The sequence below is a fragment of the Artemia sp. Qi Xiang Cuo genome, chromosome 1 (genome assembly GCF_049724085.1).
Source record: "Artemia sp. Qi Xiang Cuo chromosome 1, ASM4972408v1, whole genome shotgun sequence".
Taxonomy (NCBI): domain Eukaryota; kingdom Metazoa; phylum Arthropoda; class Branchiopoda; order Anostraca; family Artemiidae; genus Artemia; species Artemia sp. Qi Xiang Cuo.
In genome coordinates this window covers 14,100,130-14,172,218 of record NC_142794.1, presented here as the reverse complement: position 1 = coordinate 14,172,218, position 72,089 = coordinate 14,100,130, and the positions used below count along the sequence as shown (strand labels likewise).

The window sequence follows — 72,089 nt, the reverse complement described above, 5'->3', positions numbered from 1 at the left end:
AAAGAAATCCAAAATGAACTTTGAAAAATCATGAGAATGTAGCTGTGACAAGGTAAACCACGACAAGACACTACTGAAATATTCCAATTCTTGCATTTCACGAAAAAAATTCAAAATGAACTTAGAAAAATTAAGAGAATGTAACAGTGACAAGGTAAAGCACAACAAAACACTACTGAAATATTCCAACTCTTGCATTTCAATGAAAGAAATTCAAAATAAACTACGAAAATCAACCGAATGTAACTGTAACAAGGTAAAGCACAATAAAACCCTACTGAAATATTCCAACTCTTGCATTTCACGACAGAAATTCAAAATGAACTTCGAAAAATCAAGAGAATGTAACTGTGACAAGGTAAAGCAAAACAATTCACTACTGAAATATTCCAACTCCTGCATCTTACGACAAAAATCAAAAATGAACTTTGAAATATTCCAACTCTTTCATTTCACGACAGAAATTCTAAAGAAACTTTGAAAAATCATGAGAATGTAGCTGTGACAAGGTAAACCACGACAAGACACTACTGAAATATTCCAATTCTTGCATTTCACGAAAGAAATTCAAAATGATCTTTGAAAAATTAAGAGAATGTAACTGTGACAAGGTAAAGCACAGCAAAACACTACTGAAATATTCCAACTCTTGCATTTCACGACAGAAATTCAAAATGAACTTCGAAAAATCAACAGAATGTAACTGTGACAAGGTAAAGCACAACAAAACACTACTGATATATTCCAACTCCTGCATTTCAACAAAAGAAATCCAAAATCAACTTTGAAAAATGAAGAGAATGTAACTGTGACATGGTAAACCATGACAAAACACTACTGAAATATTCCAACTCTTGCATTTCACGAAAGAAATTCAAAATAAACTTTGAAAATCAAGAGAATGTAACTGTGACAAGGTAAAGCATAACAAAACATTACTTAAATATTCCAACTCTTGCATTTCAACAAAAGAAATCCCAAATGAACTTTGAAAAACCAAAAAAATGTAACTGTGACAAGGTAAAGCATAACAAGACACTACTGAAATATTCCAACTCTTGCATTTCAACGAAAGAAATACATAATTAACTTTGAAAAAAAAAGAGAATGTAACTTTGACAAGCTAAACCACGACAAAACACTACTGAAATATTCCAACTCTTGCATTTAACGAAAGAAATTCAAAATGAACTTTTAAAAATCAAGAGAATGTAACTATGACAAGGTAAAGCACAACAAAACACTACTTAAATATTCCAACTCTTGCATTTCAACGAAAGAAATCCAAAATGAACTTTGAAAAATCATGAGAATGTAGCTGTGACAAGGTAAATCACGACAAGACACTACTGAAATATTCCAATTCTTGCATTTCACGAAAAAAATTCAAAATGAACTTTGAAAAATTAAGAGAATATAACTGTGACAAGGTAAAACACAACAAAACACTACTGAAATATTCTAACTCTTGCATTTCAATGAAAGAAATTCAAAATGAACTATGAAAATCAACAGAATGTAACTGTGACAAGGCAAAGCACAACAAAACACTACTGAAATATTCCAACTCTTGCATTTCACGACAAAAATTCAAAATGAACTTCGAAAATTAAGAGAATGTATCTGTGACAAGGTAAAGCACAACAAGTCAGTACTGAAACATTCCAACTCTTGCATTTCACGACAGAAATTCAAAATGAACTATGAAAATCAACAGAATGTAGCTGTGACAAGGTAAACCACGACAAGACACTACTGAAATATTCCAATTCTTGCATTTCACGAAAGAAATTCAAAATGAACTTTGAAAAATTAAGAGAAATTAACTGTGACAAGGTAAAACACAACAAACCACTACTGAAATATTCCAACTCTTGCATTTCAATGAAAGAAATTCAAAATGAACTATGAAAATCAACAGAATGTAACTGTGACAAGGTAAAGCACAACAAAACACTACTGAAATATTCCAACTCTTGCATTTCAATGAAAGAAATTCAAAATGAACTATGAAAATCAACAGAATGTAACTGTGACAAGGTAAAGCAAAACAAAACACTACTGAAATATTCCAACTCTTGCATTTCACGACAGAAATTCAAAATGAACTTCGAAAAATCAAGAGAATGTAACTGTGACAAGGTAAAGCACAACAACACACTACTGAAATAGTCCAACTCCTGCATTTCACGACAGAAATTCAAAATGAACTTTGAAATATTCCAACTCTTGCATTTCACGACAGAAATTCTCAATGAACTTTGAAAAATCATGAGAATGTAGCTGTGATAAGGTAAACCACGACAAGACACTACTGAAATATTCCAATTCTTGCATTTCACGAAAGAAATTCAAAATGAACTTTGCAAAATTAAGAGAATGTAACTGTGACAAGGTAAAGCACAACAAAACACTACTGAAATATTCCAACTGTTGCATTTCAATGAAAGAAATTCAAAATGAACTATGAAAATCAACAGAATGTAACTGTGACAAGGTAAAGCACAACAAGTCACTACTGAAATATTCCAACTCTTGCATTTCACGACAGAAATTCAAAATGAACTATGAAAAATCATGAGAATGTAGCTGTGACAAGGTAAACCACGACAAGACACTACTGAAATATTCCAATTCTTGCATTTCACGAAAGAAATTCAAAATGAACTTTGAGAAATTAAGAGAATGTAACTATGACAAGGTAAAGCACAATAAAACACTACTGAAATATTCCAACTCTTGCATTTCAATGAAAGAAACTCAAAATGAACTATGAAAATCAACAGAATGTAACTGTGACAAGGTAGAGCACAACAAAACACTACTGAAATATTCCAACTCTTGTATTTCACGACAAAAATTCAAAATGAACTTCGAAAAATCAAGAGAATGTAACTGTGACAAGGTAAAGCACAACAAAACACTACTGAAATATTCCAACTCTTGCATTTCAATGAAAGAAATTCAAAATGAACTATGAAAATCAACAGAATGTAACTAAGACAAGGTAAAGCACAACAAAACACTACTGAAATACTCCAACTCTTGCATTTCAATGAAAGAAATTCAAAATGAACTATGAAAATCAACAGAATGTAACTGTGACAAGGCAAAGCACAACAAAACACTACTGAAATATTCCAACTCTTGCATTTTACGACAAAAATTCAAAATGAACTTCGAAAATTAATGAGAATGTAACTGTGACAAGGTAAAGCACAACAAGTCAGTACTGAAATATTCCAACTCTTGCATTTCACGACAGAAATTCAAAATGAACTTTGAAAAATCATGAGAATGTAGCTGTGACAAGGTAAACCACGACAAGACACTACTGAAATATTCCCATTCTTGCATTTCACGAAAGAAATTCAAAATGAACTTTGAAAAATTAAGAGAATGTAACTGTGACAAGGTAAAGCACAACAAAACACTACTGAAATAATCCAACTCTTGCATTTCAATAAAATAAATTCAAAATGAACTATGAAAATCAACAGAATGTAACTGTGAAAAGGTAGAGCACAACAAATCACTACTGAAATATTCCAACTCTTGCATTTAAATAAATAAATTAAAAATGAAATTCGAAAAATAAATAGACTATAACTGTGACAATGTAAAGCACAACAATTCACTATTGAAATATTCCAACTCTTTCATTTCAACGAAAGAAATCCAAAATGAACTTTTAAAAATCATGAGAATTTAGCTGTGACAAGGTAAACCACGACAAGACACTACTGAAATATTCCAATTCTTGCATTTCGTGAAAGAAATTCAAAATGAAATTGGGAAAATTAAGAGAATGTAACTGTGACAAGATAAAGTACAACAAAACACTACTGAAATATTCCAACTCTTGCATTTCAATGAAAGAAATTCAAAATGAACTTTCTGAGGATTTTTAGTTTTCCCTCCAAAATTGACTCCCCCCCTCACCTGCCCTCAGAAATAAGGGAACGAAGGGCCTCTGAGCCTTCCCCTTGAGGCAGATCCCATTTATTTTCGATTCTGAGAATTTTTGATTTTCCCTCCAAAATTGACCCCCCTCCTCCCCTCACCTGCCCTCAGAAATGGGGGAACGAAGGGCCTCTGAGCCTTCCCCTTGAGGCAGATCCCATTTATTTTCGATTCTGAGTATTTTTGTTTTTCCCTCCAAAATTGACCCCCCCCCTCCCCAGCCTTCAGAAATGGGGGAAAAAAGGGCCACTGAGCCTCCCCCGTGAGGCAGATACCATTTATTTTCGAGTCTGTGTTTTTTTAGTTTTCCACCCAAAATTGACCCCCCCCTCCCCTGCCCGCAGAAATGGGGGTACAAAGGGCCACTGAGCCTTCCCCTTGAGGAGGATCACATTTATTTTCTATTCTGAGTATTTTTGATTTTCCCTCCAAAATTGACACTTTCCCCTCCCCTGCCCTCAGAAATGGGGGAATGAAGGGCCTCTGAGTCTTGCCCTTGAGGCAGATCCCATTTATTTTCGATACTGAGCATTTTTGGTTTTCCCTCCAAAATCCTACACTCCAATTCGCAAATCTCATTACCCCTTTTTAAATGTCAATCAAACAATTCTGATTGTAGTGTCCAAGTTTTTAATAACAAGGCCTACACACATGTACACACTATGCTTTCAAAAAACCACTCTGGTTGAAAAACTTGGAGTCGAAACAATTTTGTGCGGGTAATCCCCGTTCATACTGTTATCTTTTTTTGCAATGTTTAGGAACAGGAGGGGAATCCCCACTCGTTTGGAATGGTACCAACGGGACGTAAGCTTATAGCACGTAGTTCCATAACGTGTTTAATCACGTGTAGAGGTTCCATAGAATAACAATGGAAAGGACATAGCGCTTAAAATAGCATGGGAGGGAATTCCTATAGGGGCATGCAAATAACATGGAGATTGCTATACCCGTGAGCAAAATGGTACCTCTTTCCCTACTTATAGTCTTGTTTGGTGGGTATAGTCTGGTTTGGTTTTTGAAAGAGAGTGAGTATTACACTTTACTTTTTTGTTTTTGTTTGTTTTTTTTTTTAAATCGAAAACTAGAGATTGTCAAATTACGTATTTGGGAATTGTTTTGATTGACATTTTTGCAAAAAGGGATAAGGAATTCGCAAATTGGACTTTATGAACGATGTTAATTAATGTTTTGAATAACAGGAGTTTGATTGACTATAATTAGTGATCGTATTTTATGAAGGTGGATAAAAAAAAGGATTAAACTGATTAACAGATAAGATTACCCCGAAGGGGCTATTAGCTCATGTAATTTGTCATAAATTTACAATAACATCAGTCTATGAAAATGGTTAAGGACGATAGAATGACATTGTGAGTTGACCTAGCTTTACCTCTCCGATGTGGTCTGTATAATACACAAGTGATGTTTGAACAGTGTTGTCAATATAAAATAGGGTCTAACGTTTTAGTATACTAAAAAGTTGATACTAAGAGAGATGTAGATGGTAAGAAAAGAATTTTAATAATGAAATTCAGAACAAACCTTAGAAATCCTTGTAAATAATGTTGTATGGTGTTTGTGAGTACGAACCATCATGTATAATAAGCACCAACGACCCTAACCAGCAGAGACATCAACTCTCCAAAGGTCCCTTATCCCCAAACTCGAAGGGCGCCCCCTCCCTCCATCTTTTTGCCCCCCCCCCTTTTTTTAACATGATACATTTTTTTCAACTTTTTTTTCATGTCTTCGAATCAGATGAATAAACTTAAATTCAGTAGTGTTTTGTCGTGGTTTACCTTGTCACAGTTACATTCTCTTAATTTTTCAAAGTACATTTTGAATTTCTTTCATTGAAATGCAAGAGTTGGAATATTTCAGTAGTGTCTTGTTATGCTTTACCTTGTCACTGTCTTGTTGTGCTTTACCTTGTCACAGTTACATTCTCTTGATTATTCAAAGTTCATTTTGGATTTCTTTCGTTGAAATGCAAGAGTTGGAATATTTCAGTAGTGTTTTGTTGTGCTTTACCTGTCACAGTTACATTCTCTTGATTTTTCAAAGTTCATTTTGAATTTCTTTCGTGAAATGCAAAAGTTGGAATACTTCAGTAGTGTCTTGTCGTAGTTTAGCTTGTCACAGTTACATTCTCTTAATTTTTCAAAGTTCATTATGAATTTCTTTCATTGAAATGCAAGAGTTGGAATGTTTCATTAGTGTTTTGTTCTGGTTTAGCTTGTCGCAGTTACATTCGCTTGATTTTTCAAAGTTAATTTTGTATTTCTTTTGTTGAAATTCAAGAGTTTAAATATTTAAGTACTGTTTTGTTATGCTTTAACTTGTCAGAATTAAATTCTCTTAATTTTCAAAGTTCATTTTGAATTTCTTTCGTGAAATGCAAGAGTTGGAATATTTCAGTAGTGTTTTGTCGTGGTTTACCATGTCACAGTTACATTCTCTTGATTTTTCAAAGTTCATTTTGGATTTCTTTTGTTGAAATGCAGGAGTTGGAATATATCAGTAGTGTTTTGTTGTGCTTTACCTTGTCACAGTTACCTTCTCTTGATTTTTCAAAAGTTCATTTTGAATTTCTTTCGTGAAATGCAAGAGTTGGAATATTTCAGTAGTGTATTTTCGTGGTTTACCTAGTCACAGTTACATTCTCTTTATTTTTCAAAGTTCATTTTGGATTTTTTTTTTCCTTGAAATGCAAGAGTTGGAATATTTCAGTATTGTGTTGTCGTGGTTTACCTTGTCACAGTTACATTCTCTTGATTTTTCAAATTTCATTTTCGATTTCTTTCCTCGAAATGCAAGAGTTGGAATACTTCAGTAGTGTCTTGTTGTGCTTTACCTTGTCACAGTTACATTCTCTTGATGTTTCAAAGTTCATTTTGGATTTCTTTCGTTGAAATGCAAGAGTTGGAATATTTCAGGAGTGTTTTGTCGTGGTTTACCATGTCACAGTTACATTCTATTGATTTTTCAACGTTCATTTTGAATTTCTTTCGTGAAATCCAAGAGTTGGAATATTTCAGTAGTGTCTTGTTGTGCTTTACCTTGTCACAGTTACATTCTCTTGATTTTTCAAAGTTCATTTTGGATTTCTTTCCTTGAAATGCAAGAGTTGGAATAATTCAGTAGCGTTTTGTCATGGTTTACCATGTCACAGTTACATTCTCTTGATTTTTCAAAGTTCATTTTTGGATTTCTTTCGTTGAAAGGCAAGACTTGGAATATTTCAGTAGTGTTTTGTTGTGGTTTACCGTGTTACAGTTGCATTCGCTTGTTTTTTCAAAGTTTATTTTGGATTTTTTTTCCCTTGAAATGCAAGAGTTGGAACATTTCGGTATTGTGTTGTCATTTTTTAACATGTTGAAGTTAAATTCTCTTGATTTTTAGAATTTCATTTTCGATTTATTTCATTGAAATGCAAGATTTGGAATATTTCAGTAGTGTCTTGTTGTGCTTTGCCTTGTCAAAGTTACATTCTCTTGACGTTTCAAAGTTCATGTTGGATTTCTTTCGTTGAAATGCAAGAGTTGGAATATTTCAGTAGTGTTTTGTCGTGGTTTACCATATCACAGTTACATTCTCTTGATTTTTCAAAGTTCATTTTATATTTCTTTCTTGAAATCTAAGAGTTGGAATATTTCAGTAGTGTCTTGTTGTGCTTTAACTTGTCACAGTTACATTCTCTTGATTTTTCAAAAGTTCTTTTTTGGATTTCTTTCGTTCAAATGCAAGAGTTGGAATATTTAAGTAGTGTTTTGTTATGGTTTACCTTGCCACAGTTACATTCGCTTGATTTTTCAAAGTTCATTTTGGATTTCTTTCCTTGAAATGCAAGAGTTAGAATACCATTTTTCGTTAAGTGTCAGAGTGAATAAATTTATTATCAACATCCTTTGTCAGATACATCAAATAAAATTGACAAAATCTAAATTTCAGAATGAATAAATTCATTATCAAAATCCTGTGTCGGATATGTCAGATAAAATGGACAAAATCTAAGTATCAGAGTGAATACTTTTTTTTTCAACATCCTTTGCCAGATACATCGAATAAAATTGATAAAATATAAGTGTAAAAGTGAATAAATATTTCTATCAACATCCTTTGTCAGATACATCAAATAAATTGACAAAATCTAAATTTAAGAACGAATAAATGCTTTAATAACATCCTTTATCAGATATGTCAGATAAAATTGACAAAATCTAAGTATCAGTGATTAAATTCTATATAAACATCCTTTTCTCGGATACATTAAGTGTCAGTGTAAATAAATTTTTTTATCAACATCCTTTGTCAGATACATCGAATAAAATTGATAAACTATGAGTGTCAGAGTGAATAAATTTTTTTATCAACATCCTTTGTCAGATACATCAAATGAAATTGACAAAATCTAAATTTCAGAATGAATAAATTCTATATCAACATCCTTTGTCGGATATGTCGGATAAAATTGACAAAATCTAAGTATCAGAGTGACTAAAATCTATATCAACATCCTTTTCTCGGATACATAGGATAAATTTGACAAATTCTAAGTGTTAGAGTGAATAATTTTTTTATCAACATCCTTTGGCAGATACATTGGATAAAATTGAAAAAATCTTAATTTCATAATGAATAAATTCATTATCAACATCCTTTGTCGGATATGTCGGATAAAATTGACAAAATCTAAGTATCAGAGTGACTAAATTCTATATCATCATCCTTTTCTAAGGTACATAGGATAAAATGAGAAAATATAAGTGTCAGTTTGAATAAAAAAATTTTATCAGCATCCTTTGTCAGATAAATCAAATAAAATTGACAAAATCTAAATTTCAGAATGAGAAAACTCATTATCAACATCCTTTGTCAGATATGTCGGATAAAATTGACAAAATATAAGTGTCGGAATGAATAAATTTTTTTTATCAACATACTTTTGTCAGAGACATCAAATAAAATTGAAAAAATCTAAATTTCAGAATGAATAAATGCTTTAACAACATCCTTTATCGGATATGGCGGATAAAATTGACAAAATCTAAATTTCAGAAGGAATAAATTCTATATCATCATCCTTTGTCGGATATGTCAGATAAAATTGACAAAATATAACTGTCAGAGTGAATAAATTTTTTTTTATCAACATCCTTTGGCAGATACATTGGATAAAATTGACAAAATCTAAGTAAAAGTGTGAATAAATTTTTTTATCAACATCCTTTGTCAGATACATCAAATGAAATTGACAAAATCTAAATTTCAGAATGAATAAATTCTATATCAGCATCCTTTGTCGGATATGTCGGATAAAATTGACAAACTATAAGTATCAGAGTGACTAAAATCTATATCAACATCCTTTTCTCGGATACGTAGGATAAAATTTACAAATTCTAAGTGTTAGAGTGAATAATTTTTTTTTATCAACATCCTTTGGCAGATACATCGGATAAAATTGACAAAATCTAAATTTCAGAATGAATAAATTCATTATCAACATCCTTTGTCGGATATGTCGGATAAAATTGACAAATTCTAAGTATCAGAGTGACTAAATTCTATATCATCATCCTTTTCTCGGGTACATAGGATAAATTGAGAAAATATAAGTGTCAGAATGAATAAATTTTTTTTATCAACATCCTTTTGTCAGATACATCAAATAAAATTGGAAAAATCTAAATTTCAGAATGAATAAATGCTTTAACAGCATCCTTTATCGGATATAGCGGATAAAATTGACATAATCTAAATTTCAGAATGAATAAATTCTATATCAACATCCTTTGTCGGATATGTCAGATAAAATTGACAAAATATAACTGTCAGAGTGAATAAATTTTTTTTTATCAACATCCTTTGGCAGATACATCGGATAAAATTGACAGAATCTAAGTAAAAGTGTGAATAAATTTTTTTATCAACATCCTTTGTCAGATACATCAAATGAAATTGACAAAATCTAAATTTCAGAATGAATAAATTCTATATCAACATCCTTTGTCGGATATGTCGGATATAATTGACAAAATCTAAGTATCAGAGTGACTAAAATCTATATTAACATCCTTTTCTCGGATACGTAGGATAAAATTGACAAATTCTAAGTGTTAGAGTGAATAATTTTTTTTATCAACATCCTTTGGCAGATACATCGGATAAAATTGACAAAATCTAAATTTTAGAATTAATAAATTTATTATCAACATCGTTTTTCGGATATGTCGGATAAAATTGACAAATTCTAAGTATCAGAGTGACTAAATTCTATATCATCATCCTTTTCTCAGGTACATAGGATAAATTGACAAAATATAATTGTCAGTTTGAATAAAAAATTTTATCAGCATCCTTTGTCAGATACATCAAAAAAAATTGACAAAATCTAAATTTCAGAATGAATAAATTCATTTTCAACATCCTTTGTCGGATATGTCGGATAAAATTGACAAAATATAAGTGTCAGAATGAATAAATTTTTTTTATCAACATCCTTTTGTCAGATACATCAAATAAAATTGGAAAAATCTAAATTTCAGAATGAATAAATGCTTTAACAACATCCTTTATCGGATATGGCGGATAAAATTGACATAATCTAAATTTCAGAATGAATAAATTCTATATCAACATCCTTTGTCGGATATGTCAGATAAAATTGACAAAATATAAGTGTCAGAGTGAATAAATTTTTTTTTATCAACATCCTTTGGCAGATACATCGGATAAAATTGACAAAATCTAAGTATCAGAGTGACTAAAATCTATATCAATATCCTTTTCTCAGATACATAGGATAAAATTGACAAATTCAAAGTGTTAGAGCTCCCCACACCTTGTATTTTACTTTATTAAAATGTCTCTGATATAAATTTGGTGATGGCCATTTGTTTCTGTAGAAACTTCAAAAACAGCTCATATTATTGAAAATTGAAAGGGTCAGTGCCCTTGTTAATAGTCAAAATTGATTGGAGGGCCACTAATCCCCCACCATTGCCCACTTTTTCTCCAAACACATCCAATCCAAATTTTGAGTGCCCTTCTTAGGATTCAGTGTGATTTGAGTGTGGATAACCCCCATCCTCCAGACCTTGTATTTTCCTATAATGCATCAGATACAAATTTTGAGATGGCCATTTGCTTATGCAGAAACTTTGAAACAGGCTTATTCAATTGGAAATTGAAAGGGCTAGTGACCTTTTTATTAGTCAAAAGTGATTGAAGGGCAACAAGCCCCCACCCATCAATTCCCAAAACACATATAATCAAAATTTTGTGATAGCAATTTTGTTCAGTGTAGTTGAAAGGTTTGAAAAATATTTCTTTAACAACCCTCATACCTTCTCAAGACCAGAACATAATTTGCACTTTACTGAAAAAAGTGGCTGTGGATTGTCAGAGTTGAGTGTTATATACATAAAAAAAAAAATTGGGCAGTACCTTCCTCCTGTCCCTATGTCAGTATATATTGACCATACTTTTAAACTGACAAGTCTTTATACAGGAAGCAGCCATAATTAAAATTGCTGATGATAATTGTAGGAAATATAGGATAGTATTATACATCTGAATATTTAAAGCAAAATCTTAGAGAGAAGAATAACAGCTGACTTGCCAGGGATAAAAGTCATAATGTGTTACCATCTGAGGTCTAGTGAATAAGATAATCGAAACCTTATTGAAGAGAACATGTGAGCATATTTCATCTTTTAGATGTTGTTGTGATGTCATAGTCACAACCATCTAGATAACAAACTCCTTAGCTTAGGCTACTATCAAAATTAATGGTGAATTTTCTGATTAAAATAATGTTGAGACAGCTAAGAAATAGGCATAACTTTAGAATCATAAAATTATCCTGAATCCAAACATAACATACATTTACATCATAAATGAACTTGAGCTTCCCTCCCCCCTAATGTGCAAATTTTCTTGCAAATTATTGAATAATTTCTATGTTACTCTTTTCTTCAAATTTATTTACCAGTTTGTAAAACTAAAAGAAAATTAATTGCATACATACAATTCAGGGTATTTGACAATCAGGGAGGGGGGGTTAAGTTCATATCTAATGCAACTGAAATTCAGAATGAAAATTTAATTCAGCAAATGTTAAGAATAGCAGCTCTTCAGAAGGATTTGCATGGTTTTATTTTTGTTTTTGACAATTCATCCCCAGCTATCTATTAATGGCCTAATATAGACATATAATATATAAAGAAACTAATAAAAAAATGATGAAATTCTCACTTTATATAATGTAGATAGTACCAATGAATCATTTTTCCTTATTTTCTTCCATGTTTTTCAATCACTTTCATTATCAAAACCCCTTCCAGAATTATCAAATTAAGAATAAAAATCAGCACCTTTTGTTATTCTTCTTAAGATACATCCTGTGAATGAGAATTTAAGAGAGAAAAATGAATTTAATAGGGAGAACAATGGGGAATATAAACATTCTCAACAAGTTTCTTTCATAAAAATTAAGGAGAAGGTTTAAATACCACAACTGGAAAGGTTCATTTATGCCACAAATGAGTCATATATTTGGATTTAGGATGAAATTTTGAGTTTGAAGATGCATCTATTTTTTAGCCATCTCATTAGTGAGTTAATTACCTTAAATTGCAGCTAGGAGCAATCTAAGGATTTCTCCAATTAATTGGAAAATTTACCCAAAAGAGTGATGTTTGGCAAAATTTGTATGATTTTTGTCAATAGGCAAACTGTATTATTGATGTTCTGAAAATGCCAGAATATATCTCAAGAATCACAACAAAAAGTGGGCATTTAATTCTAGTTTTGTAATTCTGAAAGGGGTTTATTTTATAAAAATGATTTAAAAACATTAGAAAAACAAGAAAATGATAAAAGTGGGAAACAAACAAGGAAAAATAATTTCCTGATGCTTGGTGCATGTCACAAAGTAAGAATTTCATATGCAGTTTTTTAAGGTTAGTTTCTTTATATAATAGAACTAATTATCAAAAATACAAACCCAACTATAAAAATGAGAGTAAAATTAGCAATTTCAGAATATATCTCTTTTGTTCTAGCATGTCTACTTCTGAATAGCTGCTATTCTTCACTTTTACCAACAATTTTAAAGATATATCAATTTCTTAGCTATCTCAATATTCTGTTAATCATGAAAATGTTGGCTACCAAACTAATATCATAAGTCTATAATACAAGGTAAAAAGTGATGAGCCAAAAATATAAACTGGGGAGGTTCCACAGAGGGTAAATCAGAATAAGCCTAGAATTGGGGCTGTTGAGAAGAAAATATACTAAAGAAAAAGGCAATTTTCTAGGTGGCTCTATAATTTAGCTAGGATGAAAGTGAAAACATCATTTGATGCATTTTTCTAGGCCTATGCTCTTTCATAATCCAATAATTGCTTCTGGGGCTAATAACATCTTGAGCCTTTAAAGGGGCCCTAAAGGTATTTTAGGCTATATAAATTATGAAAGAGCATAAAAAAGCATCGTTTGATGTTTTTACTTTCATTTCAGCTAATCAAGCCAAGGCCTTCTTCTTCTTCTTCTTCTTCAATTATAGGCTTCGGATGAATCCATTTAACCTTTTTCGTATTGTATGATTATGTCAGGGGTGTCCTGGGAAATCAAATATAGAGATTAGACTATTATTATTCAATAATAGGCTTTATACATCATTGATGAAACCACCTATATTTAGGCAATTAAAGACAGCTTTGAACAATTCAGCATCATCAGTTGAAGAGTGTCTCCTGTGTGTTAGTTGGTCAATATTAGGGGTTAGCTTGAGGCGCTTGAATATAGCAGATAAAGTTAGCCATTCTTTTTGACGGTTGAGAGTTGCCACAGGGCAACCAAAAAGAACATGGTTGGTAGTCTCATCATAGGTTTGACATAGGCGGCAAAGAGGGCTCATTACTGTTGGAATGGTTGTGTTTTGATAGTGATAAGTTTGGCTGTTAAGGCCAGTAGCATTTGATCGTATTCTGTGGTACATCTTTGAGTCTTTCCGGGATGTAAATGGAGAAAGGTTTGGTGGACATTGGTTTGTTAGATAAATTTTTAGGCGCCAATGGTTTACACCTCTTACTGGGATAGGTCTTCCAGAAATTATTTCATGCTGAAGGGCAGATTTAGCTATTTCATCTGCCTTGTGGTTCCCTTTTATACCCATCTGACTTGGGATGTACTGGAATTTTGTGGATATACCTTGTTTAAGTAGTTGGTTCAATAGTACAAGAGTGGTGAAGGTATCATTGTCTGGGTAATCTGAATGTTCTGGTGATATTGAGGCAAGGGCTGATTTTGAGTCTGAATAAATTATAAGCTGGGTGTTTCTTGGGGGGTTTGGCATCTTTATAATGGTTTCCAATGCAATGTTGATGGCAGCTATTTCAGCTGTCATGATACTCACATCATTTTGGAGCCTTTCAGCAGCTGCTATACCTAAAGATGGGAAGTGGACTCCACAAGCAGTCCTGGAATCTGTTTTTGAGCCATCCACAAAAATTGGGAGGTGGTGGATATATCTCTGAGACTCTAATTCATGAAATAATGATTTTACAGAGGCAAGGGAAAGGTCTGTTTTAAGAGCTGGCGCAAACAAAAGGTTCACTTCTGGGTAGAGGTTAGCCCAGGAAGGTATCCGGGGGTAAATTTGAAATAAAGAAGATGAAGGTATGGGGTAGGTCATTTGGGTGGTTGCAAATTCCCGTGCAAGGCCCCTAAAAGCTCCAGGGTGTCTTAGCCAGTCATGTAATCTATGGGAACTGTTACCTTCAATTTTTGTAAAGTAGCGGGCAAGTAGAATGTTTCTACGCATGGCAATAGAGGTGAGACCACTTTCACTGAGGAGGAAGTTGGTTTTGGTGTGATTCCTGAGGCCAAGTATAGCACGGATCATAGTATTCTGGACAGTCTCCAGACTGCATAGAAGCGCGTTTGAGCATGAGCCATATACAGTTAGTCCATAATCAATCTGATATCTAATATAAATCTTGTATACATTTATTATGTTCTTTTCCTGGCAACCCCAAGGCGGATTGAGTAGCCTGTTTAAGACACGCATTTTTCTGAGGCATTTTATTCTCACATGTTCAATGTGGAGCATGAAGGTTAGTTTTTGATCTAGAGTGAGGCCAAGATATTTGGTGTGTTGTTGCTCTTGGATGACAACACCATTTAGGGTTAGTAGGGCAGATTGGGGATTTCTCCTGTTATGAAACTGTACTATAGCTGATTTTGATGGGGAGGTGGGTAGGCATGAATTGTTGGAGAAACATTCAAAGGCATAAAGCGACTTTTGTAACTTGGATTGGGCTAGTTCAAAATCATTTGAGGTAGACCATAGGACTATATCATCTGCAAACTGAATATTTGTTTGGGGTAGGTTCAGATCCCATAAATATAGTGAAAACAGGAGACAGCTGAGGACAGCACCTTGGGGAAGGCCTTTGGAGACAGACTTTTTAGAAGTGATGTAGGAATTTACTTGGAGAACAAAAGAGCGTTCAGATAGGTAACTTTTAAGGAAATTCACTACAGGTATTGGAAAACCCATTTTTGATAATTTTTGCAGTAGGAGTGGATGTTGGATATTATCATATGCGTTTTGGAAGTCCAAGAAGGCTGCAACCAGGATTTGGTTGTCTTTCAGACACTCAGATATGGCATTGGTTAGGCAAACAAATGCATCAATGGAAGAATGATATTTCCTAAATGCTGTTTGGGTATGTGGGATGAGGTGGTTAGACTCAGCAGACCAATACAATCGGGAGTGAATTATCTTCTCATATAATTTTCCCAGAACTGGGGTAATCATAATGGGTCTGAAGGAGTTGGGGTCCTCTTTGGGTTTATTTTGTTTAAATATAGTGATGCTGATTGATGTTTTCAAAGCAGATGGGAAAAAGGAAGTGCTCCAGGCGGTGTTGAAGAGAGATAAGAGTACTTTTTTAAACTCTATTGGAAGGTGTTGGAGTAAATATGGATGGATCTGGTCGTGGCTGCACGTTGTGTTGGGTTTGATTGAATTGATTGCTTTATTCAGCTCAATCATTATAAAATCTTGGAGTAGATACTGGGACCCAGGCAAGTCAAAATGGGGTGTTAGGCTGGTCTGAGGTGGATTATGAGAGGTGTTTTTGAATTTCTTCTCATAAAAATCTGCTAAAAATTTAGCCTTTTCTTCGTTGGTTTCCAGATGCTGACCATTTAGAGTTAGCTGGTAATGGAAGGGGTTTTGTGTAGAGAATTTGCCACACATCCTGTCTAGGAATTTATGAATCTTTGACTCTTGCGTTTTGTGGGACACTGATCAGAGAAAGTTTTTGCAAGCCTCTTCTTTTGCAAGTTTGATTGTTCTCTTAAGTTTTGCCTCTGCTTGTAGCTTTGCAATATATTTTCCAGTGGAGGGATTTCTCTTGAAGGATCTGATGGCATTCCTTTTATTGTGCCAAGCCTCTTGGCAAGAGGATGTCCACCATGGCTTAGGGGGTTTGTTATTCTTCAGTGTTTTAGGGCATTGGGACTGGGGTATGGTAAGTTTTGCAGCATCAAGAAGTAGTGATGTGAGATTTTTGGAGAGTTGGTTTGGGTCAGTGGAGAGTGAAGAGTAGTCTTGGTTTGAAAGAATGTGGGAGAAGTTTGGCCAGTCTGCTTTTTGCCACACATAGTGGGAAAGGAAATTGTCAATGATGGCTGGGTCACCAATTTTTGTGCATATGGCAAAATGGTCACTTAGGAGGTTGTCTATTCTGTTGACAGTAGTTTTATTAATTAAACTTGATGAAACTAAGTGAAGATCAATAGTTGAATAACTCCCACTTCTTTTGCTGAAGTAGGTCTTTAGGTGTCTAGGAGTCGCTAGTACAATATTGGTAAAATTGGTGAGGAATTCCGCTATATATTTTCCAGCATTATTTTGAGGTGAAGAACCCCAGATAGAACTATGGGCAATGAAGTACCCAACAACCACTAGATTTGAATTTGAGAAATTATTAGAAATAAAATTGAAAAAATCATGTCCACTGTTATTGCCATTTGGATTATATAAATTAATAACAGTGACCTCCATGTTTGCCAGCCACAACTTTACACCAATTGCATCAATGTCATGATTGAAATCAGGGAGGCTTATACCACAGAATTTGAGGTGAGATCGTACAAGGATGGCAACTCCACCACCAATTCTATTGGAAGATCTGTCTTTTCTTAGGACATCATAACCAGGAATTTTTAGATTAACTGATGAGTTTAAATGGGTTTCTTGAAGGCATAGTATGTCTATGTTGTGTGAAGAAGTGTACTTAAGAAGGTCAGTGATTTTATAGTCATTTAATGATCTCACATTCCATTGCAAAATTGAGGAGGATAGAGGTAACTGAGGGTTAGCCATTGATAGATAGATTTAGTTTATTGAGTATAGTTCTGAAATTTGTGTTGGCTGTGTCCTTAAGATTTTTTGGGAAGTAGGTATTAGCCATCTCTTCTAGAATTGAGGATTTTTGATCTTTTGTGAGGGATGTTCTGGAGAGTGAGTTGAAGTTGAATATGTAAAGGCATAAGTTTGTAAGTAGATTTGGATTTTCTTCTGATATTTCCTTTGGCGATTTTGATGAGGTTGGTTTTGTAGGTTTACTTATAGAAGATTCAGGGTCTTGGTCTCTGGCTGGAAGGGGGGGAAAGTCTAAGGTCTTGATTCCAGGAAATTTTTTTTGTGGTTTGGTCCTTGTAGCTTTTTGCTGTAGAGTTTTTTGATTAGGTTGTGTGTTTGGTTCAGAGAATTCAGGTGTATCTGCATTGTGCACCATGAGTTTAATTTTTGCAAACTGAAATGGGATATTTTCTTTTTCAGACAACCTGAGAGCCATTGATCTTGCCTTGTATTTTGGGCATACAGATCTGTTGTCAGAAGAATGGGGACCTTTGCAATTAATGCTTGATAATTTCTTGTTTGCACAGTTTGCTGTGTTTGGAGGATGGATATGTTGGCATAGGTTGCACCTCTTCAGGTTTGTTTTGCAGTGTTGTTTTGTGTGACCCATTATCAGACATATTTCACACTGTATTGGCTTAGCCTTGTACTCTTTGTAGGGCTTTATCTGGCCAAATAGGGATATAGGTTCACTGAAGTTCTCTAGGGTGGAGTCCAGGGTGAAAAGGTAGGATTTAGATGTGTATATGCCATCGTTGTTGGGTTTTCCAAGTCTGGTGACTTTTGATACTGATATTTTTTGGCCTTTGCAGTTCATAAGGCCATCCTTTAAGTCAGTTTCAGGAATACCATTAGGGATATTGTATATGACAATTTTTGTTTGGGCAGGGGAGGGCGAATCCATTGCTTTGAATGGACCTTAATGCCTCCAAGGGAGTTAAGTGACAAAAGAGATGTTTTTGCATTTTCAAAGCCTGCTTGAATAGATATTAAGATTGAACCATCTCTGTTGATATTGAGGTTGAAATTAATTTTCAGGATTTTGAAGAGCTCAAGTCTAATTGTTTGGATGTTTTTTATTTGGAACATGGTTTCAGGAGAGGTAGGAAGAATGTGGATGAAGTGCTTTTCTTCCAAAAAAGATGGGGGTGTAGTAGAAACTGTCTTTAATGGGGAGAAACTGGTGTACCGTTTTCTCTTGGATCTGTTAGGAGTGACTGTTTTGAAGCCATCATCATGGAGATTTGAGTCCTCAGAGTGGACAGTGACCAGGGTTTCATTGGAGTCTGAGTCCTCAGAAAGGTCACTTGGTAATGGGGAGATGGTGCCTAGCATTTGGTAATTAATATCTCCCTTCTCAGGGGGTAATTTCATTGGGATCATGGTTGAGATAAATTCCCCACTTTATATAAATAAAAATAATCAAGAAAACTTCACTTGATAGTCCTGTTTTCACAAAATTTTTAAATTCTCTAACACAATTATTTTTAATATTTTTCCTCTTTTCTTCTTTGGCCTCTTTTATAATAAAATTTATTCTTCGCTTTCTTCTGAAAATGAGGGCTGTCTTTTAAAGGACATAAGCTGTGTTGCCAAAAATAAAACAAAAAGCACATCAGACCATTTGAAAAAACGCAAAAATACACCCGAGCCTTTGAATATCAAGACTGCCATCATGGTTAGTTCCTAAAGTGCTAAAATTTACCAAATTTCTATGTTTGACCCCAATTTTTGGTACTAAAGTGGCATGCGCGATACGCACCTGGCCCGCTAAGTGTATTCGGTTTACTTTTAGATCAGTTTTTTTTTCTTGTTATTTTTTTGTGTCTGGTTACTTCAAACTTAGCACCACAGTTTATAGACAGTAAGCTTATCGGAGATAATTTCTGGTCTTCGGTCTCGGTGCGAACAAAAAGCTCCTGCCACTTGTTTCTGCCTTAGCGGATTAGTCTGTTATCGTCAATCACTGAGAAATGGTTACCAAGTGCATTATTCGTAATAGCGGGTTTCCACTGTTTCGTGTCCAAGAGAAATCTGACTTGTCTACCCGCGAAAAGATCTGATAACACCTATGTTTCTATCTGCAAAAACGTTCTCCAGAGCACTCGCATCCCTGTCCGGGTTTTTATAATGGGAGAGATAGAGAATGATCATACTGCTAATTCTATAAACTGTGCTTAGCACCAATCTTCAGAAATAAACGCGGCGAAAAGGTTGTCCTGGTTAATTAAAGTTCGTTCAAAGCTTTCAAAACAACTAAGGAAAAATGAGGTCCATACTTTTTGTTAATTCCTCCGCCTTTCTATAAAATCCTCATCATTTCATCCATGACAAAAATAAAAATGGTATTACCAAAGTGCTACAAACTAAAACACGTGCTACAGTGCTACATATGATGAAATGGTACTAAAACATTTTTTTCTTGCTAAACTCAGACAAAGTTTAGTTCCAAATCCAATTTTACTTTTACCTTGTTTGCTTACCCTTGGTTCTTTTCTGCCCTGCTTTCACGGAAAAACAACCATTTTTCGTGCTCCGCTAAATTTCATCTGTTTTTAGCTGCAGGTTTATGCCTTATTATGGTTAAACAGCAGTGAACTACTTTTATTAACTTCTAGAACTTAAAACCTCAAATATAAAGAGTGAGGTATTGAGGAAGAGGCAATACCTCCCATGTACGTAATAATTTCTGTTTGTTTTAAGTTTTAGTGGTACTCCTTACTTTCAGTTGAAAAACTTGTTTTTCTTATTGTACTTTTAATCATTTTACATATAATACCAGGAGATCTGGTGTCCCCTTTATGAAAAAAATACCTCTCCCCACACAAAATCTCTCTATGGAAAGTTCCTCCCATGTTAAATACCCTCTATCCCATCATGAAAATTCATTCAGGATATTTCCATTCTCGCTAAAAATTCCCGCCATAATATGTGGATAAGATGCTGAAAGTCCAAGCCAAACTCCGCTTTTACGGCAAAACTATTTTTACAAAATATTGTTAATATTTGAAATACTAAATTTTAATTGATTTAAATTAAATTGGTTTAAAATTAAATTAAAGTGTAATTAAATATGAGATTTTAAATTAAGTTAAAAATATTAGATGGTTTAAATCTTCAAACACATTTTTTGGAATGCGATCGTTTGCCCTAAAAAGCTATACATAAATAGAATTTTTCATCCATTAAAAGGCTTGATGTATAAGTTTAGCCAAAGATGTACATGTGGATATAGGGAAGGACCAACTTCAAACGGAAAAAATCCTTTGATTGATTTTTTGTGCAGAAGTCCCTTAGCCCCAGGCCTTACGATTGTAAGTTCCAAAATAATTAAGGAAAAGGTTTCATTGGAGTCTGAGTCCTCAGAAAGGTCACTTGGTAATGGGGAGATGGTGCCTAGCATTTGGTAATTAATATCTCCCTTCTCAGGGGGTAATTTCATTGGGATCATGGTTGAGATAAATTCCCCACTTTATATAAATAAAAATAATCAAGAAGACTTCACTTGATAGTCCTGTTTTCACAAAATTTTTGAATTCTCTAACACAATTATTTTTAATATTCTTCTTCTTTTCTTCTTTGGCCTCTTTTATAATAAAATTTATTCTTCGCTTTCTTCTGAAAATGAGGGCTGTCTTTTAAAGGACATAAGCTGTGTTGACAAAAATAAAACAAAAAGCACATCAGACCATTTGAAAAAACGCAAAAATACACCCGAGCCTTTGAATATCAAGACTGCCATCATGGTTAGTTCCTAAAGTGCTAAAATTTACCAAATTTCTATGTTTGACCCCAATTTTTGGTACTAAAGTGGCATGCGCGATACGCACCTGGCCCGCTAAGTGTATTCGGTTTACTTTTAGATCAGTTTTTTTTTCTTGTTATTTTTTTGTGTCTGGTTACTTCAAACTTAGCACCACAGTTTATAGACAGTAAGCTTATCGCAGATAATTTCTGGTCTTCGGTCTCGGTGCGAACAAAAAGCTCCTCTCACTTGTTTCTGCCTTAGCGGATTAGTCTGTTATCGTCAATCACTGAGAAATGGTTACCAAGTGCATTATTCGTAATAGCGGGTTTCCACTGTTTCGTGTCCAAGAGAAATCTGACTTGTCTACCCGCGAAAAGATCTGATAACACCTATGTTTCTATCTGCAAAAACGTTCTCCAGAGCACTCGCATCCCTGTCCGGGTTTTTATAATGGGAGAGATAGAGAATGATCATACTGCTAATTCTATAAACTGTGCTTAGCACCAATCTTCAGAAATAAACGCGGCGAAAAGGTTGTCCTGGTTAATTAAAGTTCGTTCAAAGCTTTTAAGACAACTAAGGAAAAATGAGGTCCATACTTTTTGTTAATTCCTCCGCCTTTCTATAAAATCCTCATCATTTCATCCATGACAAAAATAAAAATGGTATTACCAAAGTGCTACAAACTAAAACACGTGCTACAGTGCTACATATGATGAAATGGTACTAAAACATTTTTTTCTTGCTAAACTCAGACAAAGTTTAGTTCCAAATCCAATTTTACTTTTACCTTGTTTGCTTACCCTTGGTTCTTTTCTGCCCTGCTTTCACGGAAAAACAACCATTTTTCGTGCTCCGCTAAATTTCATCTGTTTTTAGCTGCAGGTTTATGCCTTATTATGGTTAAACAGCAGTGAACTACTTTTATTAACTTCTAGAACTTAAAACCTCAAATATAAAGAGTGAGGTATTGAGGAAGAGGCAATACCTCCCATGTACGTAATAATTTCTGTTTGTTTTAAGTTTTAGTGGTACTACTTACTTTCAGTTGAAAAACTTGTTTTTCTTATTGTACTTTTAATCATTTTACATATAATACCAGGAGATCTGGTGTCCCCTTTATGAAAAAAATACCTCTCCCCACACAAAATCTCTCTATGGAAAGTTCCTCCCATGTTAAATACCCTCTATCCCATCATGAAAATTCATTCAGGATATTTCCATTCTCGCTAAAAATTCCCGCCATAATATGTGGATAAGATGCTGAAAGTCCAAGCCAAACTCCGCTTTTACGGCAAAACTATTTTTACAAAATATTGTTAATATTTGAAATACTAAATTTTAATTGATTTAAATTAAATTGGTTTAAAATTAAATTAAAGTGTAATTAAATATGAGATTTTAAATTAAGTTAAAAATATTAGATGGTTTAAATCTTCAAACATATTTTTTGGAATGGGATCGTTTGCCCTAACAAGCTATACATAAATAGAATCTTTCATCCATTAAAATGCTTGATGTATAAGTTTAGCCAAAGATCTACATGTGGATATAGGGAGGGACCAACTTCAAACGGAAAAAATCCTTTGATTGATTTTTTGTGCAGAAGTCCCTTAGCCCCAGGCCTTACGATTGTAAGTTTCAAACTAATTAAGGAAAACAAGCCTTTGGGCCAAATCAGCCTCTCCCCTTCCCATGGAAAAGGGGTTTTGAGTCTTTTTGACCCAGAAAATAATGCATTAAAGTTATACATAATTGGACTCCCAAGATTGTGCCTCCTTTTTTCGACTATAATAAATACCTGCAAATAATTGTTATCAATGACCATCTTAACGCAAAGCTTAAGATCATCTTAACTAACAAGTAGACGGCTTTAAAAAGTATCTTCAGACTATTCTTTCCAACAATATGTGGATTAAAGCCGTGCTGGCTAAGTAGACATGCGCTGAGAATTCTTTTTCCAAGGGGCACGGGTTCGATCCCTGCCGTGGCCAGTCATTTGGAGTGGGATGCGGGGCAGCGGTGTAACTCTCTAACGTAAGCCAGAGTCGACCCGGCGCTAACTTGGTACCTGGTTAAATCTGGGAAAGGTAATCAGGACGGGTTTGCGACAGCACAGGCTGGCTGTTCCCCCCCAGTGCACTTCCTAGCAGAAGGACCACGAGACGGCTATAAGCACCCCCGGGTTGGACCTTAAGTGTCTAGTGCTGTCATACTTACTACTTACTTACTTACTATGTGGATAAAAGACTCTTTTATTGAAAAATGGAAAAGGAAGAATTGTTTAGTTTTAGTGAAAAAGTAACAGAACAGAAGGTGAACTTTAGGTTAAAAAAAATGTTTTAGAACTCACTTTAGGGTCTTAAAAGACCCCACTAATAGACGATGACTCTCAAGATCCAACTCGTGCCACCTCTTTTTTCTGGTATAATAAATATCTGTAAAAAAAAATCAAAGTTCACATAATTTACGGCCCTTGGTGCCAACGGGGGGTTTTGATATCCTTGGAAGCATATTTATTCATATTTTCTACTACAGATGCGGATGTAAAAAAAGGTTCAAGGACTGTGACTGGTTAATCTCCAACCAATTTTGAATTTTAAAAAAGACACTAAAACTGTCAATTTCCGATTATATTAACATCCTTCGACTTTTATACACCCACGAGTGGGAGGGATTGAGGAGGGGACAGCCTCTTCCTATACGAGACAAATTCTGTTCGTTTCAGGGTTCAAAGTTGCTCTTTACTTTCGCATGACAATACTTCTAACTGTTCTTAAATAGCTGAAAAGGCAGTCATGTTTTGTTTTGGTTGTCTATGAGCCCTGAACTCTTAAGTATCGTTCACTAGGCAAAGAAATCAAATATTTTTTAAAGATATTGTCTGGAAATGACGCGCGTAGCTAAGTAAATCAAAAGAGGCTATGCACGTCAGCCATTTCTTTTTTTATGCACTTCTCATTAATTTTTTTTCATTTTAGGCAAATATGCAACACCAGACATCATAGTGAAGAACGCTATGGCAATTGTTTGGCTTGTCTAATACATTATCTTGTGACAGTAAAAATAGGGATTACAATTTTGAAATTTTTTTCTGAATAAGCTCTCTTGATTGGCTAGAAATGACAACTGTAATCTATTTGAAACTTTGAAGCTTCTCTCTTTGAACTTTCTATTAAAAGATATAGGAATAAAATAGTAGGAATTACCTGGTGAGTTTATCTTTATGTAAATTTTCTTAATATTTGAAGCTGTCACTTATATAACATTGGGGTATTATTCAAAAGATAGAAACAATACCTCCATCCAATTCAACTTGGTTTGATTATGCCCAGGGGAGTAATATTATATAATAATAATTATTATTATTATCTTCCCAAAATTTGGGAACACGCGGAGCACATATTAAGGACCTGTTAACTGTGGAGCACCTGAGAGATGAGAATTCCGTATGCTCTATTCACCTGTGCAGACAAGAGCACAATGAGCAGCCCTCAGCCTGCATCATTGTCGAATTTAGGGGCTATTCAAAGGGTTTTTTATGATGAAAAATTTATGCTAATCTGTTTTGATATTTGATATTTCCGTTTTTGCTGTAATTTTCTTTCGTAGACAGGGGCTGTCTCTAACAAAAGAGAAAATGATAGATTATTTTCCTATAATTTAATATTTAAAGTGCGCCAACCGTTAATTCACACCTTTGAGATGTTTTCGTAAGCCAATCTTAATATTCCTCGTTTCGGAGAGATAAACAACCCTATCATTTATAAATCTGAATTTTTAAGCTAATCAAAATTTTAAAAGCTAAATTCTAAAAGATTTTGACTCAACCTCATCAGTTCTCGTAGAAAAGATATTAAGGCTAATAAGAAGAATGAAAAGTTTTGACTCACAAGATATGTTATAATTTATTCCTGTTTCTCTGTCTTCATATTATATATATATATATATATATATATATATATATATATATATATATATATATATATATATATATATATATATATATATATATATATATATATATATATATATATATATATATATATATATATATCGCACAAGCTCCTGGTGGTGCGGGGTGATACCTCCCTTCTTATTATAGTACTTTTTAGAGACCCTGAATAGTACCAATAATTTCGTTGGAGCGGCAACTCTAAATGTCACATCATTTTCCATTGCAAACGTCATAATGGATTGAATGCACATTTTTCTTTTTGAGAAAAGAAAAAGAGCTATTCTCACCCTCTTTTTGGGTGAGTACATATAGTATATAGTATATTTGTTGAAGGGTGACCCAAGTCAGAAAGCCAGCGTTGACTAAGTAAATAGCGATCGTTCTCCCATGAGTTGTTTTCCGCCCTCAACCACTTTTTATAGAAAGTGACTGCTAGCTTTGTATTGACAGATCTTCTGACACTGATATCCAACAGAGAATACAGAGGCACAGACATTCTTTGCCTACCTTCGGAAACCCGAGCGAAAGATCAACTTTAAATGGTACTAGTCCACGCCGTACCAGTGGCAGATCCAGAAGAGGGGCAAGGGGGGCGCGTACCCCCCTACCGTCTGCTAAAGTAGTGTATTTTACTTAATTACCTCACGTTTGCGTTAATTAAACTTGCTCTGAACGCCATTGTATCAGATCAATCTCTTTTGTCCCCCCCCCCTAAATTTTTTTCCGGATCAACCTATTTTGCGCCCCCTAAAAAAATCCGGGATCCGTCCCTGCACCGTACTCATCTACAGATCCAAAATGGGGTTTGTCAATAAGGGGGTCTACAGCATAAGAATGCACTAGAGGCGTCTGAGAATACTTGTCTTCGAAGAATATTAAATAAAAAAGAAAAGTTTTTATAACTCAAAGTAAGGAGCGACGTTAAAACTTAAAACAAACAGAAATTATTCCGTATATGAAAGGGGCTGCCCCCTCTTCAACCCCTCGCTCTTTACGCTAAAGTTTGACTGTCTCACAACTTTGTTTTTTAAAACAATAAAAAACTTGAAAAAAAGCCATTTATGAGTATTTAAGGACAGTTAACATGAGTAGGGCTCAAAACCCCTATGCCATCCCAAGGCCAGAACATAATTTGTACTTTACTGAAAAAAATACAAATGAACGTGCATTGTCAGTTTAATATACCTCTACTGATATTTAGTTATCAAAATGTTAATATTATTTGATTAAATATTAAATTTAAAAAATAAAAAGAAAATATTATTTGAATTAACCTATCCGCGCAATAATGGGGCAGATGAATGAATTGTATCTTATTTCCAAGCCAGGTTGAGGTTGTCCTCTTCACTAGACCGGTGATCTTCTTTTGTCTGTATTCCTTATGCTAAGTAAGTTCAAACGAGAAAAAACTTAGCTTTTTTTAAGCGTCTTAAATAGTATTAAGAGAATAAATAATATTGAAAAAAAAAACAGAAAAATCCTTATATACATGATAAAACATTTATGGCCTTTAGTCCGTATATGAAAGAGGCTGTCCCCTTCTCAACGCCTCACTCAAGTTATAAAAGTGAAAACATTTAAAAGTTTTTTCAGTAAAGTACAAATTATATTTTAGCTTTGGAAAGCATAGGGTTTAGAACCCTACACAGATTAATATCTGCTCGTTTTGAGTTTGACTTATTTTAATTTCTGTTTGTTTTGGGTTTCATTTATTTATTGATACTGATTTGTTATTAGATTCTTTTAAGCAGGAACATATTAGTCTTAATATATTAGTTATAATGCTTGCTTTTCTTTGATAATAATAAATTTCACTTCTAGCAATTATATGAACAAGAATTGATCTTTAATTGTGAATTAATAATTATTGAATTTTGATTTATGATGAAATAACCATAACTATTAGCTAAAAAGTTCTCTTCTTTAATAATAGAATCTTAGTTTTTCTTATACCTGTGTTGTCTTGTATATTTTATTATGATGATTAGGATTTTGTCAAGATATCTCTCTCACTTGGTTCATTTTGTATATTCGAGGCTTATTTACGGGTACTCGGGTCTCATGGCTGAGTTTGGACATGGAATCTTCACCCTGAGACCCCCCCCCCCCCACCCTCACACCAGAAGAAAGATCACGGATGCGTGTTTATTTGTTTGTTTTTTTTTGGTTTTTTTTCCCATGGGTAATCGTATTTACTCAGTGGTCCTGCAAGTTATGAACTTTGCCCATTGCTTACATATTGTATTGGTTATTGGGAAGTTTACAGACATTTTCAGGAAGGATTTTTTTCCTGGTGGGGGGGGGTGGAGAAGGGCGTTACTCGGGAGAATCTCCGTGGAGGATCTTTCTTTGGGGTAAGGTACATTTCTATGAAGGGGGTGCCGGATTTCGAAGCATTATTTAAAAAAACGATCAGAAATTAAAATTAAAAAAAAAACAAATTTTTTTCAACTGAAAGTAAGAAGCAACAGTAGAACTTAAAACGAACAGAAATCATTACATATATGGGGGGGGGGTCTCCCCCAAGTCAATACCTCGCTCTTTACGCTACAGTTTTTTTAGTGCTTTCAAAAGAGCTATCTATTCTAATTAAACGGCCTTTGTGATTCAGGGGTTTGTAAATTAATTTTTTTTTAACTTTTAACATAAAGAGCGTGGTATTGACTAAGGGGGAACCCCCTCATACGTAATAACATACGTAATAAAAAAAAACAAGCGATACGGTTCAATAGTAATCGAAACTTTTAAAAGCGGAATTTTGATGTCAATAAATGTATCAAAAGAATGGGCTTATAATGTTGATTATAAATATAAATTTTATTAAGTTTAGTATTGCTCATCAAAATCTACGAGCCTGAGAAAATTTACCTGATTTTTAAAGAGGGGGAAAACATCTCCTACAAGTGAAAGAATTTTAATGAAAATCACACCGTCAGATTCAGCTTATCAGAAAACCCTTTTAAAGAGGTTTCAAGCTCATATCTGCAAAAATCTGCAACTTTTTATTTTTGCCAGTAGAAAAATATACGAATATAGAAGTTCGTTACGTAAGTTAATTTGTAAATTACGTCAGAACCAAATTTAGAGACAGCCATTTAGCAAAAGAAAAGTAAATTTTGTGTACTTATTCAATGACGGTGAGCCAAAATAAAAGCTGCATTAACTATAAAACGATCAGAAATTAAATAAAAAAAACAAGTTTTTTAAACTAAAAGTAAGGAGTGACATTAAAGCTTTAAACGAACAGAAATTATTCCGTATATGAAAGGGGCTGTCCCCTCATCAACGCCTCGCTCTTTACGCTAAAGTTTGACTGTCTCACAACTTTATTTTTTAAAACAATAAAAAACTTCAGCGTAAAGAGCGAGACGTTGAGGAGGGGACAGCCCCTTTCATGTACCGAATAATTTCTGTTCGTTTAAAGTTTTAATGTCACTCCTTACTTTCAGTTAAAAAAAACTTGTTTTTTTATTTAATAACATAAAAAAACGAACGTAAATTCTGTTCGTTTTAAGTTTTAATGTCGCTGCTTGCTTTCAGTTAAAAAAAACTTGTTTTTTTTAATTTAATTTCTGAACGTTTTTAAATTAGTACAGGTTTTGATTTTGACTCACCGTACATGAATAATTAAAACAAAATTTGCAGATTAGTTTTATTTTTGTTTTTGCTAATTGGCCTTCTCGAAATTTTGTTCAGACGTAACTTACGAATTAACTTGCGTAACGAAATTATGTAACGTATATTTTTATTACATATATTACGGGGTTCGCCCCCTAGTCAATACCTCCCTCTTTACGCTAAGTTCAAATTTTGTTCCAATTCTTTAAGAATGACCCCTTAATCACAAAAGGCTGATAATTAGAATAAATAGCTCTGATGAAAGTACAAAAAAAAACTTTAGCGTATAGAGCGAGGCAATGAGTAGGGGGCGAACCAAATCATATAGGCTACGTATTAATTTCTGTTCGTTTTAAATTTTGATGTTGCTCCTTAATTTCAGTTGAAAAAATTGTTTTTTTTTTACTATTTAATTTCTGATCGTTTTTTTTAAATGATGCTGGGAAATCCGGCGCCCCTTCATAGTAATGTCCCTTCCTCCCTGAACACATCCTACTTAGAAATATGCACACCCGTAACCCATGATCCCCCCCCATCCCCGAACTACCAAAAAAGTCCCCCCTGAAAATGACTTTATACTTCCCAATAACCAATACTATATTTAAACATTGGTTAAAGTTCATAACTTGCAGACCTTCCCCCGGGGACTGTGGGGGATAAAATCATCCTCAAAGACATAGTTATTATATTTTTCAACCATGAAGAACAAAATGGCTATCTCAAAATTTTGATGGGATGACTTTGGGAAAAAATGAGCTTGGGAGGGGGCCTAGTTGCCCTCCATTTTTATGGCCACTTAAAAAGAGTACTAGAACCTTTAATTTCCATTCTAATGAGCCCTCCCGTGATATTCTAGGAACACTAAGTTGTAATAACACATAGTTCAAGACCATGTTGAACAAAATGGCTATCTCTAAATTTTGATCAGGTGACTTTGGGAAAAATGAGCGTGGGAGGGGGCCTAGTGGCCCTCCATTTTTTGGTCACTTAAAAAGGACACTAGAACTTTTAATTTCCACTCCAATGAGCCCTCCCACGATATTCTAGGAACACTGGGTCGATACGATCACCCCTAGGAAAAAAAAAGCAAATAAACACGCATCCGTGATTTTTCTTCTGGCAAAAAAAATACAAAATTCCACATTTTTGCATATAGGAGCTTGAAACTTCTATAGTAGGTTTCTTTAATACGCTGAATCTGATGGTGTGATTTTCAATTAGGTTCTATGAATTTGTTTCCGCCTTTTTCCGAAATAAGGCAAATTTCCTCAGGCGCGTAACTTTTGATCGGTAAGACTAAACGTGATGAAACTTATATATTTGAAATCAGCATAAATATATAATTCTTTTGATCTATCTATTGGTATCAAAATTCTATTTTTTAGAGTTTCGGTTACTATTGAGCCGGGTCGCTCCTTACTTACAGTTCGTTACCACGAACTGTTTGATTATTTCAGTTAACATGGGCTAGAGGTCGTTCTTTACTATAAACTAGACTACAGTTACAGCTGCAACCATAATGTTATGACCACTCTACACAGCCATTCACACCTTTCAGCTATGTAATTCTCTTCGTGATTGTCTTTTGCTAGGTTGCAGCTACCGCTGCAATCCGGATAATCCCTCTATTGTCAGACAAGGTTTAGGAAGAACAGAACTTTTGAAATGTTGACCCGTGTTTCCTTAGCATTAACATTTCCAAATTGATCACTGTTTTTATTTCAGGTCTACCGGCCAAAATCAACGACGTTGAAATGGCCCTTTCTGGCGAAGATTCTACCATCTTTATTCTTGTACCAGTATTTATTTTTCTAGTTTTTTACATAGAGTTTTAGCTCTCTGCTTCTTTGTGTCTTTCTCTGCCCACTCTCTCTCTCTCTCTCTCTCTCTCTCTCTCTCTCTCTCTCTCTCTCTCTCTCTCTCTCTCTTTCATGTCTCTGCGCTCCTTTCATTACAGTCCTCATTTGTCTGCAATTTAGTGGTAATACTGAGGGATAGATTAATATTATTTCATCTGTTAACCCATAGAAAATACCACAGAGATTGCCAGCAAACACCGTTTTCTAATATTTATATTATACCTATGAAGATTTTACCTCGCAGAGTAGTAAAACCATAATTTTGAAAACATTTTTTGGAGAAGATTTTTACGAGTTGAAACGATTTTTTTTTTCGAAAAGGGTTTTCAAAGCTCTATGAGAGGCCCATTTGTGTTTACTATTAAAAACTCATTGCTGCGCCAAGCCGCCTGAGATCCACAGAGCTGTGCTTGCTCCATCTCCACCGGGTCGAGTTCACCCTAATCAGTTTAAAATTTCACTCTTTATTCCCTCCCTCGAAATTTAAATTTCCTTTCTCATGGCCGCCCATGGTCACCCCACTCGAGGACATCTTGATTTTCGTCTGGACCTAGATGAAGGGCTAAAAAGTACAATTTGTGATTCTACTACTATCTATAGTAGATCACATCAACAGTATTAGCTATTGATTGCTAGGGAAAATTTGAGTCAATTACTCAGCACCTATCAAAAGTTTGATCAATGTTAATCAATTTCAAAATCAATATCAAAAAGTCACTAAGACTAGGAATAAATGAAGGCGTAGAGTTGATGTTGGTAAGGAGAAGATCGATCGAGTGGACGGCTTCACTTAGCTAGGTTGTATTACTAGGAAAGAGGGTGGATGCAGTGAAGATGATAAAGTAGAATAGCCAAGGGCCAGAGTTTTTTTTACAGTAGAAAAAGGTTCGGAAGAATAGGAAGATAAGTCTGCGAACCAATATTATAATATTCGAAGCCACAGTAATGACAGTGGTCAAGTATGGATCTGAAGCTTGGGCGCTCAGAAAAAAAGGAGATAGATTTGCTGGATGTTTTCAGAGAGATTGCCTATGGATAGAATAATGTAGATCAGGCGTATCAGTGTTTGGTTAGATGTACAGTGCCCTGCTGATTAACTCTCAGCACATGGTTTTTGGCAATTATTTCAGAAGTTTTAATGTCAGATACGTTCTTTAGGCTTAATAGAGGCGAAATTATTATAATATTTGACAATATTGTACATTGCAACAGGACCAGACGTTTCCGCCTAACCCAGCAGACGAATGACGCTTCTGAATGAGGGTCTTTCATGATGGCCGGTCTTGTGCCAATTTTTCCGCGAACTTCAGCCAGCGCTTGTCTCATTTGTGGTCAAATATGCGGAAACCTCCAGTAGGTTCCAGATCTTGATTATCGTCTTCCTTTTCTTCTAAGCTATGTTGATAAGGTTTCAACAAGAAATATCAAATATTAATGAGGCGTTCGTTGGAGTGACGCAGAACGTGTCCAAGCCAGACGAGCTTAATGACGCTTGAAATTTTTGATCTTGAAACAACGTCATCGGAAATCGTTGTTCAAAGTCCTGACATAATAGCATAAAATTGAATGTAGGCAACGGTGAACAGAAACCTTTAGATCACGTCATTGAGCTGCTTTGATAGGCCACGATTCAACCACATAGAATAAGACAACCTTCACTGTTGACTTATATATGCTTATCTTCACTCGCAAGCTAATCGCTCGACAGAGCCAGAGGTGTTTGCGGAGCTGAGCAAAAACTGCTTGAACCCTAACATTGTATACAAACGTCTAAAAGAAGAAGAAATTTCTATAGTAATAAAAGAAAATCCTGCACTGCACCCTTTGAGGAAGAAAGCCCGAGAATTTGAGGTGTTATGGGTGTTTAATTTCTATCAAATATATTTAAATCGGTAAATATCTCGCTAATTAGTTTCTCATGTTTTTTATTACATACAGAATGTATGTATTATATGGGTATGGTCTTAACAGTAATGTCGAATTTGTTTTGTTTTGTTGTACAGTTTGTTGTGCCGAATAGGATCTATGATTTGTCTTGGTTGTTTCATAATTTATTTAGTCCTGTGTTGTTTTTTAATCTATTTTTGCCACCCCCTCGAACAAGTTTTTCTTCTTCTCGGGGTGGCTGTTAATACTGATGCTGTTTTTTTTGGTTTAATAAATATATCTCTTTCTAAAAAAAAAAAATGCCCAACTTAAAACTCGTCTTTAAAGTCAGGTTGCACCAGGTCGTTGCAACTATTGCTTGGCGAAATCAGTGGGTTATTTTTGATGGAATAAACCCTACAGGGAGGTATTTTGATTTGCTGATGGCTCCTAATTTACTATGAGTCTTCATTATAGGGCAACTCCATTGATGAAGATGCTTCTTTAGTCGTCGAGCCAAGAAAATCGAAGCGCCGACCTGCTAAAGCTCCCATTGAGGCTAGCCCTCCTAAGCCGAAATCATCAAACAAAGTGAGTCTGTTTTTCTCCAAACTACCATGTTTTTATTTTAAAAAAAAAGCATCGGAAAAAGTTTAGAAACGGCTAAAAATTTTAATTAAGGGGTAAATTTTCCGATTAACTCACTAATGATAGCTAAGAGATAGACATATCTTTAGAATAAAAATTTCATTCTGAACCCAAGCATAACATTTATTTGCGTCGGAAATGAACTCTAACCTCTCCGCCCTAATGTGCAATATACCGTCAGTTGTATATATGCATTGAAGTCTCCTGTCACTCTTTTCTTCAAACTGATTCAACTGTTTGTCAAAATAATGGAGAATTTTTTGCATATATACAACTCAGGGTACATATTTGTAAAGGGGTGGGGGGGGGGTTAAAGTTTATTTTTAACACAAATGAATTTTATATTTGGATTCAGTATAAAATTATGATTCTAAAGTTATGTCTATCTCTTAGTTATCTCATTAGTTAGATGATGGAAAAATTTATCAGTTAAGGCTTACGCTCTCCGTGTAAGTTTTTGGTATGTTATTTTCTGTATTGCTGTGTTTTTTTGTTTTTTTTTTAGCGCGAGAAAAATAATTGCAGTCGTTTTTTAATTATTGAGATCGAATTTTAAACATCTGCCGAAATAAAATTTGAAATGAGCTTCACATCTTTTTAAATTCAAAAAGGCGTCGAAAATTGACTGAAAATCGTTGAAAAAAGGAGTTTTTTTCTATTTGTAAGCATGTTTTGATCAGTCCTAAAGTAAAACTTTTAGTAATATCTTAGTTATGGCTCGGTGAATGAACAGATTTGAATTAAAAATTTTGATGAAAACTTTCCAATAACCAATACAATATGTAAGCAATGGGCAAAGTTCATAACTTGCAGGACCACTTGCAGGAGTAAATACGATTACCCATGGGAAAAAAAAACAAATAAACACGCATCCGTGATCTTTCTTCTGGTGTGAGGGTGGGGGGGGGGTTCTCATGGTGATGACTCCATGTCCAAAATCAGCCATGAGACCCGAGTACCCGTAAATAAGCCTCGAATAAACAAAATGAACCAAGTGAGAGAGATATCTTGACAAAATCCTAATCATCGTAATAAAATATACAAGACAACACAGGTAGAAGAAAAACTAAGATTTTATTATTAAAGAAGAGAACTTTTTTAGTTAATAGTTATGGTTATTTCATTATAAATCAAAATTCAATAATTATTATTCACAATCAAAGATCAATTCTTGTTCATATAATTGCTAGAAGTGAAATATATTATTATTAAAGAAAAGAAATTGCTGGATTAGGACGACAGTTTTTTTTTTTTTTTTTTTTTTTTTTTTTTTTTTGCCAAATAATTACCTCTTAAACATAATATATATATATATATATATATATATATATATATATATATATATATATATATATATATATATATATATATATATATATATATATATATATATATATATATATATATATATATATATATTATATGTGGATCAAACTTATAAGCATATTGTAACGGGGGATTTGTCCATTATAAAGCATCGTGATCTTCAAAAGATAATGAAAATGGAGGCTAAATTCCGTATTTCTTACCAAATGAGGCCAGCAGATATTCTTAGGGGATTAAAGAATGATTTAAATTTATTTATTGATAATTGGTGCAAGAAGGAGAAAATTACTAAAGATAAATTTCAGAATTGTATAAATTTGATTTTGACTAGTGTAAGAAATAAAATGCATAGAAATAATCTTACAGATTATTTGAAAAAATCAGTATTTTATAATTACAATATGAAACAAGCAATTGATAATTTAAAGAATGAATTTACAATTGTACCAGTTGATAAGGCTAGCACTACTTTTGCCGTAATTTGTCAGAAACTCTATTGGGATATTTTATCAAAAGAGTTACAAGCAACAAATACATACGAAAAGGCCCATATGGAGGAGAATAGTTTAATTGAAAATATAGAAGAAAGAATTTTGAAAAATTTCAATATTAAAATAAATGATAATGACAAACAGTTTCCTTTCTTATATTGGACGATAAAATTTCACAAAAATCCACCAAAACCACGTTTTATTGCTGGGGCAGCAAGGTGTCCAACCAGAATTGCTGCTACTGATCTATCTTTAATTTTAGGAGAAATTAGAAATAAATTTAAAGCATATTGCTCTGGAATTAAAAAATTTTCTAACTTTAACCCATATTGGAGTGTTAATAACTCGTTACAAGTGATAGATTCTTTGGTGAATGATTTCAGCTAAAAGAGTCGAGTCATTTTATTTTAATACTTTGTATACAAATTTTTCACTAAATTTAGTATTCGAAAAAATGAAAACGGTGATAAAGAAATCTTTTCTTTTGTCCAATATCGGATTTTTGAAAATTGATACTTTTAATAAAAAAGCCCGATGAACGAATTTCTTTAGAGGCACTATTAATTCAAGATGTTATAGCTTGGATATGATATGCGATTTATTGGAATTTGTTCTATTTAATACATTTATAAGATTTAGTGGGAATTTATATAAACAAACTGTATGTATTCCTATGTGTGTGAATGCAAGTCCATTCATAGCAGACCTGTTTTTAAGTCAATTAGAATATTAATATATGATAAATAAAAATAGCCCAAGCAACTTAAAATATAACCTTTTAAATAATAAAAGATATCTGGACGATCTCTTGGTATTAAATTGTGCAGAGTTTATTGAGATTTCAAAAAATATTTATCCACAAGAGTTAAATCTTGAGCCTAGCTATGGGATGGGACACTCCGACAATTTCTTAGATTTAAATATTAATATTTCAAATAATAATAAATTAGTTTTTAAATTATATAATAAAACGGATGATTTTAATTTTGAAGTAATTAATTTTCCAAATCTTGAAAGTAATATACATTCAAATATTACTTATTCGGCTTATTATTCCCAATTATTTAGGTATGCAAAAATATGCAGTAATTACGCAGATTTTAAAATTAGATGTAAAAAGCTGAGCGAAAAACTTATCTTAAGAGGTTTTTCTGCCAAAAAAATTAGTTGGCAATTCAAAAAATTTAGTTTCATGTATCATGAACTCTTAAATAAATATACAAAAAATTATAAAGAAATACTTAATTATATTTTAACATACTATCTCGCTTTTTGATTGTACATTATTTTTAAACAAACATGAGTATCTTTAAATTGTTTATTGTTTCAAGAGCCCAATAGAATATAAATCTGGAATTGTCTTCTGGTGTTCCGGACGGGTTTCTCAGTGACATCTGGGAGGTGATTGTGGATGGAAATATTGAAACACTTTTTGTATGTAATTTTTATTAGCTTGACTAGTATGCAGGTATTTCACAGGTTTGACCTGACATAGTGTTACCATATAGATCTTATGGTAGAGGCGCCACCGTGCTGGGTAAAGAATGTAAAGCCTCGAAACCCGCTAAGGCCGGTTGTATTCTTCTGATGAGCCCTAAATGGAAGGTTTTACTTGGAAATATTTTGCTAGATTTAAGGTGCTTTTGCTGGTAATTTTACATCGACTTAAATTTATTGATTACAACTTTGCATGGATTTTGACTTTTCTTTTTGGTTGATGGTTTGGGTTTACTTTTTGGTCCTATGTTGTTGGTTGGTTGTTTAAGGTGAGAGCCTCGTTCAAGTGCACATTTGTCTAAATTGCTGTATTAGGACTAAATTTTTTTTTTTTTTTTTTTTTTTTTTTTTTTTTTTTTTTTTTTTGCCAAGTAATTACCTCTTAAACATAATATATATATATATATATATATATATATATATATATATATATATATATATATATATATATATATATATATATATATATATATATATATATATATATATATAAATTTTCAGATTTATAAATGATAGGGTTGTTTATCTCAACGAAACGAGGAATATTAAGATTGGCTCACGAAAACATGTTAAAGGTGTGAATTAATGGTTGGCGCACTTTAAATATTAAATTATAGGAAAATAGTATACCCTTTTCTCTTTTGGTTAGAGACAGTCCCTGTCTACAAAAGAAAATTGCAGCACAAACGGAAATATCAAATATAAAAAAAACATTAGGATAAATGTTTCATCGTAAAAAACCCTTTGAATAGCCCCTAAGTTCGATACTGATGCAAGCTGAGGGCTGCTCATTGTGCTCTTGGCTGCACAGGTGAATAGAGCATACGGAATTCTCATCTCTAAGGTGCTCCACAGTTAACAGGTCCTTAATATGTGCTCCGCGTGTTCCCAAATTTTTGGAAGATAATAATAATAATTATATAATATTACTCCCCTGGGCATAATAAAACCAAGTTGAATTGGATGGAGGCATTGTTTCTATCTTTTGAATAATACCCCAATATTATATTACCTTAAATTACCTTAAATCGCACTTGCTAGCGATAGGACGAATCCTGTGTCCGCCAGCTTCAGTGATGATAGTTAATCATCATTTGTGGCGTCCCAAATGGTGCACCACAGTTTGTTGAGCCACTCTCTATCCACTGATGACTTAAACGCATCCACGCTGGTAGAGGTTACTGTTTTTTCACTAAGGGGGTTCCACAAGCTGACAACTCTATTTGAGAAGAACTTGTTCCTTAGTCTGGTGTTGGCTCGTTTTCGGAATTGCTTTTGAGAATGACCACGAGTTCTGTTTGAATTGTCCGGTTGAAAAAGGCCAGGAATGGTATACTCAGCATTTAGGAGCTTGTATGCTGTTATCACATCACCTCGTTTGTGACGATATGTTAGAGATGGTATTCAAAGCTTACGGAGACGGGATGGATAAGGGACATCATAGAGGTCTCTAATACATTTCGTTGCCCTCCTCTGGACTGATTCTAGAGCTGCTTGGTCTGTCTTATTGATTGGGCATGCGATACCCATTCCAAACTCTAGCCTTGGTCGAACTAGACTCTTGTGTAGCTTGGTCATAAAAGTTGGAGATCTGCTAGTGAACGTTCTTTTGATTAAGCCAAGAGTCTGATTAACCTTTGCAATAGTCACTTGTGCATGAATATGAAATTTCAATTCGTCGTCTACCAGGACACCAAGATCTCTCTCCACGTGGCTGCTGGAAATGGCATTTCAGGACCCATTCCTACAATCCATATGGAACTGAGTGTGTGGGTTTTTCTTCCCAAGGTGGAGAGTCTTGCATTTTGATGCGTCGAATTCAGGCCTCCAAATATTAGTCCAGTGAGTGAATGTATCGAGGTCCAGTTAGATCGACTTAATATTCTCTGCTGTGTCTGCACGACCGATAAGTTTCGAGTCATCAGCGTAGAGGCTTACTTTGTTATTTAGGATTTTTGGCACGTCATTTATATATATATTAAATAAAGTCGGACCCAAAACTGTGCCCTGGGGGACACCACTTCCAACAGCGGCCACCTCGGAGAAAAACGTTCTTCCATCCTCGCCAAATACTTTAACCATCTGTTTCCTATCTGTTAAGAACTGCAACACCCACTCAACCACACCACCACTCACCCCAATAGCTTGGAGCTTGATTCGAAGTCTCTTATGGCAGACTTTGTCAAACGCCTTTGCCAAATCGAGTAGTATCATAACGACTGGGAACCCCTGGTCTAGAAGATTGGTGATTTAATTATAAGAATCAATCAAGTTTGTTTCAACCGACCGACCAGACCTAAAGCCATGCTGACATGATGAGAATAGTTTATTGGTTGTCAAGTGTTACAGGATTGCAGTGTTAACAATCTCTTCTAGTAGCTTCCCGACTGCAGAGGTGACACTGATTGGCTGGTAATTGCTTGCGTCCTCTTTGCTGCCACCCTCATGTATGGGGGTTATGTGGGCCATGCGCCAATCCTGCGAGATACACTTTTCATCAAGGGATTTCTGAAAAAGGTGAGTGAGCGGGCCTGATAGTTCAACATGCAATTCTTTAGGAAGACTTGGGGGTACACCATCAGGTCCCACCAACTTATATGGATTCAACTTTTTTAGGCGTAACTCTATATTTCCTGTTGGAACTGTAATCGGGGGCTTCGGGGTTATGATGGTATAGGTGGGGGGGTCTGGAAGAGGGGTATTGTCAGGTGGAGTAAATACATATGTAAACTGCCTATTTAAGGCATTGGCAATTTCTATTGGGTCATCTATTATGCGGTCATTCTCTTTAAGTCGCGTAACAGAGTGTCTACCAGGTATACGGACTGAGGCATAATTCCAAAAGTGTTTTGGATTTAACTTGCTTGCTGCTGCTACAGCCTCCTCATGCTGTTCAAATAACTTTCTGGATAGATTTCTGACTTGATTTCGTGTCTTGGTACATTTTGTGTAGTGGTTGTCATCGTGTATATTCTGTTTATATAGTCACCAATACTTTTTCTTCTTATTTCTTGCTCTCTTCAATTCTTTGGTCATAAATGGTAGCGTTTTGGTTTTACGAGCCCATCTTACTGTAGTATTTTTCTCTGAGACCTCTAGCAGTATTTTCTTCATCATATTCCACGATCTATCAACATCATTCTCAGTGATAAAGGACCAATCGTGCCCCGCCAACTCTTGCTTCATCAGACGGTAAACTCTGTACACATGTTTGGTAAAAACTGATTTTTCTGGATACAGTCTAAGGGAGCATCGTATGGCAGCGTGATCGCTTGCACCGAAGGGTGGTAGTGGGGCCACGTTTAAGAGCGCTTCATGGTCGTTTACTATTACGAGGTCCAGCAATGAGGGGGGGTGGCCATACTGGTCCCGAGTCAGAAAATTTACAGCTTGGTAAAGTGAATAGTTAGGTAGACACTCAAAAAATGGTACAACTGATTTCTGTACAGAATATCCAATGCCATCTATCCATTAGACGGAAGGTAGGTTAAAATCCCTGACTATGAGAAGGTTTCCTGTCAGCGCTACTTTTCTATCAATTGATTTTACTACTTCAAAAAGGGACCTCTCTAAATTAAGGGAACTCGGACTTCTGTAAATTGTACCAATCTGTATTGGCTCACCAGGTAGGTTTATTGATATCCACACTTGTTCTAGGTAAGTCTCATAATCAGATTCAATATCAAGACTTTTTACCTGGAAAGTATCTTGGATGTATAGGACGAGTCCCTTTCCGTCCTCCTTTGATATGTTGCTGATTATTTTGTTACCCAGTATCGTTATCTGTTGTTCTGTCAGAGGGATAGTAGTCCTTTTTTGTTTCACTTCATAGAAGGCAAAAATATCTGAAACGCCTGATGTAATAACACACTTAATTTCTTGAAATTAATATATACATATGTATAAAAGTTATATAAGTGACAGCTTCAAATATTAAGAAAATTTACATAAAGATAAACTCACCAGGTAATTCCTACTATTTTATTCCTATATCTTTTAATAGAAAGTTCAAAGCGAGAAGCCTAGTTCTCTCTCCTGCAATTCTAGAAGACTCACACTGTTCACTTCATCGCCCGCATTTTACATGCAAATAATATTTCTAAACTCCGCCCACTCTGATAACCCGACCAATTGAAAATAGGACAAGAAACAAAGTTCTATAATTCTAGGCTTTAAAGTGCGCAAGATCACCTGTGACATATTTTCGTAAGCCAATCTTAATATTACTCGTTTTGGAGAGATAAATAACCCTATCATTTATAAATCTGTGAAATTTTAAGCAAAAGTCATACATACAATCATATCTAACAATCATAACAATCATAAATACAATCATAGTAAGTCATACATAGATTTGAAATAACTTTTCCAACCACCTTTGGCTGATAATTATGCTCCCAATTATTTAAATTCTTCACGAAGGAAACGAGGCATTGACTACAAACTCCTTAAGCTATATTTCAGTAGATTTTGGTAGTTAATTTCATATTAAAGCTGCAATGAAGGTACAGCATTCTAAAGAAGGCCCGCAGTTGAAATACTGGGAATATAGGGTTCTTGCTTAATTAAAATCGAGCTTTAAATCCTAGAAAAAGCTTCTGTCACGCTGCCAACTAAGATACCAGTAACGCGTTCGTAACAGCGTTGTCAGGTGACACTTGATACGGAAAAGCTTAAATGGCGTTCACATGCGTGTCTAGCTAGAATCTCATGTCTAGATACGTGTCTGGCCAGAAATCAATGTCTAGGAAATTACCGTTCACAAGAAAAATTCAGTGCTTAGCTAAAACTACAAATTTAGTTTCAAATAGATTACAGTTGTCATTTTTAGGCAATCAAAAGAGCTTATGAAGAAAAAAATGTCAAAATTGTAATCCCTATTTTTACTGTCACAAGATAATGGATGAGACAAGCCAAACAATTGCCATAGCGTTCTTCACTATGATGTCTGGTGTTGCATATTTGCCTAAAATGAAAAAAAATTAATGAGAAGTGCATAAAAAAAAGAAATGGCTGACGTGCATAGCCTCTTTTGATTTACTTAGCTACGCGCGTCGTTTCCAGACAATATCTTTAAAAAATATTTGATTTATTTGCCTAGTGAACGATACTTAAGAGTTCAGGGCTCATAGACAACCAAAACAAAACATGACTGCCTTTTCAGCTATTTAAGAACAGTTAGAAGTATTGTCATGCGAAAGTAGAGAGCAACTTTGAACCCTGAAACGAACAGAATTTGTTTCGTATAGGAAGAGGCTGTCTCCTCCTCAACCCCTCCCACTCGTGGGTGTATAAAAGTCGAAGGATATTAATATAATCGGAAATTGACAGTTTTAGTGTCTTTTTTAAAATTCAAAATTGGTTGGAGATTAACCAGCCACAGTCCTTGAACCTTTTTTTACATCCGCATCTGTAGTAGAAAATATGAATAAATATGCTTCCAAGGATATCAAAACCCCCGTTGGCACCAAGGGCCGTAAATTATGTGAACTTTGATTTTTTTACAGATATTTATTATACCAGAAAAAAGAGGTGGCACGAGTTGGATCTTGAGAGTCATCGTCTATTAGTGGGGTCTTTTAAGACCCTAAAGTGAGTTCTAAAACGTTTTTTTTTAACCTAAAGTTCACATTCTGTTCTGTTACTTTTTCACTAAAACTAAACAATTCGTCCTTTTCCATTTTTCAATAAAAGAGTCTTTTATCCACATAGTAAGTAAGTAAGTAGTAAGTATGACAGCGCTAGACACTTAAGGTCCAAACCGGGGGTGCTGATATCCATTTCGTGGCCCTTCAGCTAGGAAGTGCAATGGGGGGGAACAGCCATCCTGGGCTTTCGCACACCCTTCCTGATTACCTTTCCCAGATTTCTCCAGGTACCCATTTAGAGCCAAATCGACTCTGGCTTACGTTACAGAGTCACAACGCTGCCCGGCATCCCAAACCAAATGACTGGCCACGGCAGGGATCGAACCCATGCCCCTTGGAAAAAGAATTCTCAGCGCATGTCTACTTAGCCAGCACGGCTTTAATCCACATATTGTTGGAAAGAATAGTCTGAAGATACTTTTTAAAGCCGTCTACTAGTTAGTTAAGATGATCTTAAGCTTTGCGTTAAGATGGTCATTGATAACAATTATTTGCAGGTATTTATTATAGTCGAAAAAAGGAGGCACAATCTTGGGAGTCCAATTATGTATTACTTTAATGCATTATTTTCTGGGTCAAAAAGACTCAAAACCCCTTTTCCATGGGAAGGGGGAGAGGCTTATTTGGCCCAAAGGCTTGTTTTCCTTAATTAGTTTGAAACTTACAATCGTAAGGCCTGGGGCTAAGGGACTTCTGCACAAAAAATCAATCAAAGGATTTTTCCGTTTGAAGTTGGTCCTTCCCTATATCCACATGTACATCTCGGGCTAAACTTATACATCAAGCCTTTTAATGGATGAAAAATTCTATTTATGTATAGCTTTTTAGGGCAAACGATCCCATTCCAAAAAAATATGCTTGAAGATTTAAACCATCTAATATTTTTAACTTAATTTAAAATCTCATATTTAATTAAAGTTCAATTTAATTTTAAACCAATTTAATTTAAATCAACTAAAATTTAGTATTTCAAATATTAACAATATTTTGTAAAAATAGTTTTGCCGTAAAAGCGGAGTTTGGCTTGGACTTTCAGCATCTTATCCACATATTATGGCGGGAATTTTTAGCGAGAATGGAATTATCCTGAATGAATTTTCATGATGGGATAGAGGTTATTTAACATGGGAGGAACTTTCCATAGAGAGATTTTGTGTGGGGAGAGGTAGTTTTTCATAAAGGGAACACCAGATCTCCTGGCGTTATATGTAAAACGATTAAAAGTACAATAAGAAAAACAAGTTTTTCAACTGAAAGTAAGGAGTACCACTAAAACTTAAAACAAACATAAATTACTACGTACACGGGAGGTATTGCCTCTTTCTCAATACCTCACTCCTCACTCTTTATATTTGAGGTTTTAAGTTCTAGAAGTTAATAAAAGTAGTTCACTGCTGTTTAACCATAATAAGGCATAAACCTGCAGCTAAAAACAGAAGAAATTTAGCGGAGCACGAAAAATGGTTGTTTTTCCGTGAAAGCAGGGAAGAAAAAAACCAAGGGTAAGCAATCAAGGTAAAAGTAAAATTGGATTTGAAACTAAACTTTGTCTGAGTTTAGCAAGAAAAAAATGTTTTAGTACCATTTCATCATATGTAGCACTGTAGCACGTGTTTTAATTTGTAGCACTTTAGTAATACCATTTTTATTTTTGTCATGGATGAAATGATGAGGATTTCACAGAAAGGCGGAGGAATTAACAAAAAGTATGGACTGCATTTTTCCTTAGTTGTTTTGAAAGCTTTAAACGAACTTTAATTAACCAGGACAACCTTTTTGCCGCGTTTATTTCTGAAGATTGGTGCTAAGCACAGTTTATAGAATTAGCAGTGTGATCATTTTCTATTTCTCCCATTATAAAAACTCGGACAGGGGTGCGAGTGCTCCGGAGAACGTTTTTGCAGATAGAAACATAGGCGTTATCAGATCTTTTCGCGGGTAGACAAGTCAGATTTCTCTTGGACACGAAACAGTGGAAACCCGCTATTACGAATAATGCACTTGGTAACCATTTCTCAGTGATTGACGATAACAGACTAATCCGCTAAGGCAGAAACAAGTGGGAGGATATTTTTGTTCGCACCGAGACTGAAGACCAGAAATTATCTGCGATAAGCTTACTGTCTATAAACTGTGGTGCTAAGTTTGAAGTAACCAGACACAAAAAAAATAACAAGAAAAAAAAACTGATCTAAAAGTAAACCGAATACACTTAGCGGGCCAGGTGCGTATCGCGCATGCCACTTTAGTACCAAAAATTGGGGTCAAACATAGAAATTTGGTAAATTTTAGCCCTTCAGGAACTAACCATGATGGCAGTCTTTGTATTCAAAGGCTCGGGTGTATTTTTGCGTTTTTTCAAATGGTCTGATGTGCTTTTTGTTTTATTTTTGGCAACACTGCTTATGTCCTTTAAAAGACAGCCCTCATTTTCAGAAGAAAGCAAAGAATGAATTTTATTATAAAAGAGGCATTGGCTTGAAAGCTCATGGTAAATTTGCAGTGGGCTATATAATTTAGCTGAAATAAAAGTGAAAACATCAAACGATGCTTTTTTATGCTCTTTCATAATTTATATAGCCTAAAATACCTTTAGGGCCCTTTTAAAGGCTCAAGATGTAATTAGCCCCAGAAGCAATTATTGAATTATGAAAGAGCATAGAAAAATGCATCAAATGATGTTTTCACTTTCATCCTAGCTAAATTATAGAGCCGCCTAGAAAATTGCCTTTTTCTTTAGTATATTTTCTTCTCAACAGCCCCAAGTCTAGGCTTATTCTGATTTACCCTCTGTGGAACCTCCCCAGTTTATAGTTTTGGCTCAACACTTTTTACCTTGTATTATAGGCTTATGATATTAGTTTGGTAGCCAACATTTTCATGATTAACAGAATATTGAGATAGCTAAGAAATTGATATATCTTTAAAATTGTTGGTAAAAGTGAAGAATAGCAGCTATTCAGAAGTAGACATGCTAGAACAAAAGAGATATATTCTGAAATTGCTAATTTTATCTCATTTTTATAGTTGGGTTTGTATTTTTGATAATTAGTTCTATTATATAAAGAAACTAACCAAAAAAAACTGCATATGAAATTCTTACTTTGTGACATGCACCAAGCATCAGGAAATTATTTTTCCTTGTTTGTTTCTCACTTTTATCATTTTCTTGTTTTTCTAATGTTTTTGAATCATTTTTATAAAATAAACCCCTTTCAGAATTACAAAACTAGAATTAAATGCCCACTTTTTGTTGTGATTCTTGAGATATATTCTGGCATTTTCAGAACATCAATAATACAGTTTGCCTATTGACAAAAATCATACAAATTTTGCCAAACATCACTCTTTTGGGTAAATTTTCCAATTAATTGGAGAAATCCTTAGATTGCTCCTAGCTGCAATTTAAGGTAATTAACTCACTAATGAGATGGCTAAGAAATAGATGCATCTTCAAAATCAAAATTTCATCCTAAATCCAAATATATTACTCATTTGTGGCATAAATGAACCTTTCCAGTTGTGGTATTTAAACCTTCTCCTTAATTTTTATGAAAGAAACTTGTTGAGAATGTTTATATTCCCCATTGTTCTCCCTATTAAATTCATTTTTCTCTCTTAAATTCTCATTCACAGGATGTATCTTAAGAAGAATAACAAAAGGTGCTGATTTTTATTCTTAATTTGATAATTCTGGAAGGGGTTTTGATAATGAAAGTGATTGAAAAACATGGAAGAAAATAAGGAAAAATGATTCATTGGTACTTTCTACATTATATAAAGTGAGAATTTCATCATTTTTTTTATTAGTTTCTTTATATAGTATATGTCTATATGAGGCCATTAATAGAGAGCTGGGGATGAATTGTCAAAAACAAAAATAAAACCATGCAAATCCTTCTGAAGAGCTGCTATTCTTAACATTTGCTGAATTAAATTTTCATTCTGAATTTCAATTGAATTAGATATGAAATTAACACCCCCTCCCTGATTGTCAAATACCATGAATTGTATGTATGCAATTACTTTTCTTTTAGTTTTACAAACTGGTAAATCAATTTGAAGAAAAGAGTAACATAGAAATTATTCAACAATTTGCAAGAAAATTTGCACATTAGGGGGGAAGAAGCTCAAGTTCATTTATGATGTAAATGTATGTTATGTTTGGATTCAGGATAATGGTATGATTCTAAAGTTATGCCTATTTCTTAGCTGTCTCAACATTATGTTAATCAGAAAATTCACCATTAATTTTGATAGTAGCCTAAGCTAAGGAGTTTGTTATCTATATGGTTGTGACTATGCCATCACAACAACATCTAAAAGATGGAATATGCTCACATGTTCTCTTCAATAAGGTTTCGATTATCCTATTCACTAGACCTCAGATGGTAACACATTATGACTTTTGTCCTTGGCAAGTCAGCTGTTATTCTTCTCTCTAAGATTTTGCTTTAAATATTCAGATGTATAATACTAGCCTTTATTTCCTACAATTATCATCAGCAATCTTAATTATGCCTGCTTCCTGTATAAAGACTGTTAAGGATGCGTTATGTCTACTGTTTGTAAAATACGGATGCTTGTATTACAATATTAGCCTCAGATCTATCATCGGTAAGTTCAGAAACCTCGAAAATATATTTCTGCTAAAAATCTAAAACTGTTTGTGTAATAAGTTATATAAGCTGCTTTATATTAGACAGCCCCTCTTTGTTTTTATTGCTTTCCAACGACTAACATTCACCCATCTATTTTATGTTACGTAAGTAAACTCAAATTTTATCCACAAACTCAGAATGTCTTGAATATCATATTTTTAAAAATTTCAAAGCTATTGGCAAGTTTTTCTTAAATTATTAGAAATTAATCATTACGATAAAAGCCACCCGAATGATTGTGAACCAAAAGAAGAAAAATATATCTATATACGTTTGAAACAGGGAGAGGGTCAAGGAAGTTTAAAGGGCATGGACTCAAGGGCCTCCTACAAGAACTTTCAAGCATATAGGCTAAAAATTCTTGCATGGGTGACATCTTACAAAAAAGAAAAACATGTTTTAGAATCACGCTTACTAAAATTCCTTACAAGATCCTAATTTGGAGCAAAGTGTAACACCACCTGTAGATTTGTAATCAATAAACGCACAAATCCATAATCATTTTATCTTTATTGTTGTGACAAAAAACATTATTTGCATAATGCTTAATGGATGTGGTTTTATTTTGGAATTTTGAAATAGCAACATTAGTGTGTATTTGTAATTAATCTCTGTCTCAAATCAAACAAACGAGGTTGTATACTGAGCACACAGCCACACACAGGGTTGGTCATCACTTTAAAAAACCGTTATTGGGCACTTTACTCTTACACAAAGTAAAAACTTCTATTTAAATGATCCCTTTTTTATTTTTCTACTACCTTTGACTCAGCCTAAAAAGTTGTAAAATGGTTGTTGTGTTGGGACAAACGAAGTAAATGAAAGAATGAATTTATAAATTTACCATAGTACAACATAATCACACAATAATAATCCACTCCCAATGGAGAATAGAGCTCCCAATTATTGGGGGAAGCAAAAATAAAACTCAGATCATCAAGATGACAGAATAAAGTTAATGATTAAGTAAAAGAACAACAACGAAATCTAGAAAATGAAAGGCTGGAAAAAGAGAAAAAAAAGAAGAGGAAAAGTAATATTCAGTAAGCAGTGTAAGGCTTTCTGCTGAAGTTTTGTCTGTCAATATATATTTATTTGAGATTAGCAGAATTTGATATCTGATTGTAAACTTAGACGTTCTAGAATTGATAGAATAAAGTCAATACGCTCTAGGATGTTTAAGAAACAAAGAAGGAAGCTGGATCAAAAAATTTATCACAAATCATGTTATATTAACATGCCATATTGCAGTATTTACATTTCTCGAGTGTTTCAGGGCTACAATTTTAAAGAAAAAAAGTCTTTTCTGTCGATGATGCATTTCCAAGTTTTGATGTTTGTGCAAGAAATTTTCACGTTTTCTCATTGTTGTGCTTTGAATTATCTATAGATTGTTAAATGTGTCCAAAAATTATTTAAATATATGATTGAACAGTAGTTTAAATAAGATGTATACCAAATTATTCAGAAATTGTTAATGTATAAGTTAAACGTGGAGACGATTTTGTCATCGAGTAGAACTAAGTTACTGAACAATGAGGAGGATCTCACGCAACACATCTACCCACTCCGAAATTATTGAATAAAAACTGACGAAAACAAAGTTGAGATTGAAGTTCTATTATCAGAGGCATGGCTCTAGCGTTGCTTAAGCAAAGAACCCTGTGCTGCCTTCAGTGTGTTCTTCCCACCTTCCATTTTGTATGGGAAGAATTGTCGTAAGAAATCCAAAGGGAACTCATTCGATTGAAAACTGGAGTGTTCCTTTTTTAAGGGTGAAAAGGGATTGGAGGGTAACCATCTCATTCCTGTGTCCTTTTTGCTACCTGTCTTCCTTGTTGCTAACTCCCCAAGACATCCAATAAAAACTTTTGAGATAGCCATTTTCTTTTAAATAGTCGAGAGGCCCAGTAAACTTACATTCAGTGGTGTCATAATCCCAAAAACCTGGGATGAAGGCCATAAATACTGTAACTTGCCAGATGTCTACATATAATCTGAGTATTCAAAACTAGGTCTTCAGTTCAATGCTGAAAAGTCCGAAATTGCATTCTTAAACTGGAAGCAAGCGTCGCCTTGGGATATTCCCCTCGGAAAACGTAGGATTGAGCCAGTAGATCATATCACCCACCTCGCTCTTCCCATTTGTTCGTCAATAATGCACACGCGACAACTATTAATTGCTCACATTGAACGTAGAGTTGAGTTGTCATATGCTTCTTTTGTAACGAACAATTTGCGCTTTAACTGCCGTCTTCTTTCGAAATTTTTCAACCCTGTCGTTATACAACATTATCTGTACTTATCGCCGTTTTGGAAAATGCTTGCAAAATCTAAGTCAAAATTCGTTCAGTTTTCTTTCGGTTCGCAAAATATCTTTTACGTTTTCCCCCTTGGACCCACAACTCTTATCTAATTAAAAAATTCAGCATTGCTGACCTCATTATAGCTGTGAAAATGCAAATTCGTGCAGATAATTCCCGTTTAACGAAATTAATAACGAAATTTGTCATGTCTAACTGCTAAGTTTTGTATATTTCTTCTTTTTTTTCGTTTATTGCTCCGTCTTTTCCTTTTTTTACAGTGGAAAAGGGAGGGGCTTGTCGGATGTTGGGTACGTAATTGGTACTTCCTGGGATCATTCTTTGGGTAACAATCATTAAACAATTTATTTTAAGAGGGAGGGGTAGGGGAAAAGGACTTGGAAAGGAACCCAAAAGCTTTTTGCCTCTGATAAATTCGTCATATATAGCAGTAAATCCTTTTTCCAAGAGAATGGATCTATGAGACCAGAGAACTGAATGCATAAAAATTGCTCTGAAAAAGCTCCCTTCAGTGTTTTTAGTGTGCAAGGTTTTTATTAACACTGAATGATAAACTTTTTTAGTTGAATGGCTTAGAAATACCAATTGAAATTCCTGACCTTGTGGCCGATAGCCCCAATATATTTAAATTACACTAAAATCAAAGTGTTCACAGACTGGTTTTGGTTGTAAAGGCGGGTATATTTGGTTTTGAGGGGAAAGGCGGCTATGTTTGGTCTTGGTTTTTCGACCATCTAAGAGCTCTTAAAGAACGTTCACTGAGCTATGGTTTCTCGAGTTTTCCAAGGGTATACTCTGAAAACGATACGCGTACCTGAGTAATCCAAGTACGCTATGTGTGCTCAAATTTTCAAGATATCTGTGACACCTTAAGAAGGATTCAGTGTAGGCCTACATCTATATGGAGTACGCAGCATATTTCCAAAGGAACTGTGCCGCTATTTGGCAACACTTTCAAGGAAACTTAGGGAAACAATTTTTGTTCAGTGATAAGAATTGACTAAAACATCCCTTCCAAAGGTCCTATGGCACACGAAGTCAAAATTCAACTTAAATGTGGTCCGTCTTCTGTTTTTCCACCACCTTTGGTTATACCTGATAACCTATCAAAAAAGTATTTGTAAGATGTGGGGTTATACAAGTATGGATGTGTGTGACTGAGTTGCTTTTTAACACTGAAATTGTCATGTTAAATGAGGGTTCAACAATGTTGCCGAATAAAATTTACTTGTTAGAGGACAAATATGGAATAAATCTGGAAGCAATGCCTTTTTTGGCTATATTACCGAAATCAAAATTATTAAAACACATAAAAATAAATTTGAAACTAAGGTTAAATTATATATAAAAACATGTCATTACAAGGTACAAAATAATCTTCAAGTTCATGTAAACAATAAGTTTTCATGAAATTAATGTTCTTAATAGATATATTTCCACTAAGAATATTTCATTTAGAAACATATTAACTCGGGTGGATCTTTAACTTGCTTCGTTTTACAGGAGGACGAAAGATTTTTGGTTGCACCTACACAACCACGGAAGACTTTCAACTACAACGACTTAGTGTGGATACAAAAAACAGATCTGCCATGGTGGCCTGGTTTCATATGTGATTCCAAATTGCTGGGGAAAGAAAATCAGTCTTGTAACAGATTTGTCTTGTGGCTTGGTGATGCTTGTATATCTCAAGAAAATATAGAAGGACTTCGGCTTTTCAAGCCTTGGTACGATAAACTGTATTCAAAGGATGGCAACTATAGTTACATGAAAGGTGTTGTGGATGCTCTTAGAATTCAAGCAGCGCAATTTGGCATGAGTGAAATGGATGACGATGATTTGTTTGACTGGGCTGAAAGTGGTTTTCCTTCCGAGAAAGAAAGTAACACTGAAAAATTGCCTGAATTCTTAATATCATTACTCACATCACTCAAAGGGGAAAAAATTGCAGAGACTAGAAATTATTATTCTCGGGCTAAGGAATCCAAAGATGGCTATGATAGTGATGAGGATTTTAAAGAAGATATAGACGAGTCCACTATGAAGTTGGTGCAACAATTAATCATAGGAGAAATCAAAATGGAAACTGTTTGCTTAGTCTGCCGAAAAACAAGCTGTATTATCTTGGAAACTCACCCAATTTTTGATGGCGGACTTTGCTTTTCATGTCGTAATATCTTTCTATCGAGTGAGTTTGCGATTGACGCGGAAACTGGTATCCACTTGCACTGCCAGTTATGCTGTTCTCCAGGGCACTTGCTTTACTGCAAAAATGTGTGCTGTAGAAAAGCCTGTTGTGAATACTGCCTAAGAGTTTTGTGCGATGTGGACCCCAATGAGTCGTGTTTGAACAAAAATCCAGGGCTTTGCCTTGTCTGCTCTGAATACTCAAAGGAAACCCATGGTATGCTAAAGAAAAGGCAAGACTGGCAAGCTCGTCTTAACTCCTTGCTCTATCCTGGTGAAGAGCTATTTTTGGATGTAGTTAGATGCAAACCAAAACCAATCAAAGTACTTTGCTGTTATGATTCACAAAACATAGGGAGGCTGGCCCTAGAATACTTTAAAACATTGATTGATTACGACTATTTTCACTTGAATCATTCTCATTTGCCAAATCTTGTCAACTATGACCTAATTTTAGCTGTCATAGATGAAGAAAATATAGTCTCTGATGCTGGTGGAAGAACAATTGATGAAAGTGCTGCACCATTTGCAGATTTCATGCGTCTTCATTTTGAGCTGAATAAGGACAAATGCTTTGCTCTTTTACAAGTAATAACAACTCAATTAGATACGTCACGCGCGATCACAAGGTTTCTGGAACGCTATCCAATTTTAATAAAAAATCCAATATTGCCAAAATCTCCTTTCTTCTTATGGACAAACATACCAAGCTCGGACAAAATTTTCAAACTGTTTGCGGTCAATGAGGTAATCATATGGGAGGAACAAACAGTTCCATCTAAAATCCTGAAAAAGAAAATGTACCGTACTGAAGCACCTGATTTTGCAAATCCTAACTGTGATGGTGAGCTATCAGATAATTTGTTAAAAGAAGGGTATATTACTTCAGTTATTCATGCACTATTATGTGCAATATTGAGCATTTAGCGTCTTTGTTGTATTCTATTAAACAAAATTCAGCACTTATAAGGACTAGTTAACAATTAAATGATTCTAAATGAGCTGTTTGCTGCCCTCCTTTTTGTGGTTTTGATGGTAAAGATCGTCTTTCAGATCTAAGTAGAAGATGAAATAAGGATTCTCTACCCAGGGAAGCTTATATACAAACTGTGGAGAGCATATTCCACCTAGATTTACTTCATGTGTAAGTTGAAACGAGAAAACCAAGCTTTACTTTCTTTTTTAATGTTTTTCCTTATAAGTAGATGGAAGCCGATTAGAAGAGGCCACATCTAGCTCTTTATTTGAACTAATATCCGTTCCAAGAACGTGCTACCAGGTATTGCTTTATACTAAGTCGATAAATAAGAAAAGAGTAACAAGATGTACGAAAACGAGAAAAAAGTAATTACAGACAAAGAATAGAAAAAGAGTGATGAACCATAGGATTATTAGTGATGTTTACATGATTCAGATTATTGCCCAAAATATGAAGGATCCTTATTACTGTCATTGGTCGAACAAATACACCTACACATAAAGATAGGACTTAACTTTAACTTGCTTCAACTAATGCACTTTCAATAGGAGGTATAATTTTAGAACATTGTTGAGTTAAGAATGTATAAATAATAAGTGCTTTCGGTCGTAATGCAAGTTTTCAACTGGAAATTAAATGAAGAAATTGCTTTGCATATTTTTTTGCTTAAAATGACAAGTTTTGATCCCCTCTATTACACTGACTGGTTATGAACAGATATACCTCAACATATTTTAGCAATAGATTATTATTCTTTTGATGAAAAAAAATTAGGTTTTAAGCAAACAAATATATTAAAAATTTCAGTATTAATCTATTTTCTAAGTTCTATGATTTATCAATACTTAAACAAAATTTGAGGAAAAGTTCATTTTTCAGTTACAATAGTACTTGAAAATTAATTTATTCATTACAATGATTAAACATTTACTGCTAAGGAAATATACAAGTCTTGCAAAAGAGTTTTCAGTACTTCCTTTTAAATTTGAAATGTGCTTATTTTGCATAATCAAAAGCTGCTTTGAAGTTAACTTAACTAGTAATTAAAGCCAGAAAAAAGTTGTAAATAACTGATTAAATTTGATCAAACGAAAGAGCGGGATAGAAATCCCTATCCCCCAACAGGGAAATCCTGATTGTCTGGCCTAATAGTGGCATCAGGGTGGACCTTTCACAAGTTTTCCTTACCAAAACTGTGACTGCTCACAGCTCTGCAGGGTGACCCTAAGTAGCATAATATTTGCAAGCATGAATATATAATGAGTCGGAGGTATTAGGCTGGAGATTGTCTGTCCAGGATTTCGACTCATGTTGATGGAAGGGCAAAGCCAATTGTGGAAAATCATGTTGCGACAGAGATGGACCCAGGATTGTACAAAGCCTCCATTCCACTGGGGGGTCCCAGGGACTTCTTGCTGTTCAGTTCTAAGCCAGATTAAGTGCTTCATGTAGACTTGTGTAAAAAAACTACTGTCGTTTCGACATTTTGACTGATGAATTCAGACTCTTTTAACCGGGCTTATTAGGATTCTCAGAAACTCATGTCCAAGGGGTATGAAAAATGAAATTAGGTAACATAGATTTTTTTACTCGGGCAGAGAGGATGGGGTGCATAGGCAGTGAATTAGACTCATGATGAATAAGGAAGCTGCAAGTCCTATTTAGGCTGGGAAGGTATTATCAATAAAATGCTAGTCACTCATTTTCTAACTAAAAAGTGCGGAATATGAGTCATAGTAGTGTATATCTGTGTTGAACTGGTTGATGGAGATAGTTTCTACTAAGACAAAATTTTACTTACAGCTACAGGAACAAATAAAGAAGGTCCCAGGTAGAAATACGGTGTTTTTATCAGGGCATTTTAATGCTCAAGTCGGTAGAAATAGGGGCAAATGTTAACCTAGCCTAGCTCAATTTGATGTAGGAAAAGAAAATAGTAATAGTTACATATTTCTCAAGTTTTGTAGGTATAACGATCTAGTTATAGCCAATACAGTATTTGGTCATAAAATCGCCCAATGTTAAAATGGTATTCACATGATGGTAAGACGGCTAGCCTTATTGATTATGTTATTGTAAACCAAAGACTCGCAGGATCGATAAAAAATAAGATGGTATATAGGAGGGCTGTTATTGATATTAAAAGTAAAGCTTACCATCTAGTAGTGTCTAGGCTTAATTTAAAGATGATATTTAGGAAGGGCAACTACCTTCCGGAAAGTTATGACCTTGGTAGACTCTAGGGGGAGAATTTGAGAGAAACTATCCTGGACAATTTTAAGCTAAACTGAAGAGTTAAAAAGTCGAAAAAGTAGAAGATGGATGGAGTAATCTTAGGGAAATAGTTTATTAAGTCGTTGATGGTGTCTTAGGGAAGAAAGTTAGAAACGCAGCTAGAGATATTAGTAAAAATGTTTTATGTCTAATAGAGAAGAGGAGGGGACTGTACAAAAATTGTTTAATTGGAAGATCCTAACAAAATAAGAGGAACAAAAGAATAAGGAAAAAGAACTAAAATATGAATTAAGGAGGTGTGGAGTGAAGGCCGGGAATTAAATTTCCGAAGATCTGGAAGATGTAGCCAGACTTGACTTTTATTTGACTAAAAAATATCAATAAATTTTTTACAAAGGAGAAGAGAGGAATCTCGTAATGTCTCCTTTATCAAAAAATAATAGGAAAAATAAATTACACTTCTCGCTAACATAACTTCAAAAAAGAAAGAAAAATTGATAAGAACATAACACAATTCAAAATAAATGTGAAGAAGAAATGAAAAAAATAGCTTACCTATGGAATCACGGGGATAGGTATGGGATTTACTTAACAATTTATATATAAATCAATAATACAATCAATCCCCGCTACTGTATGCTGAAAGGACCATTTTTTTCAATTTCTCTTATATATGTATAGTGATGGTGATTCACTTAGTAATTCAAATAACTTATATTTATTCGTAATCTGAGGAAGTTGATATCTTAATCTTAGTCTTGATCTCTCATTTTTAACAAACGAGAAAATAAACTTAATCCTACCTCTTGATAAACAGTTATGTTTATTTTCAACCAACATTTTCATACTATTGAAAAAATGATCTTTATGTTTAATTTTCAAAAACCATGTGCCCAAATTAAGGTGAAAAATTTGTTGTAAATCAAGAATATCAAGAAATAGAAAAGATGTTTTAGTTTCAGATAATTCTTCTGTCTTCCTGGGATGTGCTAAAAATTGTCCAGGATTCTTATTAATTAATTTTGAATATTTTGGAGTCCTCATAAGTGTCAAGGGAAAGTCAACATCCAAACGCTCGGGAAACACTGGAAATAACATTCAATCAATGAAAAATATAAAATTCTCATGATTTGGTATGGAAATAGAAACTTTAATCTATGCAAACAACCGAAATTCCTGAACGCTCTTGCTTTAATTTTACTAATATGTGCCTTAAACGACAGAGTTTAATCAACATAAATACCTAAACATCTAAATACATCCACTCTTTTTATGGAGGAAGCTCCAATATTAATAATTTGAAATGACACACGCTTCACTGACCTCGAACTTCTCCCAAAAACCATAAATTCCGACTTCTCTAAATTAGGTATTAATCGGTTAGCATGAAACCAAGAATTTACATTCAAAGCAACAGTCTCCAGGGACAATCTTAGGTCCTCCTCGTTGCCCGCCTTCAAACTAATTGCTGTGTCATCCGCAAACAGTATTGGTAACTCATCATCTGAAGGCATTCAATTTGGAACATCATTTATATATATATAAAAAAAAGTATCGGCCCCAATACGGATCCCTGCAGTACCCCTATATTTTCTAACGGAAAAATATGAGAAGATTCTTCACAATCTTGGACTTTAACACTTCTTTCGGATAAATACGATCTCATTAAATCCAGAGCTATTCCACGGATTCCTATATTTTCCAACATATCAAAAAATAAAGTTGCCGCCAAATAACTATCATCCGTAGCCTCTGATAAAAATAATGTAAAGCAGCTACTGCTTGCTCTGTTGATCTACCACTCAAAAAACCAAACTGGTTGGGAGAAAAAAACTTATTCTTTACCAGAAATGAAATAAATCTACTTTTTATCTTTTCAAAAACTTTAGAAACAGGTCATAAAATAGCAATAGGCCTAGAATTGTTTGGGTTATCTTTATCACCTTTTTTAAACAAAGGTAAAATTTTAGCTACTTTAAGACAAAGTGGGAAAAATCCATTTTTTATACAAGAATTAAAAATATATAAAAGCGGCTGAAAAAGTACACCAGCTAATTCTTTAAGCAGAGAAGTCAATTTACCATCACACCCTGTCGAAAATCCATTTTTTAAACTAGTAACGGCTTTTTGGTACTCCGAGAACCGGATAGGGTACATAAATATAGTCGTATCTACTTTTTTTGGTAAATATTTTCCATGATTATGTGTTCCAGCAAAAGTTTGATCCACCAGACCATGTCCGACTTTCCTAAAATGGCCAATAAATGCCTCCACCGTCCCTCTTTCATCAGTTATCTTATCTTCTTCCTAAATTGTAATCTGAGATGGAATATTTCTTATGTTAACATTATTTATGGTTAAATTTATTATTTTCCATGATTTCGAAGGTGAATCACATTTACGAAATTCATTTTGATAATACTTTGCTTCCGCTTCTCTTGAGAACAAGAGTTAAACAATTTTTATATTTTTAAAAATTTCAATATTAATTTCATTTGGGTACTGCATCTTCACCTTATACAATCTATTTTTTTTTCTTTTATGTTCTTTAACAGGTTTTCAGTAACCCATGGTTTACGAGGTAAATCCTTACTCTTTCTTAATACCATAGGACATAAGCTACTTGGTCAAATATTTGGTTACATTTGCTATAAAATAAAACAATATTCGGGTCTTCAACATTTAGGACAGCATTCCAATCTATATCTCCTATTTTTACCTTCATCTCATCTATCTTTTTCTGGTTAATTATCCTTTTATAACTTTTATTTGGTCTATTTTCCCGTTCCACTCCTGATCCAGAGAAGTCAGAAACATTACCGCCTCAGCTACTACTACTGTCACTAAAGCCAAGACGTATACTATTATTTTTACTGCTTCTGATATTGGTGCTACTACTGCTAAAGCTAAGGGTATCAAGGCGAAAAACATGTGGAATATTGAAACTGTATTGTAAACTGTAAACAATGGTGCTGTGCGCATAATGCTACTGACTATATTTTAATTTAGACATTGTGACCTAGATTTGATGGGAGTAGATATAGTACAGTTGGTTTTTGTACATATTAAATAATTTCTGGGTTTTTTCCTTATAGCTTTTACCTTTTCTTAGTCACTTATTTTTGGTCTGTTGTTTTATTTGTTGTTATTTTTTGTTTTAATTAGTACTGAAGACGCCCTGTTTAATACAACTTATCTTGTCTTTTTCAAATAGCTTTAGGTCCGTCTTTTCTATTTTTTATTTTTTTTTTTTACCATTAAAATATTAGAGGGATAATTCAAATATAATATTCAAAAAATTGTACATGTATGGGTGACCATTAACCCCTAAAAGTCACTTTACTTTAGTAACCACCAGGAAGCTCTCTTTTTTCTGTGTTATTTGTGTCTTCTTTAAAATATTAGCAACTTGTTGCTTTTTTGTGTTTTGCATACTTTTAGTTCCTTGTTTTTTGCGAATATTCTTCAATTTTCTTGTCATCTATGTCAACAGTCACTTGCCGCCATAATGTGGCAAAGTCCTTTTCCACATTAAAACTACTAGTTTTATTATTGTGGAATACCACTTCGTCCTTGTTTGCAGTGGAAATTGAATGATGTCATTTTGAAGATGCTGAAAACAAAGAATTATAAATAAAATATTAGAATGGAAATGAAACAAAATGGAAAAATATAACATTATCGAAACAAAATGTAAAAAACTTAAAACAGATGTATAGCTCAATTCACAAAACTATAATAGAAAACCTTTCAACCAGGAAGACCAGTGATGTCGTTTTCAAAATGTTGAAGACAAAGAATTAAAAACAAGATCTTAAGAATTGAAATTAAAACAAAGCGAATTGGGATGTACTTGAACAATATCAGAAATAAATTGCAAAGAAATGAAAACGAAGAAATCACGCAATTCTACTTCTTCTACTGATAGTTCACTTCAGTATAAAACCGCTTGATGCCAACAACTATGTGCACTCCTCCATTCCAATATATCGAAGATAAGCACTTCTCCATCACCAGTCTGAATTATAAGGGGTAATGTATCTTGTCTTGTCCTTTTTCCAACCTAACCAAGCTTTATAGCGTACTATAAATCGAAATATAATTATTAAGAATAGGGAATCATAAAAACAAAATATGACCAAGCACTCACATTATAAAGAAAAACAGATTAAAACAGATTAGTAAAACTCAGATTAAAAAAAAAGCGAATTATCTCGAGTTTCAAACGAACGGAATTGCCAAGGCTTAAACAAATAGTTCAAGACAGCAATACTAAAAAACCGAGATTCTATACCACTGTTACGCAGCATATATATTTTTTTTTTTTTTCAAAATTAGCATTTACGATAATTTTTATGTGTCGATAGCGTTTATTGAACACCTTTCCAGCACACACTTCCAGCATCTCAGTCAATCGGAACGGCCTGATTTTCGCCTGAGCCTATATAGTGACCGAAAGATTGGTCAAAATCAAGAAACCACCACTCTGAACAATACTTTTGCTTTTTTACCATGTAACTTATTCATTTTTTATGCTTATAGAAAAATAAAAAAAAGACGTCCAAAAAGATAACCAACAAGGTTATCAACCTTGTCCAACTACCCTACCTACAAGTCCAGCTACCCTACCTACAAGCGTGCTTAAGTTACCCTTCTTACTTCGAAAATGCAGGGTAACAATGCTTCCGGACTATCTGTTTGGTGGAAAAATAAGACGCAAAGCTAGAAAAAGGAATATATGTAAAAGACTTGCCATTTAAAATTATTATTTGAACAAATTTATCTGTTATCTTTTTTTTCAAATCTGTGTTTTACTTAGCTAAAACCTGTAAAAACCAATTTTAGAGCCTTAGCTAGACAATTCATTTTTTTCTGTTCATAAACTCGATATACAAAAAAACCAACAAAGAGAAAAAAAACAACAGACGAGACTGTGGCCAGTGGAGAAAAAAGAAAAGATAACGCGGATATTTCACCTGTATCACAAACAAGGCGTCTTCAGCACGATAGACCGAAAAAGAACAAGATAAAAAGAAAAAAAAACAAGTTAAAACTAAAAAACCAAGAGAGCTCTTGTGTTCTCACAAAAGTAACTCCATAATAGCATCTTTTCCCTACGTGGATAAGTTTGCGCTAATTGTATAAATTTTATTTTATTTTTTTTTTTTTTTGTGGTGGTTTTATTGTGTTTTTAGCTTTAACTTTGTTTGTTTTTTTTTGTTTTTATCTTGTTCTTTTTATTTCTATAGTAATGAAGACGCCTTGTTAGTGATACAGGCGAAAAATCCGCATTGTTTTGCATTTGTATTTTCTTTTTTCTCCACTGGCCACATTATCGTTTTTTTTTTTTTTTTGTTGTTTTTTTTTGTGGTTGGGTTTTTGGTTTTTTAGTTTTTACTTGTTTTGTTTTTTTATATTTTTCTTTTTCTTTATATAGTTATTTATAAGACTTTTTCTTTATACGTGCTAAAAATACGAGTTTTTTTTAATTTTTCTTTTATTTTTTCTCCCCGGGCCCCTTTATCGTTTGTTGGTTTTTTTTTTCATTGCTGGCCAGTTATGCTTAAGATATTTAGTAAAATCGATAAAAGAGACATTTTTATTTTTCACTGATTTTCTTATTTTCTAGAAATTTTGACAGAACATCTGTCCAAACTACAGTTTTTTATCCCATTTATTTGTTCAAAATCTGAAAATGGAAGAACAGGATGAAAGTATGAAACTTCTCTCCCAGTTTTCCATCCTAATTTTCTTGAAAGCGGATAGTCTTGATGCATTATAAGCTTACTTGCATTTGAAAAGATTCCAATCAGAAAAACTAATTCAATTTTATTCATAATTTTTATTTCTGCTATGGTTGGAGAGTAAAAAGTGTAAGACAAGGACCATTGAATTAGGGTGAAAGTGTAATTAGAACCAATAAATATATTTATAAAAATAGTAATACAATAAATAGTCATGTCAGTAGGACCAAAGATGCACAGTAATAAGTAACTTATGTATCCTAACTCTACAACAGGGTATCTGTGCAACTTTACTGCTCAAATAAATGAATAACACAGTAAAAAAAAGGGTGTTTTTTCCCAGAACGAATAAAGTCACACACATACTTTAAATCAGTCCCACTCTGTCAAGAGATCCATGGGAATCATAAGATTAGAGTCTGATCAAGTATCGAATCACTCACCCTACCTAGACTTGCCAGAGGTGGGTTTAGGTGAGGGTCGGAGGTGGCACTTGCCCCATGTATAGAAATTTTATGGATACAAAATTCCGAATGCATTATTTTATGGTTGTAATCATTTTGTAATTTTTGAAAATTCACTTTTATTAAAATAAATTAGAGAGCACAGTTGGCAGTAAGTATAAGCAAATTGAATCTGAAATTTAATTTTTTGCATAATTATAATCGTCATCAATTCCTTGAAAATAAAAGATAAGTAGACAAATTTAACTAATTTTAATGTTTTTTGCGATATTTTGTATTCAATTCTTTTTTATTGAATGAAAACTATTTTGATAAGGAAGATACTGTTGAAATTTGGCTTGAAAATTTTTGGGACACAGGAGAGGGATTTCGGCAATATCAAGATTTGTCCCTACTGCAAGAGAGACCAGAACCACCCTTGAGGCCTTCTATAATATGTAATAAAAAATAACTGCTAGATAGAAATATCCCACAGAGCTATGTGTTTTTTCAAAAGAAACAATTGGCATTAGCATTTCTTTTCTATTTTTTTTTACTTTAAAAAAATTCCCATGAAGAAAATTCTCCAAAACAACACTTTCCATCCTGTTTGAATTTGGGGGTTTTGAAATTCATCAAATTTTGAAATTCCTTCGATCAATCCCTTGCCGATTACTGACATCTAATAGACAACAAAGAACCTCGAACAAAGTTTTTAGCATAAAATGTGTATATTGAAAGAATTTTGTATTTCAAATACTGGAAAATGTATCTAAATACATATTCCAAATACACAGAAAAAATGTAGTTAAATGCGAATTTTAAATTAAATGAAAATTATTAAATACGTATTTTAAATACTTCTATTTGAATAGTTGAGCATCCCTGCTGAAGGCATATATGTTATCAAAAAGTATATTAATAATGTCTTAGGGACAGATAAGCTTACGTTGAAACTCCCAGATTTTGTATTCATGTTACGGCTACTACTAATGCTACTATTGCTAATAAACTAAATCAACAGGGTCAAATTACATCCAGGTTTTAAAAATGGCTTAGATTTAACGTTTCTGGAACAAAATAGGGTATTAAGCGTTATTTTTTCTGGAACATTGAGGGGGATAAATTTAAATAAAAAGGTGCTTTATATATTAAAATTTTTAAAAAGATGTAATTGCAATATGCACGTAAAACCGAAAGAAGTTATGTTGGAAATTTCAGAACTTGTTAATGTGGATGTTGAGCCAAATCAATAGACCCTGCGTAGATTCAAGTTTTTCAGGAGGTTAAATTTCTGATACTTCAGGAGTGGCTAAATATATTAAGTTGAAACTTTTAGGGCATGTTGAATGGAATGTTTAACAAAATATAGTTGTTAGAAAGGGGTTTACGCAGTATTTGGAATTACTAAGGGTATTAATGTGAAACTTCCAAGGTGTGTCTGGAGTATGTTTAACTAAATCAAATCATACTATATCTCTGCAGGTTGGCAAGAGGGTGCCCAAGCAGTATGTCAGGAACGTATTAGCCTTAAACCTTAATCATACGACATGTGCTCGTATATGAGCCATTCAAAATAAAAAAAAAACATGGTTTTTAAATTAAAACAATTCTAAAAAAAAATATCTGATGGAAGTAAAAAGCAAAATTTAAACTGAAAATGAACAAAAAATAATTTCGCAGTCTATACAACATACATCTACAAAACTATATTTGTAAAATTCCGAGCAACTAGCGCTTTACTTAAAACTAATCTTACTTGATTTTTTTAGAGAATTGAAATAATAGACTATACTAAGAGTTATCGATATAATGTATGGTAAAAGACTTGAAAGCCATATAAATTACTCTCTAATCTTATACAGATTACTTAAAGACTCTGTTCCTATACGAACATCCTATATTTTTTGCCAGTTTTTGTATTTTCAGTATAGCGCTGGGTTCTTAGAATTCTATAAACATAGGGAAATGTCATGAGTCGTGTTATTTGAGCTCGTTTGGTAAATACATGTTATGGAAACTACGAAGCAATAATTTTTGTTGGTATAAAGTGTTAATTCTGCTCTTTAATGCTATCAGAGGACTTTATTTAAAAAACAATTAATTTATTAAGGGATTGCTCCAGGGTGTCTTATTATACAGAAACTGGTTTTAATCCAATTTCTAGCATTCATAGTTGAAACATATTTTTAGAATTGGAGTATATTTTTAGCAATCAGATTTTACCAATGCAGAGATTGAGTGGGTTAGACTTGAAATCCTGTGTCCATGAGACAGGGGGTTCGAGCCCTGGTGTCACGTGTTATTTTAATTTGAAAAGGGGTCATTGGCGTGTCTATGTAAAAACATCCAGAATAGAGCCAGCTAGAATTTTGTACCTAGAGAAATCTGGGGCATGTAAACAGGAAGAGTGTGCGAAAGCACAGAATGACTGGCTCCCAGCCAGAGGTGGTTTTAAGGAGGGACATATGGGGAACATGCCCCAGACGCACAAATTTTAGGGGTGCAAGATTTCAATTATTTATTTTAATGGTTTTAATCACTTTGTAATTTTTGAAATTCTATTTTTATTAAAATTAATTAGAGGGCAAAATTAATAACTAAAAATTATTAATGAACTATTAATTAAATAATGAAATATAAATAAATAATAATTAATAATCAAAATAATCATTAATTAATTAATAAATTAAAGATAGGTTCCTTAATTAATGAAAATTTTGTTTTGGCCTGAAAATTTATAGGAGACGGGGGGGATCAAGATTTTGCCTTGGGTGCACAAGAGGCCAGAACTGCCACTACACTCAGGCCCCTCGCGCGTCTCGGCTGAAAGGCCAAGAAACAGAAATCAGCACCACCGGTAGGGATTGTAAAGTCCAATGCCACATTCTTTACCTTTTTAATACCGAGATTTGCCAAGTGCTAATTTGTACCCATCAGATTTTTCATAGAATTTTCTGATTGGCTTAAATTAATGCCAACTAAATTTCGGTAATAAGCCAAAAGGTTATTATGATATTGAATAAGCTTTCATGTTTCTTGTTCATGATAGTTAGTTTTGTCGTCAACTGTGTTATTCTAGTCCCAGTACAGTAGGCCTGGTGCCACTGTTTCCTTAGATTTCAATCTGAAATTAGAGACGTAATTATATGTTATTTAAAACTAATCTTTTCTTCTTCGCACATTCAGAGTTATAAAATCAGGTAGTTGCTTGGGTATTAGCCCGTCTTATTTTGCACGCACAACGTATACTGATGGAAAAATTGAACCTTTAAAGGCAACTATTAATGATTCTTCTACTACTGCTGCAAGTACTACTTATGCTACTGCTGCTGCTACAGTGACTATACAAGACTGTAACTGCGCCTACTTACGACAGTAACTACTTGCAACTGCCATCACTTTTTATTGCAAAAACTGTTGCGACAAATGCGACAAACTGCTTTTGTAACTACTTCTGACGGCAATTCCAAATACTTGTGACTGCAATTACTTATGCATGCAACTGCAACTGCTTGTGACCATGACTACGACTACGACTACTTGATACAGTAAATAAGACTACTTACGACTGCCACACCATATGAACACTACAGCAAATGATTGGGACTGCAGCTGTAACTGCATATGACTCTAATTGCAACTACTCCTGCTTATAACTGCTACTATTAAACTAAATGAAAAATTATAAGTGGATTCATCTCATTTAAATGCCAATGAAGCAGTATTATCAGGAAAGGAATGAGATATTAAGTGAAAATTTACTAGCTGTGTTTTTAGAAATGTTAAGCTAAATTTAAATACAATGAGAACATTTCTGTGATTTCAGACGAACAGATAAAAGTGTCTCATTATAAATTTCATGCCACATAGAGTGAGTAGTTAAACTAAATCAAAAGTCAATATGTGCATCCAAGGCTGTCAAAAGGTTACAGCTGAAATATTTCAAGAAATGCAAAGATAAAAACATTTAGACTTTCAGGCCGAGTTTAACCTAAAATGCAAATCTACCACACCTCGTGCACAAAATAGCGATAAACACCCCATTTCGACTAAACACACCCAGACACTACTTCACGGCTGAGTTAGTCAGTCAATTTTTTTCTTGATCCGTTTAAATTCGGATCAGTTACTCCGAATTGGAAGCTTTGTAGAACCAAACATTGTAAATAACTGAAAAACTACTCATGTTTATCCGAATTTTTCCTTTGCTATTTGACAGATAATGATTGGCTTTTATAGATTAGCCAATTGAATGTTTTTCTTGGCTTCTAGAACTTGATTTAACCTTTTCCTGTTCATTTGTTTTTTAAATATTTCGTAATATTTTTTGCGGTTCAACGGCTGCCTTGAACCGTTTCTGTGTGAACATTTTAGCGATTTTCTAACGTCCGCTACTTGCCAGCCGTTTTGCGTTAAAAAAATCGCACCAATGGGAACCAAAGGTAATTCGGACAAAGCTTATTGATAACGTTGCATGAAGCAGTGTACCACCTACAAAAAAAAAAATCAAACTATAAAAGAAACTCAGAGTAGATAGCAGTTAATAGAACAACCATTTTTCTATGAAAGTTAATGTCGTTTTTTTTTTATTTTTAAGTGAAAAGAATTCCTTGTTTATAGGCAATGGCATAGCTATAGTATTTTCATTGGGGGAGGGGGGGGGGGGCAAGATAGGCTTCTATTGAAGTAGGTGCTATTCAAGCGGTAGAGAAGAAAAGTAACTATTTAACAAACACGCTACTTGGTGAATTTAACAAATTTCGCATACATTATAATACATAAACACTTGTTACACAATCATAAATATAAATGATGGTGCTCTGCTTTTATTCAAATTTTCAGCAATGAACAGCTGCAGACGACACTAGCATAGTGTAAACAAGCTTTCGGGTAAGCGAAGGTGAATGTCGTATATACTCGAATTTTCGGCCAGATTTACCACTATTACTGCAGTACATATCCCCGCTCCACTTCACCCAAACCCCACGCCGATTACAGGATGGTCATAATTGAACCAAGTTCTATTTTAATAGCTCCGGGTATTGCGCTATTCATTTCGTCGTAATTTCGAAAAGATTTTGACTCTGTAAGATTTAATTTGTTGCCCTTAACATATAATATACGTGATTTATTGAAATAATATTTATAATTTCTTATTAAATTGATTTTTTTGGTCTCACCTCCTCTCCTCTCAGTGACACCAATATGTCAAAACAGAAAACCCTTTAAACATTAAAAAAAAACTAAATGCCATCTATTTTTACTGGGAAATGCACGGAATTTTTTTAAGGGAATGGTCTTCGGAGGGATGTGATTTTCCGTGGGGAGAAATTTTTTTGATAAAACATTCCAGAAAATTTTTACACAGGGGGGGGGGGGGGTTCTTGGCATCAGTTGAAAGATGATCAGAAATTAAACAAAAAAAAGTTTTGACTGAAAGTAAGGAACAACATTAAAGCTTAAAAACAAAGGAAAATTAGTCCGTATAAAAAGGGGACTACCCCTTCCTCAACCCTCGCTCTTTTCACTAGGACTTCACTTTTTGTAACAATTCTTCGAGAAAGATTGCTCAAACCCAAGGGCTGTTAAATTTGAGTAGGTCTTGTAGCTCACTTACACACTTGGTCAACCTTTCACTAGCGACCGGAGTTAATCCTAATGTGTTCAAAACTACCCTAGTCCTTCCCCTCTACAAAAAAAAGAGACAGGAGTCTTATCTCTAATTATCGACCCATATCAATTCTACCGGTTATATCAAAAGTCCTCGAGCGAGTGGTTTATAACAGGGTATATAGATTCATTGATGTCAAGCAGCTACTCTCTCCCTGTCAATACGGGTTTCGGCGTTATCATTCAACTTTGCATGCCTTAGTGATTCAGTTGAATACACATTAAATAGCCAGGATGCTGGAGAAAAGGTACTAGGGATTTTTCTGGATTTCACTAAAGCTTTCAACACAGTATGCCATTCAATCCTCCTCACAAAATTACATTCATTTGGAATATATGGTGTTGCTCACGAGTGGTTTTCATCGTACCTGACTGATCGTAAGCAGTGTGTAATTGTGGAGGGCAGTGTGTCGCCAGAATTACCGGTAAAATCTGCCGTACCTCAGGGGTCGGTACTTGGATCGCTCTTGTTTTTTTTTTGTATATCAATGACCTGACAACATGTCTTACCACAAATGCACACCCAGTACTATTCGCTGATGACTCAAATTTCTTCATTGCTGCTGAATCCTCCGGTTCTGCTGCAAAAAAGGCCCAAAAAACACTTGACGAAATATCTGACTGGTGTTTTCGTAACATAATGCAGGTAAATGCTACAAAAAGCTGCATCATAGTCTTCACTTCTGCTCCTACAAACTCCTCATTGTCTCACAATGTTGCACTGTCAATCAATGAATATCCCTTTCCTCAGACCACAGTCACAAAGTTCCTTGGCGTATTTGTAGATTCCTCTTTTTCGTTCAAACATCACATATCCCAGCTGTCTTCAACAGTTTCACGGCAAGCATCAATGTTACATAGAGCTAGCCTGCTTCTAAGTGCTGACATGATGAAAATGCTTTATAATGCTTTTGTCTTCCCCTACTTGAACTACTGCTTTTCTTTATGGGGCAATACATTCAAATTTCATCTAAAATCATTAAAGAGATCTCAAAACTGTGCAGTTAAGGCCACATATTGCCTCTCCAGGCTATACCCCTCAACATACCTATACAGAGACACTGGAACAATAGATATAACAGAGATAATTAACGTTATATAAGAGATATAAGATAAGATATTTATTTCAAGAAATTACTATCACAAGCCCTGAAGGGCCGAATTCGAATTTCGAAGTCCATAAAAAAACAGACAAGCAAGAAAATCATAACAAAAGCACAACAACTTAAAGATTGGCAACCAATGCAAAAAAAAAAAAAAAAATAAATAATCAAATATCGGAATGCTGTATGATTCCTTTGTCACTTATATTAAAACTGCAAAATGGCAACTAGTTAATAAGATAAAAACTGATAAAACTGAAAAAAAAAATAATATACACATTAACAAATGTTTAAAAAACAACATAAAAAGGGGATAGGGAACAAAAAAAAAAGTGTATAAAGAAAACCGAGCTGTTTCTTTTATTATATAAGAGAGAAGACAAAATTTATGTACCAAATTAACCACTATTTATTAAATCAGTAAAAAAAGGGACAAAAGATTTGTTATACCGCAAGGTAGTACAAAGGATGGGAGATAAGGTTGGGATAGGCTGGGACACAGTTTGTGTAGGACGATTTCTATCAAGTACATGGTATTCAGGGAAAAGGTTCGCAGTACGGGGGTTCAAAAGTGCCAACTTACCAAAACGGAGGCACAAATTATTTCTTCGTCTCTCGAGGGTCTCTAGGTTTGAAATATTTAACAAATGCAAATACGGTATCTTGCCCTCTTTAAAAATAATTCTTAAGAGCTCTCTTTTGGACATTTTCAATCTTCTGTGTTGCTTCATAAGAGAGGTCTGGGTGTCACACAGGACGAGCATATTCTAATATGGGACGCACAAAAGAAATGTATACTTGTAGTAAATGTGATTGGGGGCAACTGAATTTATTTAAAGGTTTAAGGAGGGAAAGCGAGAAGTTTGCTTGTCGTAGGATATTATTTATATGGGCATCCCATTTCAAATTGGAAGAAATTGTAAGACCAAAGAGTTTAAGAGACGTGACAGAGGTTTCAGGAGGAATAGGAGCAAGAAAAAGGGGAGGGGATTTAAGGAAACTTACTGAGACTATTGCGGATTTAGAAGGGTTAACTGTCATGTCAAGGGAAGAGGCCTCACTGGCAATATCTTGGAGTATGCCCATTGTGTTGCTAAAGATGTTTTTATGACATCTCTAAAATTGTCAAGTCATCGACAAATTTCCACCTATCAAACAGTTCGTGGTAACGAACTGTAAGTAAGGAGCGACCCGGCTCAATGGTAACCGAAACTCTAGAAAACGGCATTTTGATACAAATAGATACATCAAAAGAATCACATTTTAATGCTGATTTCAAATATAGAAATTTCATCAAGTTTAATCCTACCTATCAAAAGTTAGGCGCCTGAGAAAATTTGGCTGATTTTCGAAAAAAGGGGGAAAGACCCCCTAAAAGTTAAAGAGCCTTAATGAAAATCACACCATCATATTCCGCGTATGAGAAAACCCTACTGTAGAGGTTTCAAGCTCCCATCTACAGAAATTTGGAATTTTGAATTTTTTGCCAGAAAAAAGATCACGGGTGCGTGTTTATTTGTTTTTTGTTTTTTTTTCCCAGGGGTGATCGTATCGACCAAGTTGTCCTAGAATATCGTGGGAGGGCTCATTGGAATGGAAATTAAAAGTTTTAGTGCCCTTTTTAAGAGACCAAAAAAAAATGGAGGGCCACTAGGCACCCTCCCACGCTCATTTTTTTTCCCAAAGTCACCTGATAAAAATTTTGAGATAGCCATTTTGTTCAACATGTTCGAAAATATTATAATTATGTCTTTTAGGATGACTTAATTCCCCGCATTTCCCGGGGGGAGGGCTGAAAGTTATGAACTTTACCCAATGTTAACATATAGTATTGGTTATTTGGAAGTATACAGACGTTTTCAGGGGAGATTTTTCCTGGTAGTGGGGGGGGGGTGGGTCAGGGGTGATATGGGAGGATCTTTCCAAGAAGGAAGTTTTAATGGGGGAAGGGACAATGCTATGAAGGGGACGCCGGACTTCCCAGCATTATTTAAAAAAAGATCATAAATTTAATATAAAAAAAACAAGTATTTCAACTGCAACAGCAGCAACGTCGAAACTTTAAACGAACAGAAAATATTACATATATAATTGGGTTCACCCCGTAGTCAATGCCTCGCTCTTTAAGCCAAAGATTTTTTAGTACTTTCAGAAGAGCTATTTATTCTAATTAACGGCCTTTGTCATTAAGCGGTGATTTCTATAGAATTGGGACAAAATTTGAACTTTCACTTAAAGAGCAAGGTATTGAATAGGGGGCGAACCCCCTAATAAACGTATTAAAAATATATGAATATAGAAGTTCGTTACGTAAGTTAAATCGTAAGTTACGTATATTTATTACTAATTAAAACGTTCGTAAATAAAATTGAACAAGTTTCGATAAAGCCATTTAACCAAATAAAAGTAAATTAATATGAAAATTTTGTTTTAATTATTCATGTACGGTGAGCCAAGATCAAAACCTGCATTTATTCAAAAACATTCAAAAATTAAATAAAAAAAACCTGTTTTTTAAACTGAAAGTAAGGAGCGACATTAAAACTTAAAACGAACAGAAATTATTCTGTATATGAAAGAGACTGTCCCCTCCTCAACGCCTCGCTCTTTACACTAAAGTTTGACTCTGTCTCACAACTCTACTTTTTAAAATAATAAAAACTTTAGCGTAAAGAGCGAGGCGTTGAGGAGGGGACAGTCTCCTTCATATACGGAATAATTTCTGTTCGTTTTAAGTTTTAATGTCGCTCCTTACTTTCAGTTTAAAAAACTTGTTTTTTTTATTTAATTGTCATAAAGGGTTGAAAGGCTATTAATCATAAGAGAAAAAAGGAGAGGGCCTAGAATAGTCCCCTGAGGAATGCCATTAAATATGGGGAGATGGATCTGAGAAACAATTTAGATATTTAACTGCTTGAGATCCATTAGAAAGAAAAGAGGCAACGAGCTTAACAAGGAAAGTTTCAATGTGGAATTCATTTATAAGTTTATCTGTGATTAAATTGTGGTTAATCAAATCGAAAGCTTTTTGAAGATCAATAGAAATTAGATTAAGCCAAGTGTTAGGTTTTTCAAGTAACTTACCCATGGTATCAACAAGATGGATCAGGTAATGAGAGGTTGACGTGGATTTGAGATTACCAAACTGTCTAAGATCAGTGAGGGGGAGGACTTTCATCTTAAGCCAGTCTGCGAGAAAACTTCCATACAATTTTGAAAAAATCGAGGTGAGGATAATAGGAAGAATGCAATCAAAGCCAGGCTTCCCATTATTCTTTATGATTGGGGTAACAAAGCCTTGTTTCCAATATTAAGGGAACTGTCCAGATTCGGTAATTTCATTAAACAGGGTGGATAGGGGTTTTGAGAGGTAATCACTGAAAGCTTTAATCAGAGGAACAGGAATATCTAAAAAGCAAATGCTTGATCGTTTTAGTGTTTCAATTTTTTTTACAACATCAAGCGAAGGAATACGTAGAAGTGAAAAAGGATCAGGAATATCTGAAAGTGCGTAAAATAGTGATAGCAGACTCTAGACAATATCAGCCGGAAACTTATTGAGGTCATTAGCTGTGGTCTTTGGAGGTTTATTTATATTAAAATTTAGTTGTTTTTGACTCTTGCCGGTAAGTTTTTTGATTTCAGAGTATCAGTTCTTTGGTTTATCATGGCGAAAGTATTTAATTTTATTTTTATAATAGTCTCGGGTATCTTTTCTAATTTGACTTTTTAATTCCTGTATTACTTTATTCGTTTCAGCTAAATTACCCCTCTTTAATGAGCTTATTTTTGTGCGGATTAGAATTTTTACGTGGTTATTTATGGTAAGGTTATCACAGGAGCACTTTCTGATTATTTTTTTCTGGGAAACATGATGAGCAGGAATCATTTAGTTTTTTTGTGAAAAATCACAATTTTGTCATCAAGGTTATTAGAATAATAAATGTCTGACCAACTTTCACTGGTCGGCCATGATCCAAAAGAAAAAAAAAGGCCTGTGTCACCGAAGGGACGGCAAGCCCCAATGGAGGTAGTAAAGGAATGTTCAATGGCTGAAGAGGGAGAAAAAAGAAGACAATTGTGGTAACTGCCTCCTAGTGGTGGCAATGCTTGCGGGGAGTTGTAATACTTACTCGTGTTTCAACAAATATCATCGAGAGAGTTGTTACCTTTTGTTGTAGATATTTTAACCAGTTTTTTAATATTAAGAGAGGTGCAGATAGAGTCTATCCTCAGGTCATTCGCATCGCCAAGTAAGCAAATACCAGCGTTCGGATACTTTGATAACACAAAGTCAGCACTTATAAGAAATTGTACGTTAGTAATCTGCGTTTAGCACACTCGGCAATGTCTAATAGAATTCCTCAAGGTCTTTCCAGGTACTTCGAACTTTGTAGCGCAATTCATCGAGGAAGAGCTCTCCGCTGCAACAAGTACAATTTTATGCTACCGAAAAGAAGGCTTACAAGGTCCCAACACTCCAGTTTATACAAGTATATCTGTATGGAGCTCAATTAATGAATCTATTAAATCCATAAAATCATTTGGGACATTCCAAAAACGATACTTCTCTTACACAATATTGGATACTGCATGAGTTAATGTCTCAATTTTTCGTTTGTATCTTATCCCCTCACTCTCCTTCTTTGACTCCACCTCGTCTCAAGC

The 72,089-nt window shown here is 34.2% G+C and overlaps 1 protein-coding gene across 1 annotated transcript; it reads left to right on the top strand.

The window, feature by feature from the left end:
• Window positions 1-20,610: 20,610 nt before the first annotated feature.
• Window positions 20,611-52,171, top strand: LOC148956030 (DNA (cytosine-5)-methyltransferase 3A-like). Its single transcript, XM_089088990.1, has 5 exons — window positions 20,611-20,791; window positions 30,463-30,536; window positions 32,940-33,053; window positions 38,804-38,941; window positions 50,561-52,171. Exons 1-5 carry the CDS (start codon window positions 20,611-20,613, stop codon window positions 52,169-52,171), a joined length of 2,118 nt encoding a protein of 705 aa, XP_088945116.1.
• The last annotated feature ends 19,918 nt before the right edge of the window (window positions 52,172-72,089 follow it).

Bases quoted from the DNA above. Each gene is read 5' to 3' on its own strand.
- LOC148956030 (XM_089088990.1), top strand. From the start codon at position 20,611: ATGTATAAGTTTAGCCAAAGATGTACATGTGGATATAGGGAAGGACCA. The intron at 20,792-30,462 runs GTAATGGGGAGA...TTTTTATTTCAG, and splicing joins GTCCTCAGAAAGGTCACTTG to GTCTACCGGCCAAAATCAAC. The intron at 38,942-50,560 runs GTGAGTGAGCGG...TTCGTTTTACAG, and splicing joins TCAAGGGATTTCTGAAAAAG to GAGGACGAAAGATTTTTGGT.